Source organism: Leguminivora glycinivorella, chromosome 2, assembly GCF_023078275.1.
Source record: "Leguminivora glycinivorella isolate SPB_JAAS2020 chromosome 2, LegGlyc_1.1, whole genome shotgun sequence".
NCBI lineage: Eukaryota > Metazoa > Arthropoda > Insecta > Lepidoptera > Tortricidae > Leguminivora > Leguminivora glycinivorella.
The window spans coordinates 18,693,050-18,765,138 of NC_062972.1; the positions used below are offsets into that span (position 1 = coordinate 18,693,050).

The 72,089-nt window shown below is 37.3% G+C and overlaps 1 protein-coding gene across 1 annotated transcript; it reads left to right on the forward strand.

Moving 5' to 3' along the window:
• The first annotated feature begins 26,553 nt into the window (after positions 1-26,553).
• Positions 26,554-27,141, forward strand: LOC125238727. The gene has a single exon (XM_048146150.1). The coding sequence runs from the start codon at positions 26,554-26,556 to the stop codon at positions 27,139-27,141; it is 588 nt and encodes a 195-aa protein (XP_048002107.1).
• The last annotated feature ends 44,948 nt before the right edge of the window (positions 27,142-72,089 follow it).

The window sequence follows — 72,089 nt, forward strand, 5'->3', positions numbered from 1 at the left end:
AATTGTATGTAACCTCAACAGCCCGCAATGTAACTATAATCGTATGCGAGTTCGCACGCCGTGTAAATCAGGCCTTACCGTCTAAGTATTATCGTCAGATTTTCAAAGTTCAAATCAGGCCCCGTAGCCGAATGGCACTTCTGCGACGCCAAACGCCACCGAAACGCCGTAGTGTATTCTGGCTCTGTCTCGCCAATACGCAAGAGCGATAGAGATAGATAGCTACGAAAGAGATTATATCGTGAGCGTTTCGTGAGCGTTTGTATATTCGGCTACGCACACAGGCATTATATTGCAGGGATACCTACTTCTATTTAACATGAAGAACGAACGTAACCACTACGACTGGAAAAGCGCTACTACGAATACCGACTACGACGGTGTAGCGTAGCACATAAGTTAAAAGTTAATGTGTCTGACGAATCATTAATTTTATCCACAGATCAAATTCATGGCACTTTACCATTTGGCTGTTATCATCATCATCATCATTAAGGGATAACGAAATTCAAGCTTTTACCTTATTGTGCTAACTCTAATAATTGCCACATAGCAGTATTTTTCGAGGCGAATGGAGTCAAGTTCGCCCGAAAAAAAAAAACAGTTTTTCATTACTTTTGGTAAGAAAGTATTCAATAAAGTTGTCCATTGCAATATTTCATAATAAACTGACTATGAATAGATATGTCGGTAACAAAACGAAAACTAAAAAGAAGTTAAAACAGCTCGGTGTAATTCTAAATCAAAGTCCCTAACGTCATAAGTTTTTCTGAAATTGCCAAAAGTGCCAAAAAAAAATATTTACCATGGTGCAATAAAAGAGTAAGACTATAGTAGTAGACTACAAATAGTAGATTTCGCGTCATACAATTAGCGTGATACTCTGCACCTTGACCACCTCGCTTTATAGTGCTCAGGTCACAATGGTAGAATGTACCCCTGATGTACCTTTAGTACCTCATTGGAAATTACTTGTACCTCTTTAGTTTGCCAGAAATATGTGTTTAAAAGGGGTCCGGCTGCGGAGTAGTACACCACGTCTGTACCCGCTGATATCACTGACTTCAAGATATAATTTAACTATCACACGAATGTACCTCTTATGTACCTTCGAATAAGTTGTTTATTTCTATTAAAAATGGTCTTATAAATTATTTTTCACAGATTTCGATTTTAGGTTACCGGCCGTTAGTACGCGATTTCGTTAGCACCTGAAATATGTCAATAGCAATTATTCGCCTGTATGTGAAATTGCGGACTAATCTCGTAAGAGTCCTAAGGTTTTGCTTTACGTACCTATAACGTATCTTGGAATATTTGGCGTTGCGCATTGAAGAGAAAAGAGGTTTCCAAAATTACGAATATTCCCATGTCATGGAAAGTTCACGGAACTGTTCTCCGCACATGTATTAGGCCTCCGTCAAATTTCGATTTAGGCCATTATCATTCATAAGTAGGTAGTACATAGTGCGTCTCACCCGCGATAGTAGACAGACAAGCACAAGCGAAATGCACGATATCCGAATGACATCCTCCAGATGTCCTATTAATACTCGCAGTATAAGTTAGAATTAGCTTGTGTGTATCTGTCACTGCGGGCTCTAACAACATTATATGGACCGAGTATCAGCCATAGCTCTGGCTATTTGCCAGACACAACATAAACTATGACGACCGTATTTAGGCACTGGTCCCACCGCGAGATAGTAAACTATGAGCTATCGGCTATAAAAACGAACAAAAGATAATCACTCCCGCGTAAATAAAAGAGACACGGCGATGGTTATAGTTACTCGCCCAGCGGTGAGCTATCAATGTCACCGTGTCTCTTTTATTTGCACAGGATTGCTTATCTATGGTTCGTTTTTATAGCCGATAGCTCATAGCTTACTAGCTCGTGTTGGGACCAGTGCCTTAGCCTAATACTTAGTGTTCGTGCTAGATACGAATTGAGTGGTTCAAGTTCGAACCCCTGTAAAATTTATGGCGAGTTAAGGCTCCGTAATGGTTATTCTTATTGTTGTATTACGTTATCTAAAAGCAAACTAACATATTGTCGGTATATCAAAAGTTTTCGATGTGATATGATGTTTTCGACGTAACATTAATGGCATAATAACAGTGCTGTTTTTTTTAATGGATGCATGCATATAGGTACCTAATCTGATTGGTATCCAAACTCATTAAGGTAAAATACCCCATAATGGACGGTGATGCCATTATGGACAAAAAAACACAAATCCTTAAAAATAAGTATCTAAAATAAGTTTCTAAAAACTGACGGCTATGTACCCTAAACTAGAGTTGTAGAGCTATTTCATTTTGAAGTTTCAATTAATTCGGTTATTTCTGAAGGATTTGGCGACAAGATAAAATACACCAGTTTACTGAAAAAAAAAATATCAGGACGAATTCTTAGTAATTGTATTATTCTTAGTAAAATAATACAAAAATAATACACAGTGTAAACTTGAATGCGTTTTACTTACTGCATTAAGCATGAGATAAGGTATAAAACATAATAGTTTGTTGCTCCAAAGGTATAAAAAATGGCGTTATTTTGCGAGTGTCCATTACTGGACCCGAAAAACTGCGTACCTCCTATGATGGACAAGGAACAATTTACAAAACCAAAATTTACAAGAAACAATCCTATGTTAAAATAACCCAAACTAATTGTATTTATGGTGTATAAAATTGACTCATTGAGTATCAGTTGGCTTTCAAAGTAAAATTTTAAACTTATTTCACTGTCCATAATGGGGGATCCATTACTGGAGAACTGATGCCGTCCATAATTGGAGAAAAAACACCTAAATTTTAACTTCTGATTAGCAGAAACGTCTGCAATCGATGCCATTAGGCTTAGAATAAATTTAAAAGTGGAAAATGTCTGCCCTGGGTGAGACTTGAACTCACGGCCTCTGGATCGATACTCCAGCGCTCTGCCAACTGAGCCACCAAGACTTCAACCAAGCCAGCGAAATTTTCCACCACTTAGGTCAATGGGACCCGTAGCGACATCTACCGTAAGACACTCTTACGGTAGATGTCGCTACGGGTCCCATTGGCCGTGAGTTCAAGTCTCACCCAGGGCAGACATTTTCCACTTTTAAATTTATTCTAAAAAACACCTAGTTTTAATTTGTTAACTATGAAGAAACCAATAGGAGTATCTATTCTGCAATACGCTTGAAATGTAAAAGAAGGATAGGACATTCAAGATTTAACACGCTTAGCGGTAGAATTTTTACATTTATCATTGAAATATCAAAAACAGGCGATTTTTTTTTCTTAAACTGTCCATGATTGGGTCCGTTACCTTAATTTCCTTTTTGGACTGATTATGTTTGTTTGGACAGCGACTACAAGTGATTAGATAACTTAGTCTAATAAGAATCTATCTCCGTTTCTTCAAATGATAACATTTATATGCTGTCTAGAAGTCGGAACATATATTAAATTAGTCAACGACGTGTCTTCAAAAAATGACGGGTTATGACGTTCACGTCAATAAAACGATACAAAATCTAGGACAACACCTACTTATTTCCACTATTTGATATTCCCCAGTCGTTTTACCGCCAAAATGCGTTCAAAGGACAGAGTAGAACGTGCTCAGGGTACCGAAGGGGCGAGAAAATTGGACGAAGTGCCATATTGGTATAATGTCCCGTTTGACACTTTGTTTGGGATGGCCATTAAAATAGTAGGGTGTGACGTTAGAATATGATTGAACCAGAATAGGGTGTCTCTGTTAAATTAAGGCGATATATTTCCGTAGACGCTGCGCGCACTCGTTTTTTGAAGCCGTTAAAAACATAGGAAAACGCAATGGAAAAATCTGAAAACGATATATGTTAAATTTCAGCATCTGGTGAGTATGTTATGGAGTTGAACAACATGAATGTTACAACTTCGCTCGATAGAAAATGATCCCAAAGTTACCTCTTCTTTAAACAATAAATCGTTCCCATAGCTGGGATAAAAACTTTTTTGACTTCTTTTTTACTTCAATATATAGGTAATACGATTATCTAGACGAATCTGATGAGTTTGTGCCGGTAGCGTCATTAAAATAATATAATATTTATCAAATACTACCAAATCCGCAAAGGAAAGATGGAACAACTATGAACCCAATTTTAAAGATCCGTTACTAATCCTGTTTTTGCAAAAAAAAAATTTTTTTGAAAAATTTTTTGAAATTGAAAACATTTTCGATGGCACTTATGGCCTCTTCAGTCGCGCGGCGGCGCTTTCAGAGGACGGACCTGTGTCAGTTTTCTCCGCGTGGTCACGTGTCATTGAAACAATGGGGAACAAAGCTTTGAGGAGGCAGAAAAAATAATTGCGTGCTAGAAAACAAATAAATAAAGAAAATTCTAACCAAAGACTGTGAAAAGGTAAGAAAATGATAATTTATATATACTCGTAAGTATTTCATTTTCATATGATGTTATCAAGTGACATTTACGATATCTAAACATCATAGATTGTAGAAACCCCTAGATGACGCGTCTGTGACGTCATTACAGCACAACTTTCCACTTAGAAAATATATGACTGATGTCCAACTAGTGAACAAACTTACGTATAATTTTCATAAACATATTGAGTTGTTCGAAAGAAAAGGCGGCGGTAGATACAGTACTGATTGAAGATCAGGTAGGGTAGGTATTTCTGTCTTTCAAAATTTGGTATAAGGTTAATTAGATCGTGCTACCCTCCGTCTATATTTTTTCTATGTCTATGCCAAACATGTGGCCAGCCTGACAGAAATTTTGTTTGTCAACTGTCGCCATTTTTCCATAATAGTTAAAAGATTTCAGTATTTTAACTTCTCAATAAATTTTGATGAAAGTCCATAATCATACATTGATAAAGCTGGACAATTTTTTTTATTTTTATTTGGTGGGTATGATTACGGTACTTTATATTTACAGATATTTGTCTAATTTGCAAGATTATACGAATCCTTCAGCAAGCTGTCTGACTCCTTTGACAAAAGTTGATACTTGATTTGAATATACTTGAGAATTCGAGGTAGGCATAGAATGGTATTGATTTATCAATAAATTATTATGAAGTATGATATTTTATCTTGTGCTGGGTTGTATTTTATTTGGAGATATTAGTGGCGGTAGTGCCCCCACCAACACGAGTCAAGCGAAGAGAAAAGCTGTTTTCTTGAAGCATTTTGTCGTTCTTCTGAATCCTCGAATTTGGGGTCTGGTTTAAACCAGATAAATATAATTGTCAGGATATGATATCAATAGCAACTTTATTAAATAGACAAAGTTTCAATTGCATAGTTTTCATACTTTAGATTTTATTCATATCTTAATATAAATAGCACAGATTTCATCAGTGACTGGATGAGTGATTTCATCATGATCATCAAAATACGTTATACGAGTAAGTAACCTGCTATTAGTAGGTTCATGAACAACAAGAATAAAATTCGAAACTTTGGCATGTATACAGGTTAAAGGCATTCAATATGAAAATGAAAAAGCGTTATTTATTCACGGCTGAAAAAAATAATGTGTATTTTTAAACAGCTCTGACATGACATAATATCTTTTTACATAAAGTTTATGGTCAAAGAAGCTGACGGTTACTGTGTTCTGTTAACAATAGGTTTATAAGAAAAAACTTGTAAATGAAGTAGAAAACTCGCCGAGATGTTAATCTTCACCCTCCTCCCCATTTTTATGTCCCCATTTTCAGTTTTTTTTATATATTCAGGAAAAGCTACAGTTATGATGTTTAGGAGAAGTAGGTATATTTCCATAAAATTCTCTACACAGTATATATTTGCAGGTAAATAGTTGTAACTCGTAATTTCTAATCAAATCAAATTGTGCTTCTATTTACTGTGGGACTAATGCTGAAAACGCAAAAAAAATATCTATTTTATACATTTCGACTGTCATGATACAGCTCATTTCTATGGAACATCCAATTTTTTTTCGTATATGTTTCAGCATTGGACCCTTAATAAAAGTTGTTCATAATGACCTCAAAAGTCACTATGCAAAGTTTGAATGGTCCTTTTTATTTCACCCTGTCGATCTGTAAATAAGTGCGATTACTAGAAGTTCGATAAAATTGATTGTACTTTAGGTACGTCTTTAAAAGCTCCGACAACGCTGACCAAACACACTGTAACTATAAATCATTAGTATTACTTACTAGGGTGGAGCGAAAAAACACTTTTCTGGAATTAGCAAACCTAATAGTTATCAATCAATGCCCCTTAGTCTATGAAGCCTTTGTGCAAATTTTCAGCTTTTTAAATCAACATCTTCTGCCTCCGCGTTAGGGTTGAAATTTTGAAAATCTCATACAAACCTAAAAATTCAACTTTCAGATAAAAAAAAAATTTCGGCAGTATTATGTTTAGTATATGTTATTGATACATATCATTATGAGAAACTACAAAAAGTTGCGAAAATAGCGTCAAGAATCGCCAAAGTTTGTCTAGTTTCAGTACATTCGCCAAAATAGCCGCTAAAATACTGAAAATTGGCGATTTTTAACGCTATTTTCGCAATTTTTGGTAGTTTCTTGTAATAATATGTATCAATAATGTATACTGAACATAATACTGCCGAAAAACATTTTTTATCTAAAAGTTGAATTTTCAGGTTTGTATGAGATTTTCAAAATTTCAAACCTAATGCGGAGGCAGAAGATGTTGATTTAAAAAGCTGAAAATTTGCACAAAGGCTTCATAGACTAAGGGGCAGTGATTGATAACTATTAGGTTTGCTAATTCCAGAAAAGTGTTTTTTCGCTCCACCCTATTACTTACACAAATGATGAAACCTTTTTTTTTTATCTAGCCTATAGTGGTGTCCCACTGCTGGGCAAAGGCCTATGAAACCTAATAAAAAAAATAAAGGCGGTAATCGTTTACCATCAGGCGATGAGCTGCTCATTTGCCTCCTATTTCATGAAAAAACTAAGAAAGCCCAGTTAAAATACGGCGATCATTATGACTGCGATCAGTCTGTGTCATGCTGCCGCGCGAATTTGAGTTCCCGCGTGCGACAAGCGAACATCGCCGCGCGGGCGGGGCTGCCCGGACGCCGCGCACCTCACCCCCTTGGATTGGTTAGTTTGACAGATCATCTCGCCTTAATGATAAATGATCCTATTAATGGATGCTTGCTGTACATACTCAAATACCTAAATGTAAGTACATATACCCAGTATCATATCTCGTTTTACAAAAATACAATAAATCATTCAAATCTAATGTACCTAATTAATATTCTAAGGTACCTACTGACGTGTAATAGTTAAATAAATTGGTACTAATATTATATTATTTTTAACGTGACATATGAAGTAAAACTTGAAGCGCTGGTGGCCTAGCGGTAGGTAAGAGCGTGCGACTTTCGGTCCGGAGGTCGCGGGTTCTAACCCCGGCTCGTACCAATAAGTTTTTCGAAACTTATGTGCGAAATTTCATTTGATATTTGCCAGTCGCTTTTCGGTGAAGGAAAACATCGTGAGGAAACCGGACTAATTCCAATAGTGCCTAGTTACCTTTCGGATTAGAAGGTCAGATGGCAGTCGCTTTCGTAAAACTAGTGCCTACGCCAAATCTTGGAATTAGTTCTGTTGTCAAAGCCGACCTCAGGCTCCTATGAGCCGTGGCAAATGCCGGGATAACGCAAGGAGGATGATGATATGAAGTAAAACTTATTTAAGAACTTAGGTATTCATCAAATCAGATAAAAATGTCACACGAAAATAAGAAACATCTTAAACACGACAGGACACCATTAGCAACAAAGTTGCTCGTTTTACCAAAATATATTCCGGCGGGGGTGCGTCGGTTTTTCAGAGATAAAACCTTATCTCGAGCTGTCGGAAGTTCTGTATATAGTGGTAAGTTTTGCAAAAAACTGCGGTATCAGCATGGTCGCGTGATATTGCCTATTACGTCCGTGCGTCCTTTTCGCATTTTCAGACTTGTTAGAACGTGACAGGTATTATGGTGATAAGTGATATAGACACAGGAAAGTGATGCTGAGACCGCTGAACGGCGCTGAAGTGTGGTTACAATTTTATTATACATGGTATGTCATTATAATCATCTGTCATATATGATGATGATGATTTTATCCTGTTGTCCCTCATCAGGGGCATAGGGAAGGATTTCCACTGTTCTCGGTCCGACGCGGCCTCCTCCAGGCGCGCCCAGCCGAGGCCCACTGAGCCAGCCTCCTTTTCCACCGTGCGCCTCCAGGTAGTCCGCGGGCGACCTCTCCCCCTTAATCCGGGAATATTCCAAGTCAACCCTTGCTTGGACAGGTGGTTGTTTGGTCTTCGTAAGACATGACCTATCCAGCGCCATTTCCGCGGAAGTATCTCTTTGGCTATAGGGTTTTGTCCAGTCGATTCCCACAATTTCGCATTAGAGATGGTCCGTGGCCAGAAGACTCCAACGATTCGCCGCAATCACTTGTTTACAAACACCTGCAGTCTTCTGCTTATGTCTTGTGTCACGGGCCATGTTTCACAGCCGTACAGTAGAACCGACTTGATATTGGATTCAAAAACCCTTAGCTTGGTGCGAGGTGTGATGACTGTAGAAGTCCACACGGGTTTCATTAGCGCATATGCGGCACGGGCTTTATTAATTTGAGCTTCGACATCCGCTTCCGCACCTCCCAGTGGGTCCATAACACTTCCCAGATATGTGAACATGGCTACTTGTTCAACTGGCTCCCCGTCTATTAAAATTGGCGTTGCATTCGGGGCGTGCAGGCGCATCGCTTTGGTTTTATGCCGGTTGATACGTAACCCTTCTTTCGCTGCTATATGGGTGTTGTGGCGAGCAAGCACAGATCGTCGGCAAAGTCGATATCTTCAAGGGTTTTGCTGCCAGCCCAGGGAAGTCCTCTTTCCCCACGATTGGTAACCTTGCGCATAACTTCGTCCAAGACTATCAGAAACAGTAATGGCGACAACAAACAACCCTGCTTCACTCCAGCAGTGACGAGTATCGGTTCTGACAATAGGCCCTTGTGCATTATACGGCAAGTGGATTCCTCATAAAGGCACTTAATTATATCTATGACCTTTACTGGTATTCCCCTTTGCTTCAAGATTCGCCATATGCTTCTCCACTTTACCCTGTCGAAAGCCTTTTCGAAATCCACGAACAGAACATGCAGCTCTCATTTGCTCCTCAAGCGTTACAAGCATCTTCCCAGCATTGTCTACTATAGGTCGTGGCACCACTTTCTTATTGCATAGCTCTCTACCGGCCCGGTACAGTTCCTTAGTGTTCCCGGTATGTCATATATACTCATTTAATTTATCCGAAATTTTCCCCCTTTCGTTTAGGCCTTTTTCTATAATTAATATTAAAAAATTAAAAAAAAATAAAGTTTAGAAAAAAAAATGCTGTAGAGGTGTTAAATCTTCATAACTATTCCAAATTTCATTTCGATAGCATAAGTAGTCCTCGAGATATTAAGTACCTAATGTGACAGACGGACAGACAGACAGACAGACGAACAGAGTGGCACCATAAGGGTTTCCTTTTGTACTTTTTTGGTACAAAACGGAACCCTAAAAAATAGTCACATTTAATTGAGGTTTTTTATCCAAGAATCTCATTTCCTTGCTGAGCAAACTTAATAAAAAAATTCCAAGAACTCATTTTGAGCGAGTCTGTAACTCGTAAGGTAGGTACATAATAATATATTATAGTATTTACATAGTTCCATCAACAATCTAAAATAGCTAAGCGGAATCTCCCGTGACACTTTAGTTAATATGTGAACATCTATCAATTTCGAATACTTATTCGTTTACGATAATGAAGATATTATAAGTGTAAAAATTAAGAATTTTTATTCAAATAAAAACTTTTGACCTACTTTGCGTTATATCTATACGAAATCAGTTCCCGATTTTCAAGCTGTAGGTACTGTGCAATAATCGTGAATGTTTAAGAGCGCTTTCAAAAAATCTGCTTGCTCGCATTTCGACGCCGGCGGCGCTGGCGTGCGCCTGTGTGCAGACGCACACTATAACCAGAAGCATAACGATTGTAGCCTGCGGTACAGACATAGCGTGCGATCCTCTTCGAACCAACCTTACGTGCGGCTAGAGCGAACGGGATAGCATTCATGGTCGGTACCGCCACGCCGTCAGTGGCGTTGCGGACTAACCATTATTGATACTTGCGTAAAAACACCACCATATATATTACATATTTGCATACATGATTTCGTGCATAAATACTTGACCTTTTAGTTTAATTATTAAACTTATCACAGTTTTTTTTATTAAAACGTGTGTAGCCTTGGAAGAAATAAATTAAAAAACTTTTATAATATAATAAATTGTGTATATTGTCTTCTGTCACCGCGATAGTTACTCATGAAATAAATTAATGGAATCAGATTATATCGCGTATAATGAATATAATCCGTTTTCTTAGTTTTATTTTATTTTGTATATGATATGTTTTCTAGGTTATTTTCGGTGAAGGAAAACATCGTGAGGAAACCGGACTTATTCCAATAAGGTCTAGTTTACCCTTTGGGTTGAAAGGTCAGATGGCAGTCGCTTTCGTAAAAACTAGTGCCTACGCCAAATCTTGGGATTAGTTGTCAAAGTGGACCGCAGGCTCCCATGAGCCGTGGCAAATGCCGGGATAACGCAAGGAAGATGATGATGTTTTCTAGGTACATATACAGAGTGGGGCCTGTAACAAAGGCGAAGAATTGAACTCTAGGCTATTCTCCTTAAGCCGTTTTCACACTATCCGATCCGATATCGGATGTCGGAAGCATTTCAATAGAAAAAATCCAAGATGGCGCCTGTAATGTATGGGATATCGGTCCGACATCCGATATCGGATCGGATAATGTGAAAACGCACTTATACTGATCAACATTTGTTCGGCGACTTTTAAAAATAACTTGTATTTTGATTTTTATCACCCTTGAAAGTTTTTTCTAAGAGGTAATGTATTGCGAATTCCGTTAAGTCTAAAGTGTGACAGACAACGTCAATGACAACAATAATGGCGTACATTGAAGCTAATATTTATTTTGTATGAACAATTAAAAATTTAAAGACTTCATAATTTTTAAAAGTCACTGAATAAATGTTGATCAGTATAAGGAGAATAGCCTACAGTTCAATTCTTCGCCTTTGTTACAGGCCCCACTCTGTATATAATGGAACTAAGATCGGTTTTCTTTAATTTTAAGTAGTTTTTTTTAATATTTAAAATGTGTTTTTAGGGTTTCGTAGTCAACTAGGAACCCTTATAGTTTCGCCATGTCTGTCTGTCTGTCCCTCCGTCCGTCCGTCCGTCCGCGGATAATCTCAGTGACCGTTAGAACTAGAGAGCTGAAATTTGGTACCAATATGTATATCAGTCACGCCGACAAAGTGCAAAAATAAAAAGTAGAAAAAATGTTTTATTAGGGTACCCCCTACACGTAAAGTAGGGAGTGATTTTTTTTTCATTTCAACCCTAACGTATGATTTATTGTTGGATAGGTATTTAAAAATGAATTACTGAAATCGTTTTCTGATAATATTAATATTTTCGGGAATAATCGCTCCTAAAGAAAAAAAGTGTCCCCCCTCCAACTTTTTAACCATATATTTAAAAAATATTTAAAAATCACAAAAGTAGAACTTTATAAACTTTCTAGGAAAACTGTTTTGAACTTGATAGGTTCTGTAGTTTTTGAAAAATATGGAAAACTACGGAAGAGCCGAGCGGCTATTTACCAACGCGGCTTTGGCAGTGTAGGCACTGAGCGTGACCCGACACGCTCTCGGCCGGTTTTTAAATATTATGTTGTTTTAATTGCATGGAGCACAGGAAGGTCCACATCTATGTATTAGTTTTTTGTAAGGAAATACAACTCTACGCTACGCCTACCTGCTTTAGTTGACTGTTGACACACTGAGACAGTGGATGCGCCAGAGTATAAAAGAGTGATTACCATCTCTTGTCAAAGATCTTGTTGAGACGAATCAAACGAACCCAAACACGAAGTGGTTTCAAGACCTGATCGTGGAATACTCTTGACTACCTTCCAGCTTCATCATCAGATCCTGGGTACCATCTCTTGTCAAAGATCTTGTTGAGACGAATCAAACGAGCCCAAACACAGAAGAGTTTCAAGACCTGGTTGTTGAATACTCTTGACTACCTTCCGGCTTCACCATCAGATCCTGGGTACCATCTCTTGTCAAAGATCTTGTTGAGACGAACCAAACGAGCCCAAACACGGAGTGGCTTCAAGACCTGGTTGATGAATTCTCTTGACTACCTTCCAGCTTCATCATCAGATCCTGGGTACCATCTCTTGTCAAAGATCTTGTTAAGACGAACCAAACGAGCCCAAACACGAAATGGTTTCAAGACCTGGTTGATGAGAACTCATGACTACCTTCCGGCTTCATCATCAGATCCTGGGTACCATCACCTCTTGTCAAAGATCTTGTTGAGGCAAATTAAACGAGCCCAAACACGAAATGGTTTCAAGACCTGGTTGATGAGAACTCATGACTACCTTCCGGCTTCATCATCAGATCCTGGGTACCATCACCTCTTGTCAAAGATCTTGTTGAGGCGAATCAAACGAGCCCAAACACGAAATGGTTTCAAGACCTGGTTGATGAGAACTCATGACTACCATCTGACTTCATCATCAGATCCTGAGTACCATCTATTGTCAAAGATTTTGTTGAGACGAGTCAGTAACCTCAAATGATATTCAATAATAAATAATACTTACTAAAAATATTAGTCAAGTTAATTAGTTAGTTACCAAAGTCGTCAACCCAAGGATCAAAGTTTTCGGTCGCAGTATACATGCAACAGTACAGCCAAACACGCACACAAGTGCGGTTTTGGACACGGCGGGTGCCGCACACAATGACAAAATAACTTCGCGATCGTCGAGCCGCGTGCGGAGCGGACTAACATACGTCCTGCCTCTACAAGCTCTGCCGCGGTACTGACATCGCAAGCGCGCGTAACCGGTAATAAGGAGGCATTTTTAAAAAATCGTCAAAAATATTAAATTGCAATTAATAGAAAACTTTTGCATAAAATCTGTTTGAGTAAGCGTTGCAGATTATTTTTGTATTAAAACTACTTCAAAAACACGTAAGTTTTCGAAGAAATTGACACTTATTCTGAGGTGATTTCTGAAACAAATTGGATTCATCATATCCTCATTTACTCTATTCTAAAGCCTTATAACAAAAAAGTAGTCTCAGATGATTGTAGTACAGGATATACATAATACAAATTTACCACTTGAAGCATTCAAAACTATCCAAATTTTACAAATTAGACGGACTAAGTCAGCACTTTTCGCGGGATTTCCTAAACATGCACCAGAAAAAAAATCATAATTAATTAAGTGAGTTAGTTTTTAAAAATCCAGTCTCACAACATGTAAGTTAAGAAGATGTCCTAATCGAATCCTGAACTTAATAAGTCTTTTAGATGACGGAAAGTGTAGCATTTGGCCGACTAAAACTATCAATTTTACATTATTACGACGTTTTCGTTGAATGCCCTCTTAAAACTTTAAACCAGTGTTTTACGTTGCGTTAACTCGAAGCACAAACCAATTAAGTAGCAGTTACGTAGACAACTAGATATTGTTACTTCCACGCTCCCACTAATATTGCCAAAAGGACGGCAGGGAATTTCATAATGGTGGAATCGTGGACGGAGTACCGTTTATTATGAATTTTGATTAAATTCGGTCGGTAAATATAAAGGATGCGTAAGGGAAGTGGATGAGATGAATATACAAGGCGGACTGGAACTTTTAAATAAAACCATGACTAGCATGGTTCTATTTTCGGTTTATAAAAATAAAAAAATAAATAAAATGCGTTTATTTCAGACAAACAAGGTCCATATTTTGTTAGTAGGTATAACTTAACCTAAAACATAAAACTATAGCGATGTACAGAAAGCTCGAAATAATGTTTATTCCCCTCACTCCACATTTATGTCCCAATTTTTATTTTTATTCATTTTCATAAAGCTATAATATGTGTATAGTTTATACGTGTGAGTGTTTAGTATTTTATCATTCACAAAAAACTTTTCAGATTTTAGCCTTCAATTTAACCACCCTTGCAGATTATATATAACTTTAAATTAACCGTGGGTGTCGTAGAAGGCGACTATGGGATATGGGTTAATTTGTGGCGTAGGCGAGAGGCTGGCAACCTGTCACTGCAATGTCACAGTTTCGTTTTTATTCAACCCCTTATTTGCCAAGAGTGGCACTGAAGCTTTAGTAGTTTCATGTGTTCTGCCTACCCCTTTATGGGATACAGGCGTGATTGTATGTATGTATGTATGTATGTTTAAATTAATACGAGATTATACGTAAAAAAAATCTCTCAAATAAAGTAAAAATTTCCAAATCGGTTAACATTATAAAGAATTATCCCTGAAAAACTAAGTAAACTAACATACTAAACAGATCGCGCAACTTAGCGAATTCACCAAGAGATGGCGCTGTAACTATAGGTAATTATAGTCAAATCTTTAAAGTTATACATATGAGAAACATGAGATTATTTTAACTTTTGTAAGTTTGTACAGATACGGAACCCTCGGTGGGCGAGTAGAGTATGACTCGCATGTTATAAATTTACACAGATTGACTGAGTCCTACGTTAAGCTCAAGAAGGCTTGTGTTGTGGGCACTCAGACATACTTAAATGTCTCAGGTCAGGAACAATATATTAATCTGTACTCATGATACAAATACATAAATGCCCTTACCGGGATTTGAACCCAGGACCACGGCTTAGCAGACACTACGCGTTAGGCCTGACCGGTCGTATACGGTATATCAATGCCTATTAAACTAAATAGGTTTAGAGGTTTAAATGTGAAGAGTTTACCCCAGCCAAAAATACACACTTTAGCATTTATAATTTTAGTATGGATGCACTTTTTAGTTCCATCGGAAACCGGGAAATGGGTCAAATGACTGTGACGTCAAGTTGTCCCAACAAATTTATTAGTAGCAATACCTACGAGCCAAATGGAGAATCGCACGACGCAATGGTCCAAATGATACTAAATACATTGCTTGTAATGCCAATTGGCTGAAACTGACTTAAATCTCAAAGGATCGGAAGTTAAACAAAGTTTAAAACTGACCCTATCCACCGGAGAGTAGTCTACAAAGCTCAATATATCGGTACATATATTTCAAAGCCAGTATTTATTGAAATCAGTATTGATACCGACAGGTCAGTATCAAATCGGTTTGACTTTTTACCCGACTATGTATGTGGGTATGTAGGTAAATGTACCCACCTAATATAGAATTATGTATGTGGGTGTATTTATTACTAGTAATTACGTAAATATCACGTTTTCGGGCACATAGTGTAGTGTGTAAGAGAACCTCTGTTTAAAAAGTTATACCTACATAAGTACAATATTCCCAAAAATCACAAAAACCCAAAATTACCTATATTAATACTTCCTAGGTATACCTACAGGCTTTCGGCTTTCGCCAACCACTCAGCTTAGTATTATGAGGTATCGATATTATGTTTGTAGGTACATATAAACGATTTCGAGGCCGTAGTCCCCTTTGGTCTGAAACTTTCAACCCGTCACTCACTTTATTAGGAAAATTAAGAGGCTTTCCAGACCTCTATCTAAAGTTGGTTCACAATAACTTTCACTTCAGTATTGTTATTTATTTCATTATTCAATCGAATAGTTTCCTGTAGGTATAGTAGTATAAACAATTTCTTTGTGTTTTTTATTACTTTACCTATTTCAGTAGCCAACGCCAAGTTGGCATTTCTCATCTTACTCGTAATCACATAAACAGGAGTTAGGTACATATCAGGAGGAGTCAAAATTTTTAGTGATTTTTTATAATGCTTTGGCTTTTCTTCGTTGTTGCGGCAACGTTGCCAAAGTAGTTATACGAGTATCAGTGTGGCTCCCATGATTTTTAATATGTCAACATTCATCGTATGGAGAAGCGGTAAGCGCTGGTAGCCTAGCGGTAAGAGCGTGCGACTTTCGATCCGGAGGTTCGAACCCAGCTCGTACCAATGAGTTTTTCTGAACTTATGTGCGAAATGTCATTTGATATTTGCCAGTCGCTTTTCGGTGAAGGAAAACATCGTGAGGAAACCGGACTAATTCCAATAAGGCCTAGTTACCCTTCGGGTTGGAAGGGTAACTAGGGCAGTAGCTTTCGTAAAAACTAGTGCCTACGCCAAATTTTGGGGTTAGTTGTCAAAGCGGAGCCCAGGCTCCCATGAGCCGTGGCAAATGCCGGGATAACGCAAGGAGGATGATGATGATTCATTGTATTTTTTTTTTATTGTCACGGAAACGTAAATAGAACGTGTCATGCTATATTTCAGTCAGTCTCAGTACAATATGTACTGACATTGACTGAGCTAGCATGACAAGTAAATACTAACGTTTCCGGAAAAATACGAAGGAAACCCTTTTCGTACTACATCTGTACCATAATAATATTATGATTTTCCGAACTTAGAACTAGATAGCGAAAATGGGACTGCGAAGGCAATAATCTACGACCTACATAGACAGGTAGGTACATTTTCTGTGGCGTATATAAACTCATGGTAGGTCCACACACAGGATCAGACGCCACGTTAACAAGTTCCAGCCAGCAATCGAGAACGGAAAAACCTTTGGAGTCGAAGCGTAAACCGAATAACTAAATGTTGAACATGACTACCGTAAAGACAACAAATTTGGTACATTACGATACAAGAGCGGAAAAGAGGAAGTTAGAAATGAGAGGCGATGGATTAAAACACGATCGAAGGTAATGCCGTTAGTTGGCTAACCCTGGGAAATGCAAGTGGCTACGGAGCGTTAAGACGATATAGGAGGGGTCAATTCTCCATATAAACGCTTTCGACTATTTCCTCCCTGATTTTTGAATATAGAGCAAAGATTTTTTAACACACATTATTATAATTTTTATACGTGTCGGACCGTTTTGATTTTTTTGATATTCTTATTTTTAAAGACGCTAGACAAATTTCCAAAAACGGCTTTATAAAGTTGGTAACAATTATACTAAAAAACTAAACGGTTCGACACAGATTACGTCATTGTTATTCAGATTCTAAAATTTCGTTACGATTGATTAAGTTTTGAAGGAAGAAACAGTCGAGAGCAGAACCTCGATTTCAAAGATTTTTTCGCAATATCTTTTAACTGAGGTGTTCTGAATGGACAATTTTTTTTTCGATAAACCTAGTTAATAACACTAGTATTTAAACTAAAATTCCGAAATTGAAGTGGGGCTCCTTTCCATTTTAGCATTTTCAGTCCTGTAGCGTCTTAACTAGTGCTTTGTATACACACCCATGGTACGTAGCCAAGTGCCCAAATGCTTACGACAATGTCTTTTTCGTATCTATCTATATAGCTCTCCCCCTCTCCCGTATTTCGATCGGCGTCGGGCATCAACGATAGTCATTTCGGCTAGGCCGGCAGGGCTCCGAACGCCTAATCTCCGGTTTGGAAGTAAAATCTATTATTCGGCTAACAATCGAGATGGATGTCATTGCCCTCAAACAACATAGGTATCTTTTATCAAAACAAAACAATAGAACAATTTAATATTACTTACCAATCAGTATTTGATATATGTACCCCAACCCGTACCGTAGCCAACAGTACAATCTTACACGCTCCGCAGTCTAGCCTATCGGGCCCAAAGTCCTGTCGCCATCTCTTCCGTATTGGTAGGATAAAGCCAATTGCGTAACGTTTGCCACGTCGCGTCAACTAAGTACTGTCTCTTGGCTAGAAGCCCTGTTATAACGTAATCAGGGACATCTCCACAATTTGTCAACAAACAATGTTTTGGTTATGTCCGATTACAGTAGGTTAAGCTGAAATAAATGTATTCATTTGAAGAACCATAGTTTTCCTGTTAGCTAAAACAATATTTACTGAAATTAAACATAACATGAACCAAATAATTGTCTCACATTAAGCTAGAGTAAATACAACGCTGAGAAAATTGCAGTGTAAGTTTTACAAAAGCCTTACCATTCTAGCTATCAAAATATACCTCACTCTTTGCTGCATAGAAGACATTCCCGCAGTAATTACTGCCGCGGCAGACGGGAAACTATAGAGACGCATTTAAAAGATAATATTTCTTTACAAAGATTGTTCATGATTTCTTGAAACATTTGATGTGCAGGAAAATAGAAAAGAAATGTCCGTTTTGTGTCCGTGTCGTGATGGGTTAAGAATTTCACCACCTCCTTTCTACGCGTGGGTGTCGTAGAAGTCGACTGTGAGATATGGGTTAAATTGTGGCGTAGGCGAGAGGCTGGCAACCTGTCACTGCAATGTCACAATTTGGATTTCTTTCAACCCCTTTTTGCCAAGAGTGGCACTGAAACTTGAGTAGTTCATGTGCTCTGCCTACCCTTTCATGGGATACAGGCGTGATTGTATGTATGTCCGTTTTACCACGTTAAGAAGCGTTTGTGGCGGTCAGACCTTTGCGGTTAGATATATGTCTATGATTCGAAGGGTTTCAGCTGACGCCTGACATGTGCTAAAACAATTGATTATTTTTCTTTGTCACAAGAATGTTTATTGTGTTTATTATTTAATTATAGGAGTTTGGCAATAGCTAATAGTTTATATTATCTACCCATATATATTATCTCCTATAAGTTTACTTAATAGGTAAAATCTTGTAGATTAAGTCAGTAAATATCTTAGTCGTATTTACACGTTTGCAAGGTTTAATTTACTTATTTATCAGAAATAAACACAAACACAAAATTTAAGTTGGGCCTTCCTTAAAAATCCTTAAAAATCCTTAAAACAGGTCGTTAATTAATAAAAACGAAACTAATTTCAAAGCTGAAAAAAAAGGAAATTGTAAAAAATATCATGATCAAAGGCATATTACATGACACAGGATAACAAGGTATGTGCTGCTGTACGCTGTCAGAGGATTATGTTCCATAATATCTATGTGCTCGATAAACATAAAACTCGGATGAAAGCTTTCTGAAACTTGCCTAAGCTCTGTCCGTAAAGCCGCCGTGTCAACAGCGAGGCCGATGAAAGTATGGGAGGGACGATAAGTCGTTCGACTTAGCGAATAGTTGCCTGAACAGTTTAATGTGTCCAATGTAATTTATAACTCTTGATATAATTGGCTATATTGCTTACTTAACGGGACTTAAGTCCATGTAACTAAGGGCCAGTTGCATCCACCACAGTTAACAGACACATCAAGTCACGCAGCAAATTTCTGGAAATTCCCATTCTCTTCGAGGACATCTGTGTCCCAGTCGTTTCGATGAAAACTAAGGATAGTAGTTTTGACTGATTAGCGAATATTCGGCTAACATAATATTCGGCGTGGCATTCGTCCATTTTAATTCACATTTATCATGAAACCTTATCCACAACAAAGCACAAAGTTTGTTTAGATTTCGTTTTTGTTGCTCATAACATTCAGAACTAGTAGAACATGATTTAATGATATATTTAAAATGTCTAACAAATATTTTAATGCATTTGACAGGAGCAGAAAGGCTCGTAGTGCCTAACATATATCTCCCATTTTACGTACACCTTGAGCTTTATTCAACTTGCCTTGAAAATGACGTGTCCTACTGAATTCAATTTCCGTTGAAGTGGATATATTCACAAGTTGTCGAATACGTAAAACGTAAGATATGTAGGTACAGTGAACCAATTAGAATCCTAGGCCACTCTAGAACCCTGTCGTATTGACACCGTGCTTTATTTCGTATAGCAGTCACTTCGATTTTTACTGTGAAAGGGTTCTACAGTGGCCTAGAATTCAGATCGGTTGACTGTACCTGCCGAAATTAGATAACAAACCAAACTGTAATAAACCGCAAAGTCGTAATAAACATCATAGTCATCATTGCATGATCATCATCATCATCTTCCATGTGTCAGGTCTTCGGGTCATCTGCCTTCACTTTGACTTCCTGATACGACACGACTGAGTCGTAATAATACAATGTTGCTTTTTGTTATTAGGGTTCCGTACCTCAAAGAGGAAAAACGGAACCCTTATAGGATCACTCGCGTGTCTGTCTGTCCCTCTGTCACAGCCGATTTCTCCGAAACTACGAGACCGATTTACTTGAAATTTGGCACACGTATGTAAACAAGTGGCCCAAAGACGAACATGTAATATAATTAAATGAATTAAACGAAATTTAATCATAGGGGCCACTTTTGGGGGGTAAAATTGAAAATTAAAAATCAAAGTTATTAGAACTATATTGTGCTACATATCAAATGAAAGAGCATTTTATAAGCATCTCAAATATATTTTTTTTATAGTTTTTATTTTGGTAATTTAGAAGTAATTTAAGAAAATAAGCAAAAAATGACCATTCCCCCCCTTATCTCCGAAACTACTTAGCGTAAAATTTTCAAAAAAATACACGAGATAGCCCTCTACCTGTAGATTACAGGAAAACCTATTAGAAATCTACAGTCAAGCGTAAGTCTGACTTAAGAGAAAAAAACTCAAATTGAGATTTTTCACTCACTACCGCTGCAAGTACTTACTAAATGTTTTGAAATTTTGTCAGCGCCATGGACAGGTAGAAAGAAATTCATTTCTGTTTAGAAATTGTTAAAAATTTTAAGTATTTGCCAAAATGACTTAAGTTCCTACTAAAAAAGAGGCGCTTACGACTGTTTAGAACTGCACTGACCATAATATTGCCCTAATAGGTCCAAAAAATGGTGTATATATACGAAAACAAAAAAATTGTGCCACCGACAACCAAAATCTGAAGTCTATTTGCTCTATCTCTTATAGTTTCCAAAATATACGCAAAATCTTTAAAGTACAAATCTAGTGTACGTTGCTATCACATGTCGTCAGGCGCTCATGACCTTTTTGTATGGAAATGTCGAAATCCGACTCGCACTTTACTGATTTTCATAGAAAGTTGTGTTTTATTATAGTTTTGAAGGAGGTTTCTTGTTTTTAACCACCAACGCAAAAATATTATAATAATAATAGGTTTGACGCTTGACATGTCTGTCTGGCATCATAGCTCCCGAACGAATCAATTGATTTTGATTTAGTTTTTAATGTTTAAGGTGAATTCGTCGAGAGTTTTTTTTTGTACCACGTAGGTGGCAAACATGCATACGGTCCACCTGATGAAAAGCGGTGACTGTTACATATGGACGCCTGCCACTCAAGGAGTGGCACATGTGCGTTGCCGACTCGACTCATTAGAAACTTGTACAAACCTGTACTTAGAAGGGGCCTGGGTGCCGACGACTCAAAGGACCGAAGGAAGGAGGGGGAAGGAAGGAAGGAGTACCGCACCCTCGTTGAGCTCTGGCTGCCTTACTCACCGGCAGGAACACAACAATGAGTAAAGTCTAGTGCTACTTGATTGCGGTCTTTTGTAAAGCGGAGGTATTAGACTCTGCTCTACCTTAGAGTATATTCAATTTAGTATTAGAGTTATCAGTCAAGAAATTTAAATGCAGCGCCATCTATTATTAGTTTCGACAACTTTTCATGTGACTTTCCATGCCTGAAGGTTCGCACAAGTCTCAAGTCGCGTAAATTACTTAGTAAATTTTGCCGAGAGACGGCGCTAAATACAATAATACTCATTAGAGTACCTATACTTCTAGTCAAAGACATATATAACTCCGTATAGACAGATAAAGTCTAAGAATAAAACGTACTTACCTCAGTACCACACAGAAGAAGGGCTCAGCTAGATGGCGCTAATATTAATATTAACACGCTTTTATTAGGTCGTCGTGTATGTAACTAACTATGTAATGGAATCTACGGAGGCTAATTTAACCATCTTCCAAGGATCGTAGCGTAATGATAATTGGCAGCTGTATGTAGTTCTGATGATAGTACAATAATATGGTACTGTTGAACTGATCTGATGATGGAACCGGAAGATATGAACTGGAACTACATGATGGAACATCGTATCATAGCTGTTTTTGGGTTTCTTAGAAAAGTCTTGTAATGAACTTTGACATAGATTAGGTTTCAAGGTCTGATGATGGAGCCGGAAGATATGAACTGGAACTACATGATGGAACATCGTATCATAGCTGTTTTTGGGTTTCTTAGAAAAGTCTTGTAATGAACTTTGACTACGATTAGGTTTCAAGGTCTGATGATGGAGCCGGAAGATATGAACTGGAACTACATGATGGAACATAGCAGTTTTTGGGTTTCTTAGAAAAGTCTTGAAATGAACTTTGTCTACGATAAGGTTTCAAGGTCTGATGATGAAGCCGGAAGATATGAACTGGAACTACATGATGTAACATCGTATCATAGCTGTTTTTGCGTTTCTTAGAAAAGTCTTGTAATGAACTTTGACTACGATTAGGTTTCAAGGTCTGATGATGGAGCCGGAAGATATGAACTGGAACGACTAAAAAGATCAACGTAGTATTTAAAATAAGTTGGGATAGGGTTTTCTTGAGACCCTTAAGAGCAAATAAAGGGGGGCTCAGGGGCGATCGAAGCCCCCCACAAAAAAGACAGATCAACGTAGTATTTAGAATAAGTTGGGTTAAGGTTTTCTTGTGACCCTCCAGAGGAAATAAAGGGGGGCTCGGGGGCGAAGCCCCCCGCAAAAAAGAAAGATCAACGTAGAATTTAAAATAAGTTGGGTTAGGGTTTTCTTGTGACTTCAGAGTAAATAAAGGGGGGGGGGGCTCGGGGGGCGAAGCCCCCGCAAAAAATAAAGATCAACGTAGTATTTAAAATAAGTTGGGATAGGGTTTTCTTGTGACCCTTAAGAGCAAGTAAAGAGGGGCTCGGGGGCGAAGCTCCCCACAAAAAAAAGATCAACATAGTATTTAAAATAAGTTGGGATAGGGTTTTCTTGAGACCCTTAAGAGGAAATAAAGGGGGGCTCGGGGGCGAAGCCCTCCGCATAAAATAAACATCAACGTAGTATTTAAAGTAAGTTGGGATAGGGTTTTCTTGTGACCCTGAAGAGCATGAATAAGGGGGGCTCGGGGGCGAAGCCCCCCGCATAAAAGAAAGATCAACGTAGTATTTAAAATAAGTTGGGATAGGGTTTTCTTGAGACCCTTAAGAGCATAGAAAGGAGGGCTCGGGGGGCGAAGCCCCCCGCATAAAAGAAAGATCAACATAGTAGAGAATGCCTTAAATCATAAGTCCGCCTTTTGTACTGCAAGATTTTCTTTTATCACTGCTTCCAGTAGTTCCACAGGTGGTAAATGATCTTTATTACTAGATTCACCTACTTTTATCAATTTTAAAGCACTAGTGGATAAAATGCGTTTTTACCCGCTGGTATTAAAGGACAAAACACGTGTTTCCGAGCTAGTGAGGGGAAAAATTCAATGTTGGCTGCTCGCGTGCGGTCCGTTTGTTAATGTAGGTAAGAATTTAGAGTAGCGTCATTTTGTGAACATCAAAGGAGTGAGCCTTCTGTACTTGTACTATTATACATATATTCTGTGACAAAACTAACAACATGTGTTCCAAGTACAATATTCGAAATGCCGGAAAGTTAGTAGGTATCGACCGTAAATTGGCGAAATCCAATTTACGGTCAAATTAACACATGTGATGGACCCTGCCGTCTATAATAAATTGCCGCAATATGTGGTTGAAGCGCCTAGTGTGTCGAACTTTAAGTACCTATCGCTTAAAAAATTGGCTGGTCGAGCACCCGTTCTACACTTATGACAATTTTTTTATTACCTAATTAGAAAAATATTTTTGTGCATTTTTTATGTGAATATTGCCTAGCTTTTTGTAATTTTAATCTTCTGTCTATTTATTCTCTAAGTATTATTGTTGTATGAATATTATTTTTTAAAATCAAATCTTGACGTGTAAAATGGCGTTGAATGAATAAATGAATATGAGTATGAGTAGTATGATTATTTTAACCATTGAAAGTTTGTACGGAACCCTTGGTGGGCGAGTCCGACTCGCACTTGGCCGGTTTTTTTTTTTTTTTAATTACCTCATACTTTTTTGTAGTACAGTTGATCGCACCAAGACGAGATAGAATGAACATGGGATAATCCACAGTTGATTTAAAAAGGATGCGATTTTGACAGTTAATGCGAGCCGAATACCGCCCCTTATTTCCGTGTACAATAAATTGCTTACATTGTTTATTTTTCGCATGAACCGTTGCGCCGATCTGCGTGAAATTTCACATATATAAACCTGACACGGAAACGGATTGGATCTCTGGGATGATCAATATAGGATTGTGGAACCATTTAATATACATGTAACATGTATTTATTTTCTTACACTTTGTAATCAAATCAGACCCTTTAGCACAACTTGCCTTGTCGCACACATGGAGTATACTGTTCTCATCCTATTGGCAGGGACACCTCAGTACCAGCTTCTCCCTCTGGACCGTATCCAACGACGAGCGACGCGAATTGTCAACTGCCAGCATATCTCTGATCGGCTTGACCCCATGGCACTGCGTAGAAATGTGGCCTCGCTCTGCATTTTCTATCGCATGTATAACGGGGAGTACTTCGAGGAATTGTTCGGATTACTCCCGACCGCTTCTTTCCGCCATCGCCCTACGCGATAACATTTCCATCTCCATCATTTAGATGGTCAGTCCTCAACTGTGCGTTTCTCCAGAAACTTCCTGCCTCGCACAGCTAAACTGTGGAATGAATTGTCGCCAGCGGTATTTCCGGACCGATACGACCTTCAAACCTTCAAGAAAAGAGCGTACACCCATCTTAAAGGCTGGCAACGCACCTCCAACACGTCTGGTGTTTTGGGTGTCCATGGGCGGGTGATCGCTTAGCATCAGGCGACCTGTCTGCTCGTTTGCCTCTTATCCCATAAAAAAAGCGCGACTTCAAGTATGGACTCGCGCGACAAGACAAGTTGTGCTAGACACATAGAATAATAAAATTGAAGACAGTAATAATAGTGTTTTGATTAAGATCAGTATTATCACTCTTCGAGTACGGGACTTTGATGGGACCCCTGGTTTGCGGGGTAGTTTACCAAATCACCATTCTGAATAACGAAGTCGAAAGTATACATAAACACACACCGTCCTGTATTCCCTAAAGAGGTAGACAGACTTAAGAAATTACTCAAGTTTCAGTGTCACTCTTAGAAAACGAAATCGTGGTATTGCAGTGCCAGGTTGCTAGCTTACCGCCCACACCACAATTTTATTAACCCAATATACTATAGTCGACCTCTACGACTCTTAATCGAGGAAAGGGGGTGGTGAAATTCTTAGCTCTTTCTTAAATAAGGGCTCAGAATTTCACCACCCCCTTTCCTTAAATACTTTATTTACTTTTGCTCCTCGCAAATCAATAAACCAAATAAAGTATGATAAATGTGTAAAGAGCACACTACGCAATTAAAGTAAGATATCTGAAAGTATATCTTTCAATATGGCTCCATATATATATATTTTTAATTTAATTTAAACTATAAAGATGCTTACTGCTACAATTTCGCCAAACCAAAGTTTAACGGCGAGGTTATGCACTCTTATATTAAGTACTTATAACTATTCATTAACACGCACCATCACTTATACAAAACTAACCACTAACAGTTGAATTTGGAGTTGGGGTTGGGTTTTGGGTATGAAATACGTATTTAAGTGAACTAACACACAGAACGCAGAAATGTATATATATATAAAGTATCTGTAGGCATCGATATTATATAGAAAGATCTGCGTGTACAGTCAACCAATTAGAATTCTAGGCCACTCTGGAACCCTGTCGTATTGACACCGTGCTTTATTTGCTATAGCAGTCACTTTCGCTTTTACTATGAAAGGGTTCTACAGTGGCCTAGGATTCAGATTGGTTGACTGTACGTATATGTACATATGATGCGTATATAATGCTTCAAAGTATTTTTGTAACACTCTATAAAAATCAGCACCAAAAACACGCCTATTCGGTTAGAAGAATTTAGAGCGAACGTATTTGTATTGTTATCGTATCTACGAGTATGTGATATTCTTTTCGGGATACCCCCATTTGCCAGAATTTCATTTGCCATAATTTTATTTGCCATCCTATTCAACAATCATAATATTGTTTCTCATAACATCTTATGCCATAATCATTGTTTACTATATTAATCTAGTGCCAGAAATTTTGTTTCCCATAAAGTCTGAAGGACTAGAGAATGAAACTGCTATCAGAAAGTAGGTTAGGTTAGGTTAGAACTGTGACCCCCTGGAAAATGAAACTGCTATCAGAAAGTAGGTTAGGTTAGGTTAGAACTGTGAACCTCTGGAAAAGGAAACTGCTTGAAAAGTAGGTTAGGTTAGGTTAGAACTGTGACCCCCCGGAAAATGAAAATACTATCAGACAGTAGGTTAGGATAGGTTAGAACTGCGACCCCCTGGAAAATGAAACTGCTATCAGAAAGTAGGTTAGGTTAGGTTAGAACTGTGATGTGGCGTAGGGACCTCCGGCTCCAGGAGTACCATCCTGCGCCCAGAGAAGTAGAGGCACAGAAGCTCCTCGTCCAGCAGTCCATAGTCCTCCAATGGGAGGAACAACTGGCTGAACGAGAGGAAGGACACAGGACTGTCGAGGCAATCCGGCCGGTCTTACAAGACTGGCTGGAGAGAGAATGGGGCTCATTAACCTTCCGGCTGGTGCAGGTGCTTACGGGTCATGGCTGCTTCGGTAGCTACCTGCACCGGTTCGCAAGACGGGAGGTGACAGCCGAGTGCCATCAGTGCAGATGCGACGAGGACACAGCGCAGCATACTCTGGAGGAATGCCCTGCCTGGGCGGGGCAGCGCCGGGACCTCGTGGCAGTGGTGGGAGACGACCTCTCCCTGCCGGCCGTGGTTAAGGCTATGGTCGCCAACGAGAGGTCGTGGAAAGCGGTCCTCTTCTTCTGCGAGGATGTAATGTCGCAGAAGGAGGCGGCGGAAAGGGAAAGGGAGGCAGACCCAGCTTCGCACCCTATCCGCCGTAAGCACACAGGGGCCCGGAGAAGAGCTTATGCCCACCTCCTCCCCCCCACCTAGTGAAGTCTGGGCAGTGGCGCGGGGGCGTCACTGTCCATTACAAAGGCCGCACAGAGGAGGCGCGCGTGTAGCCCACATGCCGTTTGAGGAGGCAGGGGTAGAGGTTCCTCTCTAGCCCTCACAGAGAAGGGCCCGCTGCAAGTGGTAGGGGCGGGCGGCGCCGGCGTGGTCACGGTTGCGTACTCAAGAGTTCCCGTGGCCACGCTCCATTGGCGGCGCGCAGGCATACCGTTGGTTGATGAAACTGCTATCAAAAAGTAGGTTAGGTTAGGTAATAATATGGGCAACAATTAATATGGCAATAATTGCTTATGGCGTTTGAATATTCTATGAAACCATATTATTGCACTTAATAATATGGCAAATAATTAACAAATAGTATGGCATTGTATGATTATGGAAGGTAATATTCGGATAAACAACGAGTATGTCATATGATTTTTATGGTAAACAAATCATTCGGGCAAATGAAATTCAGGCAAGTTAGATTCGGGCAAATGAATATTATGTTAAATGACTGTCGGGCAAACAATAGACAACCATTTTTTTCAGGTAAGTAATCAAGTTTTTATACTCAGATAAAAATATTATCTTATCTTCGTATCGTGTGCGCGTAGCTTTATTTATTGAAGTTATTTTCTAAGAATTCTCTCTAATACGATTTAGTATTGAATAAGTAATATTACAATTTTCAAATTCGAATCATTGACGTTATATTTTTACAACGCAGTATAAATCATTTGAAATCGCTTTGAAATGCGAGTAAACAAATTAAATGGTGCCAAGAGATTCCAATCCAGCGATTTGTTAACTCGATTTCTTTGATATTTACATGTTTATTTACTCTGCTTATAAGGTTTCATTACATTCATCGACTCGTTTGATATTTGCATTAGTATATAATTTGACACGACTCTATAATATGCTCAAATGTTCACTTGTGACTTCTTACGTCACTGACAGTACCTAGTTTGCGATGGACTGGTTATTAGTCAAATATTTATACCTGTTGTAAATTACGAAATTAATTAATTAACGAAAAGTTTCGCCATTCAAAAGTTTGATTATTTATTGGTCAAATTTAAATTACATTTGTTGAATTTGAAGTTACATCTGGCACCTGAAAAGCGAGTCTAAATTAAAGCAGAATTTCTTTGAGCGATAACGGTTGTAAAATCGAGTCAATCCGACGTTGGGACGGAGTCGAATGTTGGCTCCGTTTGAGCAATCAACTCGCTCGTCGTGATCCAATTATGTACAATTCTCGCGTGCTATGACTAGTGTGCTACAGATTTTTGGATACAGTAAGAATATCATACAAATTCTACTCACAAGCGCGGTAAAACACATTAAATAATACCACAATCCCACAAAAGTGTAATTGATTTTTCACCACACCAACTGATAAAGGCTTTCTTTGCTATTCGAAAACAGATAGCAAAATTGCATTTTATCCATAAGAGTGCATTTCATACAAATTTTAACTTGATGTCTAAAGCTGGGTGTTGGAATTCACGTATAAATGATGAATTTGAATCATAAACGTTAAATAAATTGAATTAATTTTTTTTTGATGTTTTCAGTTCATATTTTCATAGTCTTGGTGTGGTGAAAAATTTTGTATTCCACTCGGTGGCAAAGTTTGTTTAACCTTCGTGCCTTGATACCCTCGCAACGCTCAAGATTCCACTTTTTGAACCACTCGCTATGCTCGCGGTTCAATATTGGAATCTTTCGCTTGCTCAGGTATCAATATTGGCACGTGCGGTTAAACAACTACTTTGCCCCCTTGTAAAACAAATAACTATTTTCCTATAGGTAAAAGAGTGTGACGTGGTGATGGGAAATAGCGGTCGAAACACTCGAAATAGTTTGACATAAGTAATTAATGGATGGCACTGTTTAGTGGCAAGTTTAATACGAGTTGTATAATATATTTTTTCTACTCGTCGACTTTAATCTGTCAATTAGGACACCACAGACTAAACTATATGTGCCAACTTTTCAGTGTTGGATAGTCTTTGACACTTAGTCAACTATAATATTTCATTTAGGGATCGGAAATTCGGGAGCTTCTATACCTAAACTTCGACCTCAGTCTTTTGTTTTGCGTGATGTTGACTAGTATGGAGGCGGACTCAATTTGGTTTTACTAATAAATTTCCCGGGACTTCCCGTAATTTGAATAACAGCCATAGAAATGTATTTAAAGCAATAAAAGGGTGTAACGAAATAAAACTGGAAATTTTAAATGAAAGAATCGGGTTAAAATGGTTTGGTAGCTGTGCTTTCTGACATACATTAATGAGGAGGTCTTTAATTAGCTTATTTTTACATTTATTCGTTGCCACTGTAGTTCTGGTATTCACTGTATACTTACAGCTTCTTCCGAACCCCTTCCAAATAATATTTCCAAACGGTTTTTTTCCTTCGGGTGTCAATTTCACGTATCTTCAACGGTTATGCAACGGCTTTTCAACAACGGTTTATGATTTGCTTTATGGATTGGATTCTGTAATTAGTGGTATTACATCGAATAACGACAGTTTATGCTGTGAATTCCTGGACTTTTGATTGATTGATTGTTATTGCACGAGATTTATACTGGAATACTTTTTTATGTGAGGTAAGATGTAGCAGTGTTATTTTATGTTAATTCGAATGAATACAGATATTTAAAATTTACGATGGTTGCAGTAATGTCCCAGTTAAATTTCAGTACTTGTCAATGTTATGATATATTATTATAAAAGTTGTTATATTATGTTATCAATATTATCATCTAAACACAATACCTAAATTAAGGCCTTAAATGGACTAACACATGTCCTTTTTGTACATGCTGCCGACATATCGTTAAAACGGCTTGTACATATGTTGACGAAATTCGCTAAAAAAGGCATAACCCAACGACAATTGATACACATTAACAATTTTCTGATGTTGCATACAATCCCGGGATCCCGGGATTTAAATCATAAATAATATTATTTTTAAGAAGCTGACTCCATACTTGCTTAGCTTAGCTCCCGAATTTCCGAACCCTGTAATCATTACACTTCACTTTAGTTAACTGAAAAAAATTCAAAAATAGAACTTCATACAAGTTCTATACTAATTTGCGATACTTGGCAAATTTTTCTGCATCTGAAACACATTTTTTTTTTAATCTATCGCGTTGTCGACCAATCAGAGACGGTTATTACAAACAATTGGTTGCTAGGTAATTCGATGTTGATACAACAGTGAACGACGCTAAGTATTAACATTAATTTTAACTTGAATGATGATATTTTTCGTCCATTGATGACGAAAATGATGACTCATAGAAAAAGTATTGTATACAATAGTGATATAATTAAGCTTTTCACTCTCGTACCGTACTATTAGGCTACTCGGCAAGCTTCGTGGCCTAAACATGGTACTCGACAGAAAAGCTTTGTTATATCACGATTGTATAAAATACTAATATGATCTAAATAAACTGAATCCTACTCTTTTTCCTCTTTTAAGCCTTTCTTGTACTGTTTTCGATAAAGTACACTGTGACGACGTCAGTGTTGATATTTTGAGCCATTTATCAGCTTGACATGAGCGTAAAAGAATTTGATGGCAAAGAGGTTTCTGTTGCTAAGACTGATTTAGGCGTCACCGTAAATGCAAATTAAATCGACCGTAAATTTGGTAGTTGCGTGTACCTACAATACATTTATATACTTTCAATTAAAGGATCATAATTCTTTAACTAATAACTATGATTTTAGCTTTGCTTAGTTTGGGGCTAACACCTTGTCTTGCGTGGGCGACGGTCGCGCGACTGTCGCCGTCGCGTCTCATATTTCCATATCGATAAGATTTGATTTCGTATACGTCGCATCGCCGTCGCGCGACCATCGCGCGACCGTCGCCCACGCAAGCCACGGCGTAAGTTGATCTCTGTAAGCTGTAGGCCTAGCACATGATGGCCGCGGGAGTATGTCGCCGCGAGATAGATCACACGTCTTCTTCTAACCTAACTGTATTAATGACATAAGAACGGGTAGTCTATCTCGCGGCGACATACTCTCGCGGCAATCATGTGCTAGGCCTACTGGTGTCCCCAATATTTATTTATTTATTTAATTAATATATTTTGGTTATACACAACCATTAGGTATAAGAAATTATTATATCATTATTTTTGTTCTTTCAAGTTTTCTTGATTTAAATAAATGTTATAATTTTAATTATGTAACGTGACCTAAGTATCATATTTGGCTTGACCTAAGTATCATGTTTTGAACCTACCTAAAAAAAAACACTTTCAAAATTTACTGAAAAGATTTTTATTTATACTCCTTTACCTTACTCGTGTCACCAATTTTTAACCGACTTCAAAAAAAGGAGGAGGTTCTCAATTCGACAGATTTTTTTTTGTATGTATGTTACTCGATATCTTCGAGAATCATGGACCGATTTTCAAAATTTTTTTTTTAATCGACCAGGTATCACCCCGAGATGGTCCCATTGGCACTAAGTCGGGGTCTGATGATGGGATCTTGGAGAAATCGAGGGAACTCTTCAAATTCTAATGAACACAAGTTAAATTATAATCTATTGAAAATATTTCAACTTGTGCTGTCTTAAAGTAGTCACACTACTATGTATATAAATTAAAACCGAAATAAATTACACATATGAAAGAAAAAGTCACTTTTTCTTTCATATGTGTAATTTATTTCGGTTTTAACTCTTCAAATGTTATAGGCACATGTAATGTTTTTAGTGTATTTGTCAAAGGTACACCAGTATTTACGCCTGATGGTAATAATTTTATGTGGCTGAGTTGATGATGGAAGGTCAACTCCTCAATGGTTAGGAGTTAAAAGATAATTCTTTCACTACTGTACATATATTCGGACTGATACATATAATATCAATAGGAACCACTAAAAATCAACAAATAAATTAACTTTTTAACAAAAAATAAAACCGCCTTCAAAAATAAGCGCGTTACAAAACACGGAGAAACTAAAAAGCAAAAAATAATAAACCTTTGAATTTAGATTTCTTATCGGATTGCAATAATCTAAACATCCAAATTATAAACATATCAATTATTTTTGGAGTCGGGGCCAGCCTGCGTATGGTTGGGTGGGGCAAATAGGAAATAGCTAGGCGACGAACAGGTCTGGTACCGACTACAAAAATAATTGATTTGTTTATAATGTGAAAAAAGACGATGTCAATAATTACAGACCCATTTCTGTTCTACCTGCAATCTCCAAAATTTTAGAAAAACTTATTAATATTACTTAGATTGGTTTCATATTTAGAAAAATATAAAATTTTATCTAGTTCACAATTTGGATTTAGAAAGGGCAAATCTACAGAAGATGCAGTACTAGCCCTCACTTCATTAATAACTCAGCATGTAGACAAAGGCGACAGATGTATGGCAGTTTTTCATGACCTTAAAAAGGCCTTTGACACCGTCTCGGTTCCTACTCTTGTGTACAAATTAGAGCTGATTGGAATAAGAGGCAAACCCCTGGATTTATTGAGTGATTATCTCCATAATCGTGAACAGCGAGTCAAAATTGAGCAATACGAAAGCCGTGACTCAGACATATCGTATGGTGTTCCTTAAGGCAGTGTACTAGGGCCCACGCTGTTCTTGATTTATATTAACGATCTGACTAATATGCATGTAAAAGACGGACATGTATTTTCATACGCAGATGACACTGTTATTGTATTTAGCGGAAAATCTTGGGATAAAGTGTATAACAGCGCTGAAATTGGACTAAGCAAAGTATCTCACTGGCTAAAATGTAATTTGTTAACACTGAATATATCAAAAACTACTTATACCTGCTTTACAAAAACCATAAGTACTCAGCCATCTGATAGCCTTTCTCTAAAAATACATACCTGTCTTCCAAATCACACCTACGACTGTAGTTGCACACAAATAGAAAAAAGTCAGCTTCACAAAATATCTTGGCATTGTAATTGACCAACGCCTTTCATGGTACTCACACATTGAATACGTAAATAATAGAATTAGAAAATTGAACTGGATTTTTAAAACTCTTAGGTACATAGCATTAAAGCCTCTTCTTAATCAACTGTATACTGCTCTAGCCCAATCTGTAATTTCTTATTGTATTACCGCTTGGGGTGGGGCAGCTAAAACCAAATTTCTTGAAGTAGAGAGGGGACAGAGAAGCTTGATTAAGGTCATGTATTTTAAACCTTTCAGATATTCGACGGAAGAGCTTTATAAATATTCTGAATTACTCTCAATCAGAAAGTTGTTTGTACTGCAGACAATTCTTAGAACACATAAATACATACATACATACACGACAACATTACGACTTCTTCACCCGCGGACACATGGAAATTTCTCCGGTCACTCGGAATTGGTAAAACCAAGGCCAATGTTGACTCACTTCCTTTTTCTCTTGATCATTTAAATTTACATTTTTCTCAGACACCCGTTCTCAATTCTTTAATAAAATTCAAAACCTTGTGTTATATCGCATCTTTACCTTTCCCAAATGTTGACACTTTTACATTCACCTCTGTCACTGAAGATGAGATCAAAAGGATAGTTATGTCGGTTAGGTCTAAAGCGGTTGGACACGATAATGTGAGTAGAGTCATGATCACCCTTACTCTCGACTGCATTTTGCCTATTCTCACACATATTGTCAACACTTCTCTGCTCTCTGGGGTCTTTCCTTCATGCTGGCGGAGGGCCTTTGTCATTCCACTACCTAAATTATCTAACCCTAGTTCAGTCAATCATTTTCGGCCTATCTCCATTTTACCTTTTCTATCAAAAATTCTTGAGGCAGCAGCTCATAGTCAAATTTCTAAATTTATTCATAGTAATAACCTGCTCTCTTCTTTTCAATCGGGATTTCGATCTGGTCACAGCACCACCACCGCACTTCTCAATGTGGTTGAAGATGTAAGAAACGGCATGGAAAATTCGAGAGTGACGGTGTTGGTGCTCATTGATTTTTCCAATGCGTTCAATGCGGTGGATCATGACTTACTTGTTGCGATTCTTTCTCATCTGAAAGTCTCGCCAAAATCGACCGAGTGGTTTGTGTCCTACCTTGCTGACCGTGCTCAGGCAGTCAAATCCAGTTGTTCCTTATCTGCCTGGTGTGATTTGAACACTGGAGTACCACAAGGTGGGATTCTTTCTCCTCTTTTATTCTCCGTCTTCATTGATCAAATCACCTCCAAAATCCGTAGCTCTTACCACTTGTATGCAGATGACCTGCAGTTGTACACTCAAGCTCCTGTAGAAGACATAGACTCTGCCATTTCGCTGATTAATGACGACCTGGATCACATAGCTGAATGGTCCAGTAGCTTCGGTATCAGCGTCAATCCAGCGAAATGTCAGGCTATTGTTTTAGGAAGCCAACATCAGCTGGTAAAGCTCGGTGCTGTTGCCGTTGCACCGATCCTGTTTGATGGCACCGTCATTCCAATATCTAAGCAAGTGAAAGATCTCGGCCTTGTTTTAGACTCAAGCCTTACTTGGAATGACCAGGTATCTGAAGTCAGTCGTAAGGTGTGTGGAACGCTCCGTTATCTTTATAAATTTAAGAATTTTCTTCCAGTCGGTACTAAGAAATTACTCGTGCAAGCGCTAATTTTACCAGTCATTGACTATGCAGACGCGTGCATGACCAATATCTCACAGGAGCATCTCAACAAACTTGACCGTCTTATTAACAATGGCATTCGATTTATCTTCGGCCTACGCAAATACGACCACATTTCTTCATATCGTCGCCAGTTAATTTGGCTTTCCATTCGTCGTCGTAGGTCTTTTAGAATCCTGAGCATGTTATTCTCCATTTTGTTCGAGCCCTACTCTCCCAGTTATCTGAAATGTAAATTCACTTTCATTACCCCCGTCCAGGCTGTGAACTACGTTCCTCCCGCTCTCTCAAACTCTCCATTCCTTCTCACCGTTCTGGTTTCGTCTCTAACTCCTTCGCCGTCGAGGCAATCCGCCTTTGGAATTCTCTCCCCCTCTCTATTCGACAAGCCCCAAGCAAACTCGTTTTCAAACGACTGCTCCGCAAGCATCTTCTGGCAGAAGAATTCAAATAATGTTCACCATCATATATATGTAATTATATATATTAGTCTATCTTTATATAAATTTATATAAGTATTAGTATTCAACCTGAGTTTAGTAAATTTATGTTTGATGTCACGATTATATTTGTCTCTGTTAGCTATTATTTCTCCTGCGCCAACATATATGTCTCTGTTTAACCCAATGGTTGACTGGTAGAGAATGCCTTTTGGCATTAAGTCCGCCATTTGTACATGTTTCTTTAGTTGTGCAATAAAGTTTAAATAAATAAATAAATCCTTACCATACAAGCCTAATCTTATTAATACAGGAAGGCATAAACAAAATGTTGCACTGGTACCCCCCACTAAATCACGTTTTGCAAGGATACAGTACAGCAAAGTCTCACCTCGTCTGTATAATAAAATTAATAATAAATTAGATATTTACCCCCTTCGATTATTTAAATGTAAAAAAGTTGTGGCAGAATGGTTAAAGTCACAAAGCTATGATCAAGTGGAGACGCTCATTTTATAATACACAACAATACACAACAAATAGAGAATACATGCATACTCGTACATCCACATGAATACGTATCACACACCCACCCACTCATACAATACACCCCCCCTACACACACACACACCACACACACACACACACATACGCACACACACAAATTATATTAAACATGATTTTACTTTCTTAGATTATATTTTCGTTATATTTATTATTGTCAAAAGCATTGCACTTCTAAATTGTTAATTAAAATAATGTATACAAGTTGTTATGGAAGAGCGGGGTCTTCTGACACAGGTATTTTATACTTAATAGAAGACTCCAACCTATATAAATTGTTACCCCTACATTGTTTTACCAATAAAATATTTTTCATTTTCATTTTTCATAATTTGGATGGTTAGATTATTGCAATCCGATAAGAAATCTAAATTCAAAGGTTTATTATTTTTTGCTTTTTAGTTTTATAAATACCATTGAGTCTTAATTAGAAAAGAAAGCTTACTGGTAACCAGCTAACTATTTTCCGATATTTCAATCTAAAAGAACCAAAAAGCGCAACCTTTTTATACTGCTTTTGTCCAGCTGGACTAGCCAAAATGACAATCGTTGACGCCACGTGGCGGCCAAAATGCAGTCTGGCGTTCTTGCACCACTACAGAAGGGAGTTAGAAAGAGCTAAAAGAAGTACCTAAGCGATTTTGAAGCTGGCTAGATACTCAGCTCAGTTAATTTCCAATTCAAAAGGTTTCGAGCTTCGATTTCACCGCTTTTTCCACACAGCAACTGAGCGGCTAAAGGAACGCCATCTGAAGAATTTCATTCAAGATTCTGTTTCTATTTGATATTGAGTTTTTGAAGAAGCACTATTTTGACTTCCTCGTTCATTTTCTTCTCTGTGTCTTTTATTTGAAGGCTGCATGCCTTTATGAAGCTTCTATATGTACATACATAAACATAATTATGTTTATTTCGACATACATAGTTTAGTTTAGTTTATTTATTTCATAATGGTAAATTACAGTATAAATTATTCTACATTAACCTATATGAATTTACATTATGATCGTCAATTATAATAATTTGGCATGCAAAGATAAAATAATATAACGTCAATCATACTCAAAAACAATAGAAATTATTAAATTAACAATTTGTAAATGTGGTTTTCAAAACCACCGTCATAATGTTTGTAACATATGTCTGTTAGTTGACTGTGGGATATGGGTTAAATAAGGCTACTTGCCTCCTAGTCTTCTTGCCTTCAGCTTCTTTTTAAGAACTATCAAAACGAATTTGAACGACTTGCTAATATGGAATTTATATGAAATCTAATTGAGTGACGTCACGGTCAACTCAGGCCCCGTAGCCGAATGGCATTTCTCCGACGCCAAACGAAAGCGATACGCCGCTGGCTCTGTCGCGCCAATACGCAAGCGCGATAGAGATAGATATCTACTAGCGCTTCGTTTCGTGAGCGTTTCGTGAGCGATTGTGCCATTCGGCTAGCCACCCTGTTACTTTATATATTTCTACCTGACTTATTAAATAGAAATTGGATTTAAAAATAACTTCTGTTCATCTTTTTCTTATAATTATCTGATGCTTTATTTCGTGCATGGTATAAAATATTTAATTATAACTACAGTCAAGTCCCCTATTGTGGCGTAGGCGAGAGGCTGGCAACCTGTTTGCAATGTCACTATTTGAATTTCTGTCAACCCCTTTTTGCCAAGAGCGGCATTGAAACTTAGTAGTTCATGTGCTCTGCCTACAACTTTATGGGATACAGGCGTGATTATATGTATGTATGTGTATTTATTTCAAAATGAGTGTATATCTTACGCCTTAAAACTTAAATATGTATACATGTACTACTTCGTAACCACTTCCTTTTTAGTGATTCAGATGAAGTTTGAAGTAGTTAATGCAGTCGGAAAATACGGGAAGTAAACGAAACTTTTTGGTGGAAACAAACATCGTATTATTGAACTAAGATTTCAGTACTAATTAACAAGCAAATGAGTAAAAGTTACTGAACTTTACTTAATTTATCCTTGAAAGGATATTTTTACAATTTTTTTACAAAAATAGTACTTTTTAACCGACTTCAAAAAAGGAGGAGGTTCTCAATTCGACTGAATGTTTTTTTTTTTGTATGTATGTTACTCGATATCTCCGAGAAGCGTGGACCGATTTTCATAATTTTTTTTTTGATCGAACGGGTATAACCCCGAGATGGTCCCATTGGCACCAAGTCGGGGTCTGATGATGGGATCTTGGAGAAATCGAGGGAACTCTTCAAATGTTATAGGCACATGTAATGTTTTTAGTGTATTTTTTAAAGGTACACCAGTATTTACGCCTGATGGTGATAATTTTATGTGGCTGAGCTGATGATGGAAGGTCAACTCCTCAATGGTTAGGAGTTAAAGGATAATTCTTTCACTACTGTACATAATATTCGGACTGATACATATAATATCACTAGGAACCACTAAAAATCAACAAATAAATTAACTTTTTAACAAAAAATAAAACCGCCTTCAAAAAAAGCATGTTACAAAACACGGAGAAACTAAAAAGCCAAAAATAATAAACCTTCGAATTCAGCTTTCTTATCGGATTGCAATAATCTAAACATCCAAATTATAAACAAATCAATTATTTTTGGAGTCGGGGCCAGCCCTGCGTATGGTTGGGTGGGGCAAACAGGAAATAGCAAGGCGACGAACAGGTCTGGTACCGACTACAAAAATAATTGATTTGTTTATAATTTGGATGTTTAGATTATTGCAATCCGATAAGAAATCTGAATTCGAAGGTTTATTATTTATGGCTTTTTAGTTTCTCCGTATTTTGTATCACGCTTTTTTTTTTAACCCCCGACGCAAAAACGAAGGGGTGTCCAAAGCTGGATTCGAACCAACGTCCTCCGTTATCGCGACGGATGCCTCAAACCACTCGGCCATCGGCTTTGGACACTTGGAGGCCTTGGTCATTTTTTCTTTGTATGTATATGATATTTATTTCAGTTTATACCAAACAATGTTTATGCTACATTAACATTCGGCAAAAATCGATTCTGTTATGACAAAAGCGTTTCGGACAAATAAAGTTATGCCACATAGAGGGAACCCATAACGTGCATATAATATGGAAATACTAGCTTTTGCCCGCGGCTTCGCTTGCGTTAGAAAGAGACCAAAAGTAGCCTATGTCACTCTCCACCCCTTCAACTATCTCCACCTAAAAAATCTCGTCAATTCGTCGCTCCGTTTTGCCGCGTGAAAGACGGACAAACAAACAGACACACACACTTTTCCATTTATAATATTAGTATGGATTACTAGGTAAGTAAATATAGGTAACCCTTCCTAAGATAATATGTAGTTACTTAGATTTCTATAATTTCGATGGTATAGCAAGCTTTTATATGACTTCCATCAAACGGGTTTAGTTTCACGGAGCCGATAATGTTCGTCGATATAGATATTATATTGAAAACTGTGTTAAATCTGCATCCATTAGTTATATTGTATCACCTATTTGTACAGATCGAAAGAGTATTTTAAAAAATATTTTAAGCGGGTTACCCACGACTTAAGTCGATATAGCGTTCGACATGTTTCAATCCAATTTCGAGGATCTTTCTCAAGAGTAGCGACCCCGCCTTTACATGTAAAGGTTGGATTGAAACATGTCGAACGCTAATATCGACTTAATACGTGAGTAACCCGCTTAAAATATTTTTAAATATGTAGGTATGAGTCTCACGGGAGTTTTAGAGTATTTTAAGTCGGAATCACAGATGTCATATATACCATAGATCAAGCAAACGTATCTACTTAGCGTGTCAAATGAACTCAGTGAAATCCACTGAGTTGTCCGTCTTTACTCGCAGCTTGCAGCTTTCGGGCGTCCATTTTTGTAAGTTGAAGTCAACCAAAACATAAAAAATGCCTCGTTACGTGATATTCAATTGCAACAACACAAAAATTATGAACAATCAAGAGCCTGAGACATATTTAAAATTACAGGCAAGAATCAACTTCAGTACAAAATTTGACACGCTCGGCCCCTATACAAATATATGAATTTGTTTCTTCTATTTAAATTAAGTTCTGCGGTCGGAATACACATGGAATCTTTTTCTCATGTGCGAGCCCTATTAGGTAGGTACTTCTACCTACACAAATTACTTGAGTACTCGCTTGGCACTTTTTTATACCTTTAGATTCTCTCGCTTTACGAATGTAGTATTAACAGTAAAACGCACTGAGTCTTGAATTATTAATTTATTTCCACGTAAAATGTATGACAGCACTTAGACCGACGCTGCTACGATCCAGGGCGGTAGCCATCTTGACTTCTCGTCCACCCACTGCCGAGCTGTCAGCTCGGGGACGTTCCGAACTACGCTAACAGATCGGCCATTCGACCTTATCCTTTGCCCACAAAGGAAATCTCCCACGCGTGGGCCACTGAACTTCACCACCAGTCCACCACGCACTTCGCAGCTCAGCTCACCAGTGGCAGTTAGCCCACTAGTCCGCTAACTCTGCGAAACAACCAAATTCATGTGAATGCTTTGCCCGAATGCAAGCCATTGTTTCAAGAGGCTTTTCATCATCCTTCCAGAATACCAAACCCAGATCCGTTCAGGACACTAGTAAGTCTCTCACCAAATTATTGTTTTCGTGAGAATAGATACATTCTAGATTTCTATTCTATCAGTATAAGAAAATACACCCACAAGTCACTTCTACTGTTTCCATAGCTAAACGAGAAAACTTATAAGATATTTTCAATCAAGGCTCAACAGACCTTCAATTATCCAACGTCGAAAATTATATTTAAGAACTACTTGAAATTAATTCAATCATAAAAATTATGATGCATGACTTTCATGACCTTCAGACCAGAAAAGTTATAGGTGCATATGCACCACGCTGTTATAACAAAAACATGGAACGGGCTCACGTCTGACGTCAGTGATGTATTAGAAGATGCGTGCTTCACGCAGGGTCAGCACAAGACACTCGCTCGGCTCGGTGGGCCTCGGCTGTACACCAAGCGCCTAGCTCCACGTCTACGGCAGCCTCCAATCCAAAGATGCGTGCTCCACGCAGGGTCAGCACAAGACACTCGCTCGGCTCGGTGGGCCTCGGCTGTACACCAAGCGCCTAACTCCACGTCTACGGCCGCCTCCAATCCGAAGCATAGATTACCAGCCATTATAGTCTCTCCAATTCTGTAATTCATATTATTAATGTTACACGTGTTCCGTTTTATCACAACGAACAATATGATTTCAGAATAACCGTGCATTTCATAGTCCAACCTGAACTGTGAAACATTATTACAATTTACATCTTATCAACGGGCTACAGAACATTACACAAACAGATCATAGTAGTCTGTTGTCTTGTCTCAATACCAATTTTGTATTGACCAAAGTTAAAGTAGTCATTGACCCTCAAACATAACTAGGGTACATCTAAACTTTACTCGTAATTAATGTTGTGTTCTGCCTTACCAGCACCATACGTGTTACCGACTATCCTCAATGTTCATCTCAGGCCCATGCCGCAAACTCCATCGAGTTCACAGTCACCGCCACCGCGCAATAGCAGCCGTATCTTGCGACTTCGTCACGAGTGCAGAGACTGCAGAGAATGACGTTATCCACTTCTCTCAGTCTGGCATACACAGTAGGTACAGAACTTCTCCGCCCAAAGCATCATGGGAGGTAACGCCACACATGGCGTCCTGAAAATAGACGTCACCGCAAGAAGCGTCGTGACTACAGACAAGTCATGATTGACGACCCGAAGGCGTCTTGGAAACAAGCATCACCGCAAAAAGCGTAGTGACTACAGACAATACCGCACCAGGCGTTCATGAAACAGGCGTCACCGCGAGAAGCGTAGTGACTACAGGCAACACCGCACACAAGCGTTAATAGAACAGGCTTCACCGCGAAAAGCGTAGTGACTACAGACAACACCGCACACAGGCGTTAATGGAACAGGCGTCACCGCGAGAAGCGTAGTGACTACAGGCAACACCACACACAGGCGTTAATGGAACAGGCGTCACTGCGAGAAGCGTAGTGACTACAGGCAACACCACACACAGGCGTTAATGAAACAGGCGTCACCGCGAGAAGCCTAGTGACTACGGGCAACACCACACACAGGCGTTGATGAAACAGGCGTCACCGCGAGAAGCGTAGTGACTACAGGCAACACCGCACACAGGCGTTAATGGAACAGGCGTCACCGCGAGAAGCTTGGTGACTACAGGCAACACCACACACAGGCGTTAATGAAACAGGCGTCACCGCGAGAAGCGTAGTGACTACAGGCAACACCACACACAGGCGTTAATGAAACAGGCGTCACCGCGAGAAACCTAGTGACTACAGGCAACACCGCACACAGGCGTGTGAAAACACATATCACCGCTACAAGCGTCGTGACTACAGACATCACCGCACACAGGCGTGTGAAAACACATGTCACCGCTACAAGCGTCGTGACTACAGACAGACATCACCGCACACAGGCGTGTGAAAACACATGTCACCGCTACAAGCGTCGTGACTACAGACATCACCGCACACAGGCGTGTGAAAACACATGTCACCGCTACAAGCGTCGTGACTACAGACATCACCGCCAGAGGCGTGTGAAAACACATGTCACCGCAACACCAGAGGCGTGTGAAAACACATGTCACCGCAACAAGCGTCGTGACTACAGACATCACCGCCAGAGGCGTGTGAAAACACATGTCACCGCAACAAGCATCGTGACTACAGACATCACCGCCAGAGGCGTGTGAAAACACATGTCACCGCAACAAGCGTCGTGACTACAGGCATCACCGCCCAGAGGCGTGTGAAAACAACTTACTTCATCCTCTTGGGAGTCTCACGCTGACAGCTTACTGTTCAGTACTTCTCATTGGCAACCGCGACCATGCCTTGTCGCGCATCAGCCATGTCAGCATTTCTCACTAGCAGCAATGCCAGCAATACTCCAAACCGAACACATACTTGCATATGTTTCCTCTGAAACCATACTAAAAGCAGTAAATTGTTCCACACAATGTAGCACCATTGGCTTTATGTTGTTTCATATAATACTACCGTGTTCCATTACACTGATATTTTACTCAGCTTTGAAAAGATTCCAAAATCCAGAACCTCAGACTTCAAATTATCCATGTTTACTCAGTTTCAGTTGGACATTAATTCCTTGAGGTACTCATACCAGATGTTATTCATAAAATCAAGCCACCAACAGTGTTAGAGCACTTAACAATACATAACTTACTCCAACATTTAATTGGGAAATAGAAATTATACAGTACGGCCTACAGTGGCAAATTATTACTTGTGCAGTTTAGCAGCTTGTGCAGCATAATTAAATCAATCATATCATACCATTGGTCCAGTAAAGGACCCAACACTTAGTTAACCTTTTGTATAAAGATCACCATGATTAATAATTTTGTCAAAATCAGACTACTGCACACTCACTTGATTAAATTGCAATGGGCAACAACAACCTTAAGTATCCGTCTCACCATTATTTCCCACTTGAAATACGTTTACAGTCTTTCAACAAGCATATTTATTTTTATCTTGTATGAACTTTACACAACAGCCTCACCAGCTAACACCATGCTTGCTTTAGTTTATGTGCCAATTTTCCATCACAAATACTATCTGTGAACACAATGTAAGAACACACACAGAGACAAATAATACTTTGATAACAGTAATCACCATACCATACTCATTTTGCATGAATAAAACTCTTATACGTTTTTTTGTAAGTTGAACATGTGTTATAAACACTTGGCCATAATAATTATGATCAATTCATCCTCTGTTTCTATCTTGTGAAGCAAGCAGTAACTATTAGAGTCACATTTTGCATTGTTCAGGCCTTCATTCCACTTTCACAATGATCAAAGAACATAATGTAAACATACACTAATACAACAACTTTGATAACATTAAATCACCATACCATATCCATTGTGCATGAATAAACCCCTTTTGCTATTATTTTGTACTAGCCATTCATTGATCATGTGTTACAAACACTTGACCACAAGGTTATCAATGTAACCCTTAATCCATTCTTGTGAAACAAGCAGCAACAAGCAGTGACTAGTACTGTCACATTTCACATTGCGCAGACCAATATTCTATCACATTTACTATCTGTGAACATAATGTAAAAACACACACAGAAAGACAAGTAGTACTTTGATAACAGTAAATCAGTATACTGTATTAATTGTGCAGGGATACACCCTCATCACTATTATTTTCTGCTGGTAAAACTGTCCACATGTGTTGCAAACACTTGACTACAAAATGCTTAGTAAATCCACACTACTGCTCTTGTGAACCAAGCAGCAATTATTAGTATCACATTTTGCATTTTGCAGGCCAACATTCCACTACAATTGCTATCTGTGAACATTTAAACACAGACATGCTCATAACACAAAACAATACTTTGATAACAATAAATACCCATACTTTGCATGTGTACTTTGTTGATATTCTGCATAAATACTTCTTATAGGCACACCTCATCATACCTTTTGCTTTAAGACTAATTTGAGATGTGTTCACATTCCCACAACTGTTCAACAGGTAGCGGTCAGTTTTCTCATGATTCCTCTTGCGGAATCCACAATTCCACAGCCATTGCTGAACTTATACTTGTATTTGTTAAACAGGTCAATATTACACCATAAGTAATATCTGTAAACATAATGTGAGCACACACACAGAGTACACAGACACACATCTCAAAACAATCAAACAGTAAGAAATAGTAACAATATTCAAAATCACACCAACAGACTTACTATACTTTCAGCAAATTACAACATTTCCTTCATGCCAGTCAATAAATGACAATGTAATAATAAAATCACTCCTTTCACTAAGAGGAACTAAGCTGAATAATTAATCATCAATCAATTAAACTTAAATGGGATCATAATAAAATGACCATTGAATTTTTGTTGTAGTCTCGGGTAGTCACCAATATTGTCAAAATCAAATCAAATCAAAATAATTTATTCAGCAAATAGGCCACAGGGGCACTTTTACACGTCACATGTACATAGGTATTTAAAAAAATATTTAAAATTGAGTTGAAATTACAATTGATACTATTATATACTAATTCTAAGTTCTAACTAAAGTTAATTAATTAGAGATGTAGAAGGTCTCTAAATGTCGAATTACAACCAAGAACTACACTAAATTTTAATATAAAAAGTACAAATACAAAAAAAAAAAAGTCTAAAATTACTTTAGAGGTGCAAATGACTCTAAATGTCACAACTAAAAATAAAATGTATATCTACTTAATCTAATTCTCCTTAGAGATGTATATGGTCTCCATGAGTCAAAATCATATATTTAAAATATTCACTAAAAGAAAGGAAACAAACGACAACCGAACAAAGTGTCTTAATTTAATAAAAATTAGAATTAAAGTTACTAAGTTATAACAGCCCCAGTAAGCTTAAACAGACCGGTCTTCACAGACTTGAGATTGTTGTCATCGGCAACATTACTGTACCGCATTAGGTACTATCAAGTGCCAACCACTTTTATTTTTAACATCATACATTTTTTTTTTAATTGAAAGTATTTACTAAATGTAATTTTAAATGACTTAAATATCATGCTATAACTTCCTCCGCTGATAGGCGAGAAGCTAACTTGTCTAATATGGCTCCGGTAAACCTTCAGCAATATTACACTCACATTCGCATTACCTTACCTCAGTGGTTACTAAAACTTTACTGAACACATCATAATCATTATTCAATATTGAAATCAGTCTTCAATACACATCACAGTCATCAAGATAGTCTCATCTTCAAGATACCAATTTCATATATTGTACACTTACTAAGAATACTTATTCTTAGACTTGAAACCATAAACCCTTGCTCCTTGACTTGCAATAATTATTGTGTAACACAATTTTATTATGATCACTTGTATAATTTCCCAACAGCACAAACTAAACCATGTGCAACCCATCATTAATGAAATATCACACTTTGCGCATTTTAGGTGAATGTTCACCGAGTTCACTGTACACATTTTATATTTATTATTTCTAAACATGTATAAAACATAATATCTTAGAGTAGTACCTGCTTTGTTATCCATAAGCAGTTCACTTTGTTACCTTGTAAGCCAACATCAGGCTGGGACGGGATCTCAGTCATGTTGATTATTACATCCAGATATTTTGTTTCACATCATTTTGTCCCAAGGCATTCATATTTGTACCATCATCAAACACCGGTATGCCATGGAGTTGAAGTTATCATTTCTGTTCTGTAAATTAAGCTCAAAACCAGCACAGCCACTCTAAGACTAGAGTGGTATTATAATAAATACCAATGCATGTTGTGCATGCATTTATGTAATAATAATGTATAAGTTTCATACCAGAAACACACCAAATGATATACACCAACTTCAAAATGTACATTCCTGTTAGTATTTATCTACTGGACTTCACACAATAAGGATCAAAGTCCATTATCATCTTACGCGTTAGGTTATTGGTGCGTAATTGTTTATTACAATTTCTTGACAGAAAACGTTCACGTATTTGAACAATTGAACATACCTGTATTCAGGGATGGTAATAGCCACATCCAACCAGTGTAACACATTCGTAATCGAGTGTTATTGCCTCGACTCATGCTCGTAACTTACCGCAGTCGCCAGGCGATAATTTTGTTGTACTTGCGTACTTTTTCGTTATGAAAATATCATACATTTATTGAATAACTTTTCAACAAACCATTTAAACACTTCGCGACTCAAAACTTAATGCATTTTACCATTATTTTACCAAAGTGCGTACGCGCCCATTTCGCGCGCAAATGACGCTTCTTCAAACAGTTCGATTATTAACTAATTTGACCGAAATACTACGTAGGCATGAAATTCAGAGATCGCACTTCTGAATTATTAACAGTAAAACGCACTGAGTCTTGAATTATTAATTTATTTCCACGTAAAATGTATGACAGCACTTAGACCGACGCTGCTACGATCCAGGGCGGTAGCCATCTTGACTTCTCGTCCACCCACTGCCGAGCTGTCAGCTCGGGGACGTTCCGAACTACGCTAACAGTAGATAATATATATTTAATTAGTAGGTACGTATAAGTATTATGCAAATAAATAAATGCAATCTCGAATGCAAAATAACATTCTGATATGGGTTCCTCTACCTGTGTAAAATAATAGTATCATCACATTACCCTTTATCAAATCGTTCGGGTGTTATCTCAGAATACCGTCTTTTTCAATACAATATTCAACACGTCTAGGTAACGATCTTACTATTGCATTTTGTATCTTCATGTGGTGAATCTGCGTTAAAGTTGACTCTATGGCTACTTTTAGGTCTTCAACGGTGTTATAGCTATTTTTGTACACTGTTGTAAAGATGAAGTGGACTTGCTGAATATTGTAACGGTGGTCACTTTGAACACCTACTATGATAAATTAAAGTATGTGAAAAAAATGCATTTTATTCATTTTAGACATTATGTTTCTTAGAGATATTTACTGCTTAAGACCTACACAAACGATATCTGAATAGAAATAGTGTAAGTTTATTTTTTCAAAACAACCGGGTTCGATTCCCCAGCTGGGTACACTTTTTTTTTTAATTGTATGAATGCAGTTTTTCTTTTTTTCAAAATCGGTGACTAGGTTCCTAAGAACAAATCTTCGTATGTCTTATAGTTTCAGACTTTCCTATACTGACCGATTTGAATGGGCCACCCTGTATATCGTTGTCTGAGTACCCACAACACAAGCCTTCTTGAGTCTTTAGGCGGAGTAAGTCATTTTTTTTTACCGGTCACTTTCTGGTTAGGTCACGTTCTGAAGACGCCACTTTCTGTAGACGTCACGTTCTAAGGAGGCCACTTTCTGAGAGCGTCACCTTCCGAGATTGTCACTTTCTTAGATTGCCGCTTTCAGAGTTCGTCACTTTCCGAGTTCGCCACTTTCTGAGTTTGCCACTTTCGGATTTCGCCACTTTCTGACTTTGTCACTTTCTGATTTCGTCACTTTTAGGTACTTACCTACAAGAAGTTTATTTTATTTTTCTTAAGACTGCGACAACCTTTTATTTATGGTGTTTATAAAAAGTTGCTAAGATATTTGGAATTGCACATAATTATTTGGAACAGAAATACCAAATACTAAGTACAAATACCTTTATTCTGTCAACTCGAAAACGTATTGATTTTTTTGGCAACCTAACCACTGACGTGCCACCAATCCGCCCGCTGTAGTGCGACGTATGCTTATTACGTTGGAGTAATTTCATTACATTTGGAAACATTGGGACCGATTCTGAAACCTAGGAGCCTGAGGTCCTGAGATAACAAATATTAAAAAAACACACGAATTGAAAAAAACCTCTTCTTTCACATATTTTGAAGTCGGTTAAAAATAATTAAGTTGTAATAATCGTAATAATTAAGCACATAAATTCAACCTACAATGTGAAGATAATAAAATAATGCGTAATATTTTTAGTTAGCGTGTCTATTACGCATACATACAGCGAGCCAAGCCACGCCGTTCTAAATATCTAATCTGTACAAGCTAAAAGGTTGACGCAGCCTTAAGAAAAATTAAATAAACGTCTTGTAGGTACCTAAAAGTGACGAAATCAGAAAGTGACAAAGTCAGAAAGCGGCGAAGTCAGAAAGTGGCAAACTCATAAAGTGACGAACCCAGAACGTGACAAAGTCAGAAAGTGGCGAACTCAGAAAGTGGCGAACTCAGAAAGTGACGAACTCAGAAAGTGGCAATCTAAGAAAGTGACATTCTCAGAACGTGACGCTCTAAGAAAGTGGCGTCCTCAGAACGTGGCATACACAGAAAGTGGCGTCTTCAGAACGTGACCTAACCAGAAAGTGACTAGTAAAGAAAATGACGTACTCCGCCTAAAGGTTCTTGAGCTTACCGTGGGCCTCAGTCAATCTGTGTAAGAATGTCTTATAATATTTTTATTTTATTTTTTATAAAAAATTAAATGCGTGTTTTTATTTTTTATAAAAAATAAAACACGCAAAAATATTTAGGGAAAATAATCATATTTTCCCCAAATATTTTTGCGTGTTTTTATTTTTCCAGGCTGCGAAACAGCGCCATCTAGTTTTAAGCCTAAAAGACCCATACGGTCCACTTTTTCAAAGTTGTCCACCCCACTTTTTTTGAATTTGGAAATTTTTATGTGGTTTCCACTCAGAATCGAGAGCTCTTTCAATCCTAATAGGAGAAAAAAAGTGTCTCAAGGTTTTTTTTCCATTCCGTTACTATTTTTTCATACATTTTGTATGGCGGTAACGGAATGGAAGGTCTGAAAAATGTATGGAAATCTTGGGACATTTTTATTCTCCTATCAGGATCGAAAGACCTCGCGATTCTGAGTATGAATCGCGTAAAATATACCCATGTTACAAAAAAAGTGGGGTGGACAATTTTGAAAAAAAACCGGCCAAGTGCGAGTCGGACTCGCGCACCGAGGGTTCCGTACAAACCTGCAAGGTTTACAAAGTTCGTTCATTACGACAATCGAGTCATAATATATATTTTGTAATGTAACTAAAAATTTAAGGTTTTCGGAATTTTTCCTTTATGTGTGCTATAAAACGTTGCTTCATGCCAAATTTCAAGATTCTAGGTCGACTGGAAGTACCCTTTAGGTTTTGATTCCCTTGCGAGTACTTGCGAGTTTCAAAATATGCAGCTTAAATTGCTGTTTCTTTTGATTGCGTTGACATAGAAGTTTGATTTTGTTACAGCTTAAAGGTATTATAGACCTGAGTATTTGGTATGAATTTCAATTTAATACCTCTACGCGTTTATGAGGAAATGGGTAGTAAGGTTAAAATTATTAAAAAAAAAAATATTATGTGATGTAACTAAAAATTTATGGTTTTCGTAATTTTTCCTTTATCTATGCTATAAGACGTTGCTTCGTACCAAATTTCAAGATTCTGAGTTCACGGGAAGCACCCTGTAGGTTTTGATTCCCTTGCAAGTGTCGAAACTTTGCGGCATAAACGGCTCTATCTTTTGATTGCGTTGGCTTAGAAGTTTGATTTTTTCACAGCTTCAAGGGACAGTAGACCTGAGTAATTGATATAAATTTCAGCTTCATACCTCTACGCGTTCCTGAGAAAAAGGGTCTTGACAGACGGACGGACGGACAGACGGACAACAAAGTGATCCTATAAGGGTTCCGTTTTTTCCTTTTGAGGTACGGAACCCTAAAAATGGCCCATATAACTACATTTCAGGGGTACACTTTTTTGTATCTATTGTCCTTGCACTGAACAAGTAAGACATTAAAACTTTTACACCAATGTGTTTGTTACATTGAGTTTATTAATTCTATTTAAATCTGACACTAGATTTTAATAAAATTAATAAAACAAAAAATGTAATCTTACTGAACTGAACCCAAAACACGAAAATACAAAGATTTTACGTGACCAAAATTCAATACGTTGCCTGAATCTATACGTGAGATGTGTGCGTGATTTCTATGCAATAATATAGCCTAAGAGACGTAGGGCAGTTGGCCAAATTTTCATATGAACTTTTTATTAATTACCAAATTATTCACCATATTTCCAACCACTCAGCCCTTCTAGATGGAAGTATTTTAGAAATAATGAAACATGCTCAAATATCGAGTACCTAACGTGTTTTAAAATAGATTCAGATTGTATATTTAAGTAGGTTAATGCGGTTTCCACTGTTTCCAGAACTTGGGAAGTAAGATTTGACAATTAGCGCGAGTTTTTACATTTTACCATTTATATATTACGCCATTCTATCATATTACGCCGTGTCTTGCGTGGGCGACGGTCGCGCGACCATCGCGCGACCGTCGCCCACGCAAGTCACGGCGTTAGTTACCTTCATAGTAAGGCAAGTATATGTTGTTCATAGCAAAGAAGATCGAGTATATAGATAAACTGTCAAAGTAAAATATGTTCTCACAGTGCATTGGCTTGCCATCTCTCAAAACAGGATTAAATGTCAAAGTAGCACTACAACATACTAATTGTTCTAATAATTATTATAGCCTCAGTACTTACGTAGCTCCTAGACTATTAATCGTTCCGGACTTCGGGCACAAGAATACCCACAAATATCGATAGTAAGTTGCTAACTGACAAAGTATAACTATTTATTTGTATGTCTTTCCCATCACGGAACAATGGTATTCCAGACCTTTGGGAGGCGTGCGCGGGGCCGAAGCCAACACGTAGAGGCCCTTTCGACACTTTAATGAAATGTAAGGGGTACACCGAGCGGATGTTGCCCTTGCCCGTATCATGGGACACACGCAGAGGCAACACCCACCAGGGTGTAAGGACTATTTGAGAGTTAATGGAATCTAAAATGAACTGGTCTATTTTGATGAAAGTGATGGACTAAATACTGGGTTATGGATAAAAAACCGGACGCCTGCCTAATAAAACGGTATCCAATTTTATTTCCGGCAGACGGTGACTCGTCCCCACAAGATGGGCCCCCACAAAAAGCGACATCCAGGATGGCTCAAGGGCAACACCGGTGTGAGAACTCAAGGGTGTCGAGAGGTGTACACCGCTTTCTGCCCAGTGGCTGTGAAGCCACTGCACCAACTCGCGTCTTATGCAAATTTTCACTTCCACCCCTGGGGCATGTAGCCCTAACGACTCCACTCTGGACGGCGAGCCAAGGCAAGCCAGAGGTAGAGAGTACTGTCCCACCCACCCGCCTTACGGGTAACAGGACTCCCCAGGAGCACTCGGGTACGTGGGGTCGCTGTTCCCCAACAGCTCGCCACAAGCTGCCCTGCGTTGACTGATTGCACTGGTAAAACCAATGGGCGATGGGGTCGTCACATCCCTACGCCTAAAGTATAACTATTTATTTTTATACATTTTGTTCTGTATATTTTAGCTACTTATAGTAAAAAAACGCGTTTATCACTGCTTCCAGTAGTTCACTACTGCAATCACAAGATTGACCTACTTTTATCAATTTTAAAGCAGAAGTTTTGACTAAATTTAAGGTCAAATTATCCGCTAGTGGATAAAATGCGTTTCTACCCGCTGGTATTAAAGGATAAATAAAACACGTGTTTTCGGGCTAGTGAGGGGAATAGGATATTAACTCCAACGAAAATCTTCATTTCAATTAAAAAAAAAACCTATGTGTAACTAGCTAGCTATTATCTGACATTACATAATTATATTCTAATTCGGAGAAATTCTCATATAGATAAAACCAACATTTGAATAGCCATCAGGGGACAAATACAGTTTCGATTACCTACATACCGAATGAGAATCCGAAATGTTTGCGGAGCTAGTTCACATCTTCCATTATTCATCCGAATCTGAGTTCGATGTAATCGAAGTTTTTACTTTTCTCTGCAAAATATGTATTATTTTGTTCAAGAAAGGAAACTTTGTCGTTTCTTGACACACTAAAATCGTATATGATTGGCATAAATACGTAAGAACTGGACACAGAAACAGGTTCCATGCCTAACAATTTATTTTAGTTTTCATGTTATTGTTTATTTCTTACTATTTTATATGATTTTATGTTATATAAAGTTATAACGTTGACACTTTAAGAATGAATCAAATATTTCGTCCAGCTTAACATTTGATCAAGGACATAGAATGCTTCCAATCCAAGTCTTTAGTACCTACTCAGAGTAGGAAGAGCTTGCTTACTTCAGTTTACAGTAAGTAGAATCTAAAAACGTCTTCCGTTTGTAATATGTAAAGTTCTAGCAACTCTAGATAGCAGTTCTATATAGATAGATAGATAAGTCATTTATTTGGCAGACTGCAAACACACAATACAATGCACAATTTAAAATACACAAATTAGGCGCAACATAAAAAAGAGATAGAACAGTAAAATACAATTGAGACAGTAATAAAATAAAAAACAATAAAAAAAAGAAAAATAAAAAGAAAATACGAACTGTGTGCGTTGCAGCAGGACAAAATGATACGCTACTACTTAGTACTAGCTACTAGTTAGTAGTAGTGAGTACTTATATAGTTATAATCATAAATATCATAATTATATACATTCGTTTATTCATTTAAAATTGCAAAGTACCTAATCCCACAATATCATTTTCAAAATATAAACGACAGCCATGTTTAGGCAGGTATGTGACTATTGAATAAACAACTCCATTTCCAGCCTCATAAATAAAATTACGCATTTCCATGAATCCCAAAATATACAAATATATTAAGTGAAATAATAACATTATGGTTTCCCAGGTTGTGCCTACTCAGGAACCCACGACTCATCCTTTGTAAGTAAATTTGCCATCAATTACATTATTGGACAAAATTGCGAGTCCCTATTGAACCATCTCGTTCATTTCTATTTACTTGGATTCGTAATACCTAATTATATATTTTTTGCACGTGTACCTAAAGATTTCTTATATTGCGATTTTTTGGGTTTGATTGTGGTAACGTTGTGTTGTAAGGCAAGATTTTAAATCACCGATCGATGCAGGTTCGGTCAGGACATGGATGCATTTTTTTTTTATTAAGATTCAGGACCCTTCCAAAATATTTTAAACGTTGTTGTACCTGCTCAAGTTGTAAAAATATTACAATTGCAATCGTTTGTTATTACAATAGTTCAGCATAGTTGTTTGACAAGTTTTGAAAAATGGAAATGTGTTTGTGCGTTTCACCAGGGGCGGCTCACTCCGCGATCCTTTCGCCGCGCTACAAGTACATGCCAGCGGCCGCGAGTTCGCGGCCCATTCAGTGGCGACGACCTTCGCGCGGCGCAATAGAATTCAATGTCGTCTGCACGCGTGCGGTCTGTTTGTTAATGTACTTAGGTAAGAATTTAGAATGGCGGCGTTTTGTGAACATCAAAGGAGTGAGCCTTCTGTACTTGTACTATTATATATTCTGTGGTTTCACATTATCCGATCCGATATCGGATGTCGGACCGATATCCCATTACATTACAGGCGCCATCTTGGATTTTTTCCATTGAAATCCTTCCGACATCCGATATCAGATCGGATAATGTGAAAACGGACTTAGGGTAACCTTACCACGAGTCTCCGTCAGTGACAACACTGAAAAATTATCTAACTTCTCTGCCTGCGTAGTTTACTTAATATAACTTTTACATAAATATTTCAAAAGCCAATGCCAAAGTAAGTCACGTGCATGCTAACGCATATGTTACTGTCATAACCGTACTATTATTCTCTGTCAACCAAGTCTGTCAGTAAATAATAATAAAGAAAACTATATCCATCCTTTTCTTTAGGGTGCTAGAGAAAAGGATACCTATAGTTTTCTTAGTTCTTATTTACTGACAGACTTGTTAGACAGAATATAGTCGCCCGACAACCAATCCACTCATCTCAACCAAGAACCCATCTTAGTATAAGGGCAAGGGCCGGTTGCATCAAACAGTCTGTCACCATTGAAGCGTTCGTTAAATTTTATTGTAGGTATGGGAAGTTCCATAGACGTCTGCTGCGTGACGATTATGTGTCTGTCAAATGTGGTTGATGCAACTGGCCCTAAGTATTTTATCGTTATTTTATCCTTAGTCTTCATACCACCCTATCTCTCAGAACAAGAAAACGTAAATCTTTCCACTAACAATAATGAAGCCAAGCAACATAATTATAGTAATACTATTGTATTTACATAGGCACTTACTCCATTAAATTTCCTGTTCTTCATAAATGCAATTATTAATATAGTTACACTATTCCTGATTTCTATATTATTTTTTTATAACAATGTCTTAAAACATAATTATTTTGTCGATTACAAAACATCACTCACGATTGTCATGTAGATACCTAATATCGCAAATATTTATTTGTAGCTTTTGCCTGAAGTAACTTCGATACCTTTTTACTACTCAAATACAAGGCGTAAAACATTTTTGGCGCTAAAAAGCGTCCAATGCTTGGCAAAAGTTTTAATTGCTCTTCAAATTAATGTTCAGTGGTAGAGTAGTAGAAAACATACGGATTATAATTCCGTGCAAAGGTTGAATAAATTAAAGACTGATCATACGATTTAATATATATTATTTTACAACTACCTGCAAATGAGTGTATCAATATTATATAATAATAGGTATGGAAATAATACTATTAAATATGAATGTAAGCTTCCCTATTCAGTTTCAATGGCTGCCGCTGTTTGTGTCGTAAAATGCGTTAGGTTGTCATTCATTATTGTTTCATAGATATAATAAAAATATGTTGTTTAAGAGCGCTATGACAAAAAAAGGCGATATATTGTAAAATGTACAATATTTATCGGCAAAATTGTACACTTTACTCATACTAAAAGACAGTAAAAGTACTTGTTTCAGTTAGAAAATCTAATTAACTGTCGGTTCATTAAAAAACATATGGAAGAAAAAGCATTTTCAATTAGTAATGATTTTTTTTCTGATGCTCGTTTAGGAAAAACCGCGCGAAGCACAGATTTCGGAGCTCTTATTATGTACAATTTGATAAGCTCACTCTCATAAATGCGGTAAATTTAAATTCCGAGTATCTTGTACTTTAGGCCCATTAAACAATATTTATCATTTAATCCTTTGAAATTGAGAAATTGAAAGTAAAACGAACTCAATTTTGTCTTGAAAATACATCGAAACAAGTGATCATTTCTCCGAAAATCTACATGTTATCGAAGTTATTTTAGTATATAAATAATCTGCACAATGTGCTTAAATTGCTGTTATCCATTTGTCGTTATAATATTTTATCATGATTTTTTGCCAATTTTTTGAAAACTAGCCTTCCTGTCGCTATTTTACCGGCGACGGACGCCTGCGATTTCAGTGCCGCGCCGGAGCTCGAGGAGGTGAGACGTATGTCGCTTCGCTCTCCGAGTTTTCATCGCAAACGTCGAGAATATTTATCGTTGTGTGGGTCGGACGCCTTGTTTATACACGGGCTATCCTCGCATTGTGTGTGTGTAAACAGCGACCAACGAATTTGATCCTAGATCCGTAAATATTTGCTTTTGTAATATTTTGTTATGTTTGAATGTTAAAGTATTACAACGTTATGATGATAAATATGCGAAAATTACAATACGGTCAAGATGATAAGACACATCGAGATGGTACTCGGGATCTGATGATGGAGCCAGAAGGTGGTCACCAGTACCAGTGAACCATGTAAGTAAACGACTTCGTGTTTAGGCTCGTTGGGTTCGTCTCAACAAGACCTTTGACAAGAGGTGGTACTCAGGGTCTGATGATGGAGCCAGATGGTGGTCACCAGTACCAATGAACCATATGACTAAACCACTTCGTATTTAGGCTCAATGGGATCGTCTCAATAAGACCTTTGACAAGAGGTGGTACTCGGGATCTGATGATGGAGCCAGAAGGTGGTCACCAGTACCAGTGAACCATGTAAGTAAACGACTTCGTGTTTAGGCTCGTTGGGTTCGTCTCAACAAGACCTTTGACAAGAGGTGGTACTCAGGGTCTGATGATGGAGACAGATGGTTGTCACCAGTACCAATGAACCATATGACTAAACCACTTTGTGTTTAGCCTTATTGGGTTCATCTCAATAAGACCTTTAACAAGAGGTGGTACTCAGGGTCTGATGATGGGACCAGATGGTGGTCACCAGTACCAATGAACCATGGAACTAAACCACTTCGTATGTAGGCTCATTGAAATCGTCTTAACAAGACCGTCGACAAGAGGTGGTACTCAGGGTCTGATGATGGAGACAGATGGTGGTTACCAGTACCAATGAACCATATGACTAAACCACATCGTCTTTAGGCTCATTGGGATCGTCTCAATAAGACCTTTGACAAGAGGTGGTACTCAGGGTCTGATGATGGAGCCAGATGGTGGTCACCAGTACCCTTGATCCATGTAACTAAACCATTTAGTAATCAGGCTCATTGGGTTCTTACTTCTTCTTAATAAGACCTTTGACAAGAGGTGGTACTGAGGGTCTGATGTTGGAGCCAGATGGTGGTCACCGGTACCAATAAACCCATGTAACTGAACCACTTCGTTTTTTTATGTTATTCAAATATGCGAGTTGATTTTTGGTGACCACAATCTCTCTCCATCATCAGACCCTGAGTAACACCTTGAAGTAATTAGAATTATATTTGACTTATTTTATCATCATATTAATATATACTTTACTCTAATACTTAAATAAATAAATAAATAAATATTACAGGACATTCTTACACAGATTGACTGAGCCCCACGGTAAGCTCAAGAAGGCTTGTGTTGTGGGTACTCAGACAACTATATATATAATATACAAATACTTATATACATAGAAAACATCCATGACTCAGGAACAAATATCTGTGCTCGTCACACAAATAAATGCCCTTACCGGGATTCGAACCCGGGACCGCGGCGTAGCAGGCAGGGTCACTACCGACTGCGCCAGACCGGTCGTCAAGACCTATCATATAACAAAAGCAAACATTTGGGATGGGATCTACTTAAATATGATCACAGTTTATAATTATTACTTTAAATTTTTAAATAAATTTTAACGTAATTAATATTATTTTGCGCTATATTCTAGTCTTTTCGTACAAAATGATGTTTATTAGAAATCAAAAGTTTATATCGAGATAGTAGATTGTGGTTGTTATCAAAATTCCATAGGAAGGATCAAGATTGTTTTGTCCATTATTGTAGTGCGAGCGAGTGATAAGACGTGCTAGAAAGGGTCGGCATATTGGGCTCGCGCGGCGGGTAAAATACCTAATTTCGCCCGACGCCGAAATGTTATAACGCTCTTAACTCTATTAACAATTTATCATTCTAACCTTTTTGAATGTGAATTTCTACACCCTGTTTTTATTAAATTCCGTTAACTTTAAGGGAAGGTTCTCTAGATCAAATACAATTAATTTCTCTAAAAAAACTAGCGTTTTAACTCTTACAGTTACCGAGTTATTAAAAAAATAAAAATAATTACTGAACACGTCTGTGACAGCCTTTACCACTCCCTAATGTTATTTGTTTTGACATGTGCCGTCAATCACTTGACGCTAACTTGAATGTTATCCTTAAGGGTCTCTCACACTAGTTTATTCATTTATTATGTATCAAATGGATGAAAAACATTTTTTTGAATTTCGAATTTAACTAAAAGTGATATACAGGGTGGTTCCTGATAATGAACATAACAACGTGTCGAATTTAACGGAAAACAAAACAAACACGGTGTATAAGTATTACTCACTTTCGTCCAAACGCTGCTCACCCGATACGTACGTAACCTGTTCCCGTGTGTGCTCGCGGATTTTGTAGCGCTCCAGAGCTACAGGCTTGACGTTTTATTTATTAGTGCGCTCGGCAAAGTCAGGATTTTTTAGATGACGCCCATAATTTCTCGGGATCAGTTGGTCCATGTTTCTACTCTAATGAAGGCGGATCCTCTAGAGTCTCAATTTAACTTTACATACACTAAGTTTATTAGTACTTGGAATAAATCTACTGGCAGCGGATTAGTTTAACCAGTAACTAATTGAAAGGGCTGCCTAAATAATATGTAGGTTATAGTAATGAAGAATTTAGATATTTCAAATGAATTACACGGTTCATAATGAGCCATATTTATTACCAATGATTACAATATTAATTTTTACAAATTACCATCAAGTATAAATACCAATTACTTATATGTATACTTACCACACAAGAAAATAAAAAAATGTTTAGTACCTAGATTTGTAACGTTTCAGACTAAACATCACTATGAGTAACGCATTTGATTAGTGATGACCATGACCATGATTGTACATTTTCTAGGAATTACGGCACAGCATTGTCGCGGCTAAGGCTATATATGTCCGAATCTAGCTGGAATAGGTAATTAATTAGAATTAACATCAGTACGTAATATAATGAAACTTCATTGAATATCTTTGATAGCTAGCGGAGTTGTGATTGTGGACTATAAATACTATAGTCTAGATGATGAAAACACTTTGTCAAAAGACTTATTTTAATAGAATTTAATTAAAAAAACAACGATACAACTCGGTGACACAAGGCCCAAGGCAGACTACTCACTTCTAAAGTTATATTTCAAAACAGTCTTCAAAAGTGATATACCTAATTTCAAACCAATAAGGCACCAGCCAAAAATCTTCCTAGACAATGGTGATTTCTACAATGCTACACCGAAATAGATACAAATGTGGTGCGAAAAGATTCGTATTGTTACGGAAACGTACGAACGTGTCATGCTGTTTCATGTTCATGTTTCAGTACAAGATGTACTGACATTGACTGAATAAGCATGACAAATATGAACGTTTAAATCCGAATGAAAAATACGAAGGAAATCCTTTTAAGAACAACATTTACAATGACAGATGTAACACTATAAGTTAGTATCTAATAGGTAGAGTCTGTGTGGAAAATATCAGTTATCTAGACTGTATTAAGGCCCATATATTCCACGACTTTTCTTTTTCCGAACAGTCTTTAACTGTAAATGTTAACATTTTTTGCAAATGTTTCAGCGTTTACTCTATTAGAGTTTAATAAATAAGCACATTTCTTAGTTAACTTTATTGCTTTTATAGTACAGTTTCCTTTCAACGCTACGTACCTACCAAAATTACGTCATCGCCCAAAATAAAAACCAATAATTTTATAAGCTGCTGAGGTATTTTCAACGAACGAAAAACACGTTTGTTTCATTGGCTATTAAACGACATCAAAATTAGAGCGATGAAAAAAAAATCATAAAAGGTCTTCTAAACCTCTAAATTTTTAAAAATGTCCTTAAATTACAAAAGTCAACAAACTTAAGGCCTACTAATACCGTTTACAGGACAGATATAAGGATTTATGTCCCTGGGATAAGGGAAAAAAGGAAATTTCGTGAATATCTTAAGTTTAAATCCCAAGAAATCTAAACCGGCTTGTCGGCATGATATCGTCTAACGCAGTCCCAACGGTCTGCCTACGTTGGCTTCATGTCCCAGTCGAAGAGCTGAAGCGAATGTTGATTTAATTATTTGTTTTGGAAATTGATAAAATCATGGGGAATAAAAATGCGATTTTACTTATGAGCTATGAATTTTATAGGTACAGTGATTCCTATAGGTACTCCAAATATAGGTATATCTGTCAATTTATTTTAAAAATGAGTAACTAACTTGGTGGCAAACCAAATGCCGCTCCGTCACTCGTGGATTTATCAAGGAAATTAAGATTTACCTAGACCGATTAAGCAACGGTCATAACGTAGTAATACACAGTATGAATGTGACGTTATCTGGGAAAAGGGACCTTATTGTCGATGCCGCTTACGGCGTTCAGGGCGATCTTCGTATAAAAATACGACGCCAAGAGACGTAAGCGCCATCGACAAAAAGATGTCTTTACCCAGATAACGTCACAAATTATTTTTCCCCTCACTAGCTCGGAAACACGTGTTTTGTCCTTTAATACCAGCGAGTAAAAACGCATTTTATCCACTAGTGGGTAAAGTAATTTGACCTTGAATAAAGTCAAATTAACTGATTTAAAATTGATAAAAGTAGGTGAATCTAGTAATAAAGATGATTTACCACCTGTGGAACTACTGGAAGCATTGATAAACGCATTTTTTGCGTTGTAGTTTCCTCGCTATAGTGAGGGGAAAAGTTGTGTGTTACACTCGGGTGCAAATGTATTTTACTTCTCGTGTGTCAAAAAACTCGCAAGTTCAGGATTCTATTCTCGAACCACTCGCTTCGCTCGTGGTTCAACTATAGAATCCTTTCACTTGCTCGTTTTTCAATTCCACACTCGGCGTTAAAATACAACTTTGCCCCCTTGTATAACAAATAACTATTGGAAACATTTTCACAGATAGAACATTATAATCGTGTTCGTGACAGTGTATTGGGACTATGAATTACTGACAGCAGTGATATCGCCGTTGTATTTGTCAGTATCGTGGATAGCATTTGTTATTCATATGGTTACAGTAACCATCGATGGTCAAATCAATTCGTTACGAAATTGTATCAAGAAAACAAATAAGACATATCAGATTCCATGAATTTTCACCTTAAAATTAAAACAATATTAATACTACTTATTAAAGTGAAAATTCGCATCCTCTCCCGCCTTGTAGCACTTTTTATCTCCAACAACATGATTTACAGCGGCGGCTGCCAGTTTCGTCCAATTTACAGAATACCCACCCTAATAAAACACCCCGTGTGAGCAACAAATTCCCGCAGGCCCGCCGTCCGCGCCAATTAATCTGGCACACGATTCCAGATAGAAAAAGGTTTACTTGCCTAAACCTAAAAAGTAGATTATGTATGTAAGATTTCAATACCAAATGTTTTCATTGATACTAACTAATGTCAAGCGCGCAAGTTGTCAATAGTTCCACACGTTAAACGCTGTAATTTGTCGCATAAACGAAGCGTTGGAGGCGTGCAATCAGAAAATGAAAATATAATTTGTATTCCGTTAGCAATATAAAAAAAAGTAAAAATATAATAGTAAATTATATAACGGTGACGTTATGAAGGCTATAAAAGTTGAGTACCGCGGTTAGGTCACGAGGCTTGCCGAGTGGCCTAAGTAAGGTACGAGACTTTTATAGCCTTCATAATGTTACGATTGTATACTATACTTTTTCTACGACAGCCTATTCGAGAATAATAAAATGGGTTGCTTACCTACTTCATATAATGAATGGGAATATTTGTATGGATCTTAACTAATATTCTGTCCACAATGTTGATGGCGAGAACTTGTTGCACAATTCTTCAAAATATGTGAACAACGCGGTTTCAGAGAAAGTTGAAACATTTTTTTTGCAATTTCCATTTCAAAATAATCATAACATTTTTGGTTTTCAATTACGAAAAATGTGGTTGCGTTCAAGAATATTTAAATGTCGAATGTAAAATTATTTGATAAACTTATGATTTTTACCTTTTTTTTGTAATATCTAGTATGTAAAACGCATTTCAGTTTATTTTTTCATCTTGATTTAAATTATGAACCTTAACATCATATTATTTATTAAAAGTTACAAATGAAAACATACCTGATAAATTGGAAGTTGTGTTTAAAAAAAAAATAACAGAACTCCTATATTCATATGATTACTGCCAGCAGTAATCATACGAACCTATATACAAATAGACTTTCTTATCGTTACTCAAATGAACTTAATTTGGATACCGCTGACAATAATCTAATTGGCAGATTTGAGTGCTGGAGTAGAAAAAAAAAGTTTAATACGGTAGGCAGTTGACTAAAAAAGAAAAATAGCTCCATAGGAGGAAGATCGATTTTTCTATAACCCCCGCTCCGACTGTATAATACATTCTCACATTTGATGTGCAAGTGTGATGATGTTATTGTAATGTCTTTTTCCGTAACGTCTAATGTATTCCGAACTTCAAAAAGTCATGGTAGGTACAGGGTGAGTATTTCCACCCGATTTCCGATTTTGGTTAGTTCACCACTTGCCTAAAACTTTGTCCCTCAAAAGAGGTAATGAGTTACATACTCGTGACGTCATCAATCAACGGGCATTGCGTCATCACCAGCCGTTAGGCATTTTACACCCGCCGCGGTTAAAGGGAAGTCAATGTTTTCTAACAGAAAATGAACAAGTTAGCAGTTGGAAATGGATTTCACGTTATTAAATTGCTTTTTTGTTTTCGTACAGTTGCAAAAAGGATAATGAAAACTAAAGACAGACAGACTCGCTGGAAGTGTTAAATGAAAATGACTTTTTATTAGAAATACTTCATAAACTACATGCTAACATAACTACCAACTACATAGGTTTGAAATTATTTGTTAGTTTTTTAATCTGTAATTTCAGAATTAGTGTTTGGTTGGTTGCTAAGAACTAAAAGTAAGAATAGATATGTCTTGTAGTTTCCAGTTTTCCTCACTACAACATAAACATCCAATTTATTGGCTTAAACTGTGTAAGATTAGTATAAAATTAGTTCAGATAACGTATATTGTTGTATGAACTTCCTCTTAACTTCAGTATTCGCTTCATTACCCGCGCCGCAAACTAATTACTTCACACAAACAGATCAACTTTGAAATATCCAACTTGATCGTTTAACCACTTTTATATATCGTTTATTTAATAGGAAATATCTTAAAGCGATAGCAATGGAATAAGTTAGCAGATATTTATCGAGTCACCTAGTTCAGTCAATCTCAATCGGGCAGCGTATTCTATTAAAGCCCTTGAGCAGCGTCATATTTACCGAGTTGATTGCCAAATATGATTATCGTCATATTTTAATCAATTTAAAACAAAACCTTAACAAATTAAATTATACACCTAAATCTTCCTCCAGAATCATTGTATTCATGAGTGAAAACCGCATAAAAATCCGTTCAGTATTGTGGGCGGGCAACTTGGTTTTATAAAGTGTAGGTAATGATTGTGATAGTGATATGTTTTGTGATAAATTTCACTCTCGCTAATATTCTAGTATGAATAGACAGTAAGTTATTATAGCGTATATTTTCGTGGTTGGTCTAATACCAAACGTTGCTCGGTATGACTAAGGTTTATGTAAATGTTATTCGCTTACCAAGCACGCGTCTTCGTAAAGGACACAATCTATAGTCCAATTTGATTATCAATGCAAACTAAAGGGACATTATTTAATTAAACCAAACTGTAAAGCTGAATTTAGTTCCAATCAAACGCAATGAACTCCGGAAAGGACTGACAAGCCAATTCAAACACATACACTGACATCGGAACGATATCTTCATTTCATTTACTTAACTGTAAGATTATTGTTATATATACGATTATCTCCGTTTGAAACTCTCGGGTCTTTCGAGCCCGGTCATAAGGGACCGGCCACATCTAAAAGATGCGCCCCCAGGCGGCGCGGCGCGCGCCACGCCACCGCCACGCCGCCTGGGGCGCGTCTTACGTCCTTCCTATACAAAATGTACTGAGGAGACGTTTTTTGAATTACATTCAGGCGGCGTGGCGCGGACGTCCGTTCCGCACCTCAGGACATGCGACGCTTAAGTGGGAACGCTGCCTAAGGCATGCGTAGATATACATAGATCCAACACGTTAGAGGCCGCTTGCAGAGCTTTGATGTCGTGTACAACGACTGCTGGAACCTATTCACAGGCAATTAAATGGATACCCGTGAACCGGTTTCAGCGGGCATTTGACTTAGTCAATTTGTTTAAGAATATCCTATAATATTTTTTTTTATATAACTGCTAACTTCAACCGTCCAAACTTTACGTAAACGTATTTTCCCATGCTTCGAACACAAGTATTTATTTCAGTCACGTTTTTTTTGACGTTTTTCTTTTAACTTGCCCGTGACTAAAAAAACAGTTTCCGGGCGGTAAATGACGTCAACCGTAGCGAACGGAAAATAAAAATATGTACGTATATGTTTACTATGGATTAGGGGGACGGAGCGATCGATGTATGACAAGGTGACATTCTGAATTTCACATGATACTCCGTTCCCTCCCGTTCTACCGTAACCCAGTCTCTACTTATAAAAAACTTGGTTTCTTTTATTTACCGTAGGTACAAATACATAACTCAGTTTAAGCCGTTTACTTGAGTTATGGAGTGTGTTTTATTTTCTCCCTATTTATCCACCTTCGTATAATATTCCCATTTCTAAGGGAATTATTGTATTCCCGCATTTGGTGTTGGGCGGGAAATTTCATTTTGTCCTCGGCTGGAATGAAAAATGCTTGGTCCCACTTACCGGAATTCCTTGCATAACTATGGGAAGTATTCATAGTGTGGTCATGACTTTTTTACTGAAAGAAATACAAACATTTAAAACGTTTAATTTTCATTAACTGCTTCTATTTCACGACTGATAGAAATGCCTCAATTTAGTGTGGTATTCGGGTCAGTAGATTTGACTTTGGGACTTGTTTACACACTTTGAATAAATTAGTTTTATTGCGACTACCATTCACTTGCTATTCGCGTACATGAATAAACACTAATAATTTTTTTAAATAGATATCAATGTAAATCAATCAATATGGCGCTAGGCCGGGAAAACGCTAGGTTGAAGAAGAAGAAGAGATATGAATGTAAATATATTTATGTCACATATACTTATGCCAAGTTTATCCGTATTTATCTTCTATATCTCATTCATCTCATCTAACTCATTATTCACTAATCAAAGGTTTCACGTCTGAAAATATTATCGATAGGTTAGCAGCCCAGCGTGCGTAGCCGAATTCAGAAACGCTCACGAAAAGAAACTCTCGTAGATATCTATCTCTATCGCTCTTGCGTATTGGCGCGACAGAGCCGTTTCGTGAACGTTTCGGCTACGTACCCAGAATTCGATTCAATATGTGAAGCCTAGAAGGCAATCCTAATAATATTTTGTCAAATTAATCCTCCTAATGTCATCCCCTTTAATTTCATTTCATTTATATTATGAACCAACTTACACTAACAGATAAACCAAACATGTAAGTTATAGGTTACAAGTAACACAGTGCTAAATACATGCATAGAATTGAATGAACAAGCTAGACAGTACTACGGAATATTATACACTGTATACACTGTTTAAATATAACAAATTATTACGACTTATCAAATATACGATTATATCAAATACACTTATATCTCTAATACATAGTAATATTTTTAAATGATATGATGCTATATTAATAATAGTTGTGGGAGTAGAGATCGAATCCAAATACCGAGTAGCAGTGGTTAGAAGTTTCGGTTCCCCTTGTGACAATATTTCAGCCTGATGTGGGTTTAACAATCTCGTTTTTGCCCGCGGCTTCGTTCGCGTTAGAAAGAGACAAAAAGTAGCCTATGTCACTCTCCATCCCTTCAACTATCTCCACTTAAAAAATAACGTCAATTCGTCACTCCGTTTGTCCGTGAAAGGCGGACAAACAAACAGACACACACACTTTCCCATTTATAATATTAGTGTGGATTCACGCTTTAAGAGAACGGGATGGGCCCGGCGATGATATCTATAGAATTCACACTTTGGCTCATTTTAGCATGAGGCACCTTTAGGCATCTTGGAATTAAATAATATTAATTTAATTTACGACCACACTATGAATCGGGCTCCGGAAAATACATGAACAAGCGCTCGACATGCAATAAGTGCACCTTCTCAGTGTCTCGCGGTACAGAAACAAAAGAACTACTTTAAGAAAAATGCTGTATTTACGAAATTACAAATCAATGGAAAAATATTCTTTTAAATAACTAGAATAGTGAATATTCTTGTGCCTAACCAATGGATTATTGTTTGTTTGACATACATTAAATACGTGCTTTTCAATTTCGAATCATGGCTTAGATATTTATTGATAGATGTCGGCAGTACACCGTAAAAATTCGTTATTTTTATTTATTTATTTAAACTTTATTGCACAGTAAAAATATACAGTTACAAAAGGCGGACAATGCTACATGGCATTCTCTACCAGTCAGTCTCTACATTTAGGCCAAACAGAGAAGACCAAAAAAGGTGCAGGATATGTAAAGAACGTAAAGAACAACTAAATACCTACTTGATTTTATTGGACTACGTTATAGAAAAAATAGGGACATATATAACTATTTAAGACACTAATAACCGGAAGGGAAGGTTCTGTGTAAAGAAAAGTAATGTTTGACACTGATTAGTGATTGGTCGTCGGTAAAATACTCGTTACCAGTATTTTTCCATTTGGGAATATTACCAGTAAAATACCAATCTTACCGGTAATATTACCAAAACCGGGTAATATACAAAATTTGCGATTTTTACGACACGCGATGGTTATTTTTTTAATTATGTATTACTAAGTCGCCATCATAAAACTTTAAAAAACTCGTAGAGTGCATCGGGGAGTAAATTACCAATCTTACTAGTAACATTCCCAATAATACCGAGTAAATTACCAGTCTTACTGGAAACATTCCTTTCCTATATTGTCACCAACTGCAAATATACTTCGTATAATTTTGTGGTATCTCGTGGCTTGTGGCAGATATATCTAATATTTGGATAGTTTGTCCCTGTTCCATTATATATAAAAACAATTTTACTACTGGGGTTACTTTGATACTTGGGGTTACATTGATAAAAACTTCGTTTTATCTTAAAACGCAAAATTCTACATGTCCCAACGCATCTGTCCATTTTTAGGGTTCCGTACCAAAAAGGTACAACAGGAACCCTTATGGTGTTTTTAACGGTGTTGGCACTATCCATAGTTACTAGTATTACTACCATTAGTTGCACTAACGCAGTGAACAAGTATGGTCATGGGCAGTGCAAATCTCTTGTCAAAATGTAAGTATAGTTTATCGCTATTTATCATGTTCAAATAACTTCTAAACTAACTTAGTGAGTATTAAAGTAAAAGGTTCACAGTAGAGATGGGCCGAATATTCGGTAAATATTCGGCATATTCGGCAAGTTTCTCAATGTTCGTATTCGGCCGAATAATTCAGTTGCATTGCCGAATATTTACCGAATAAACAAAGTAGATAACTAATGAAGATCTTTCGTATTCCGGTGGAAAAATACGCTCCTATTTTGGTAGCTTTCTGAGGAACTAGTAAAAAGAGATAATTAATTACCTATGCGTCAAAATGTAGGTAATGAAATGAAATGAAATGAAATATTTATTTTCCAAGTAGGCATATTACAATGCGCTTATGAACGTCAAATAAAGCTACGCCGGCTTTAACCCTACGCCTCAGCCTCGAGAAGATTTCAGTCTCCCCTCAGTTGGAGGGGGGGTATCCACTATGGGACCGGCAAGAAACTCGGCGGGCCACTTCTTTTCAAAACTTATAATTAACATGCATTAAAATCAGCAAATTAATTAAAATAAGCAAAGCAATTTAATCAGCAAAAGTATTAAAAAAAAAGAAATAATAAATTAACAGACTAGGTACCTACTCTATGGAAATTCATTTCAATAAATTATACAAAGTACAAAGCTACTATGATTAATAAGAGATTTTAGAGATGTATATGTTAAAGTACATCTAAAAAAAGAAAAAATATACATGATGAAAACAAAAAAAAAAATACTGACACAAATAAAAGTTAGCTAAAATAACTTTAGAATTGTAAAAGACTCTTGATATCACAACTAAAGAAAAAAAAATATAATAAATAAAAAAAATAAAAAATAGATATACTTAAACTATTTTTTTCCTTGGAGATGTATATGGTCTCCAAGAGTCAGAAAGAAATCTAACAGTTATAGCCCCTATTAGCTGAAACAGACCAGTCTTCACAAACAGCACCCGGTAAATACAATTGTTTTGTAAAAAAGTTAAAAAACCGTAGTTTAAGAGTTGATAAGGGTTCAGAGTTGTTTTAACTAAGTTTTAGCTATCCTTAATAGATATCATAATTCATAAGAACATAGTTGTAGTAACATGTGTAACCATTATCAATCATTTGATAGTTTTAATCTTAACATCCGCTTTAAAAATATGGCGTAACCGAATATTCGGCCGAATGTTCGGTTCGGTAAGAGCTGAACCGAATGTTCGGCCGAATATTCGTATTCGGTAAAGTCACAGGGTAAAGTCCATATTCGGCCCATCTCTAGTTCACAGTGAATATTAGCTAGCTAGAAATATGTTTAGGTATAACATTGTATTGAGTTTTGTGTTAAAATTCAAACTAGGCATTTTATTACTAATTATTTAGTTTGTGGGGTGTCTTTGATCACCTGCATGGGGTAAAATTGACCATACTTACACAAAGTTGACTATTGTGTATTATGTCAAGGTACTTTTATTGAGGCTGACAATTTGATCTCTTTTTGTGATAAATATTGAGACAATCTTAAATAAAGTTGATTTTTCGAAGATGGTAATTTATGTCTTTGATCAAAGTAACCCCAAAATAGCATTAACAGTTCTAACTTTTGAACTTGCGAAACGATTTTTATGTTTCCTTGAGATAAAATACTTCTGTAAGGGGTTACATTCGATTACCAAAAAAATCCTAGTTTTCGTAATTTTTTTTCTCTCCGTACATTATTTTGTTAGCCTTTCTAGATTTTTAGCAGCGAAAGACTAAAAAAAGTTGATGTTCCCATTTTTTTAAATTAAATTTAGAAGTTAGAGAAGTTTAAACTATAAACTGATCAATGTAACCCCAGTTTACGGTACCTATCTATTGTAATACTTTAATGCAAGTCTGCATTAGGTACCCAATAACTCTGTGTTAACTATGTGTTGTTGTATCGAATAGGTAATGTGAAAAAAAAACACGCCAAGTGTGAGTAGGACGGCCGCTTTTTTTCTCCCTCTTTTGTACTCGGAGGTACAGTAAGAACTGAAACTCCATTATCGGACCATTATTCTACTATTTACAGTATAACGAAAATTTGTTAGATGAGATTTAATCAAAAATAAAATACTACCCTATTAATTTTCTACTATTTACAATACATAAACTAATCTGTGTGCCTACGGCTGTGTAACCCTGCCTTACCACCTTTCGGTTCTATGGTCCTGGTTCTACTGGTGATAGTAAATATGGAGTATGCAGGAAAATTTCTATTATTTCGCCTTCCGGATCTGCGGCCCTGGTACTAAAGGTGATCAAAAATATGGTTTAGCTGGGAAAAATCATATATGAAAAGGTTTATACAGACAGACAGACACGTTGCTACAGATGTAGTGCAAAGCCAGCTGCTATCTAACCCCGCCTTACCACCTTTCGGTTCTGGAACGGGTTATTTATTGCCTCTTTTCTTAAATTATTTCTAAATTAATTAAAAACAAACATTTTTGAGATGCCTATAATTCTATAATAAGCTCTTTCATGTGATAGTATGTAAGAAACTTTCATTCAAAAATCTTTAATTTTTAATTTTTACACTACCCCCAAAAGTGACCCCTATGATAGAAATGTATTAATGTAAGTTACATGTCCGTCTTCGGGTCACAAGGTTACATACGTCTATCAAATTTCAAATTATTCGAAACCGTAGTTTCGGAGAAAATTAGCTGTGACTGTGACAGACGGACGGTGATCCTATAAGGGTTATGTTTTTCCATTAAGGTACGGAACCCTAATATTGGTACGGTACCTTAATACAACAAATTAAAACAGATTAAAAAAAATTTCGTTATATTTTCGCCATATTATTCCTTAAAATTATGATTCATTGTAACTTTCATATCATACTACTATAGTAATATTACCAGTAAGATTGGTAAAATACTCGGTAGTATTGGGAATATTACGGTAATATTGTTAGTTTACTAATTGACGTTAGGTAGGTAATATTTTTTGTTATAATACAGTGCAACATGTATCCTTTGTATCAATAAACACAAAAGAAATATTTTTTATCTATTTTTATGTCTATATTTCTCTAAATTACCGCTAAGTGGTAATATTACTAGTAACATTACTGGTAAAATACTCGTTTTAGTAATATTACCGGTAACGACCCATCACTAACACTGATATATATATCCGATCCATATCATATCTAAAGCTGAAAAACGTATCTTTATGTAAGTTCGGACCAAACCAATAGACAGTTGACCGCAGTGCGACTAAGGCCGATAATCCACTATTATATGTTTATCATAGAAATATGATCATATGCAAAATGCTATCCTTTTTCTTCACGTTGGAGGGAGACACGCAAAGGGAGACACACAGACCTATGATCATATTTCAATGATAAATATATGATAGTGAACTATCTGCCTAAACCAGTAAGCCGTAAAACCATAATAAGTAACATTTTTCTTGCATGTATAAATATATAAATCACAACACGTTAAAACAGCCAAAACAACAACCAAAACAATACAAAATTAACACGTTTCCCCAATCCTTACTTACTTAGGATGATACTCGGGTAAGGCCAAAATAATCTTCTGTGTCACGTAAATAATGCCATTCCGGAGTATTATATGAAATATATATTACAAGAATCTTTCGGGGGATCGCGTAGCAACGTGTTATCGGCCGCTCGAAGATTAATCCGCTTTTTGGAACAAAGACACCTTAAGCGTGACGCGGCGCCATGAGGGACGGGAAAAGGTCGATGGAAATGTGTATTACCTGTTATATAATTATCGATAACTGCGGTGACAGTTTTGAATAATTCACGGTTAGCTTCATTAGACTAACTTTTATATTCACCGATGTTTTCCGTGATTGTAATGAATTAACTGCGTTGATATATCGGAAGCTCGAAGGAAATCGAAAATCTCGTAACTAGGTACCTCACACTGACTACTATTCAAAGTTACATACTTACCTACTAGATTATTTCTTCATTGACTGAAGAAGATACAAGTTTTATTTCCAAAGTAGTAGACCATTTACTCATTAATGCATTTTAAAAGATACTTATATTATTATTTAAATATTGTGCATTTCGCTGCTATTAGGTTAAGTTAGCGCGAGCGAGACGCACGATAGCTAAATATCATCTTTCAGATTGTCAGTGTACGTTTGAATTGGTCCGAAAACTAACCAAAGCAATAATGTGAATTTCATATTATGAGGTTTGACACATTCTGTGCCATCACGTGCTACGCGCAGCATGTGTAGCAGCTAATGTGCAAAATCTCAAAAAAACAGCGACTACGAACAGAGAAGCCGACTATCAGGTTACTCTGGTTACTACTGGCACGGAATGTGAATTTAGTTAAAAAATATCGACAGTATTTTGGCCGTCTCTATGTCGAGGTTCAGGTGCCGGCTCATTTGTAATGTGTCCCGAACACGTATGCAGATAACACGTTTTTTACATTTTCTTCGTTACCTACTGCTACGGGATTGAATAAATTTTACCTGTAAAAGAAAGTAAAATTAGTCCAAAGATTGCTTATTTAACTGTTTTATCAATTGCAGATGCTGCTACATTTATAACCCGGCCTGATAACCTTCGGCATTTATAACCTTCAAATCAAGAGTGAACAGGCATCTTCTGGGCGAGCTCACTCCATCGTAGGCCACGTCTTTGCCTTTGGCTAGTCTGTGCCCAAGAGTAAGCCCATTTATAATTTAAAAAAAATCTTTCTTGTAAGATAATATTAAAATAAGATATCCTGAGGTAATGCGCCACTTGGTGTAAATAAAAGCATTTTTCAAAGATTCATTCTTTCATTCAAGGGTGCAT

Bases quoted from the DNA above. Each gene is read 5' to 3' on its own strand.
- LOC125238727 (XM_048146150.1), top strand. From the start codon at position 26,554: ATGTGGCGTAGGGACCTCCGGCTCCAGGAGTACCATCCTGCGCCCAGA.